Genomic DNA, 72089 nt, shown 5'->3' with positions numbered 1-72089 from the left:
CTTAATTTTTAGCACTAACAATTTGTTCACCCTTCAAGCATTCATATCCTTAAGCCTTCTTGCTTAATATGCCAATGCAGTCTCTTTTCTTAGGTCACTTAATGAAGAAAAACCCTTGACTCCCTCTCTTCCTTAGGTTATCACACATTACCCTCTTTGCTTCTAACTAGTCATTCCTATAAATAGATAATTAAGATCTTTTCTCACTCATTTTCTATCATCCAAATTAGGGTTAGGATGGATTAGGTAGGATACAATTAATCTATCACGCATTTCATATCTTTTCTAGAAACTTCTACTTGAATCCTCTTTGATTTTTCCTAAAAATGGTTTACCTTGAATTTTGTGCCACCAGGTCATCAATCTTATTTTCCACCTGGTTCACAAATTCCTAGAAAACAAACTTGGCTTAGATACATCTAATTCATGATCTTTTGAATAATGCACCCACTTGGCATTATCTAGCTTCTGATCCTTGGCAAATACTATGTTGCTCGACATCCTCTATGAAATCACTCTACATGAACCAAAGTTTACTAGTGCTTGGCATCAACTAAACTTTACTTGACATCCACTATTCTGCTCGGCATACACTAGAATAAACTTTTACTTAGCTCCAACTAATTTTCTACTCAACTTGCACTGACTTTGCTCAGCACCTACTCTCCACTTGGTCAAGCATGGCAGATAACATTTGTGTAACTTGTTCTTCTAAACTTTCTTAGTGTAACAAACCTTTGTAACCTTATCAATACATCATGTTATCACTGTCTTAACTAATTCTTGTACTTCATTATATAATCATAACTCAACATTTCCTCTAGGTGCTATTGTTACATCTTTTGATCAAATCCTCTTCATCAATCAAGTAAATGATAGAACTTAAATCACATAAGAAGTTTTCTTAGCAGCAAATAGAAAGTTTGATATTAGTGACAAAACAATGATTGAAACATGCAATTGCTTTCAAAAATCTCTTTCTTGTAATCTAATTTTTCAATCTGTTCTCAACAATCACCCTCTTTGGCATTGATGGCAAACCAAACTGATCAACCAAATGGAAAAAACTTTGTTCAACCAAACTGAGAAGGTTAAAATAGTAAGATAGTACCAAAAAGAAAAAAAATTCTTGTATCAAAATCTCTCCCTCTATCAGCAACTTCCATCTTCTAAATAAGTTACAAATTTTTTTCTTATAGCTCCCTCTGAATATTTCTTCTTATATCTCCATCTTACTAGGTAGATTAGGATTTCTCCCTCTTTGATAACTATTTTCCCTTTTGTATTGCTTCTGATCAACAATTTTCTTTCTTGATCAGTAATCTTTTCCTCACCCAATTCAGTAAATCTTTTTTGCTAGATATACTAGCTTGATCATCAATGGTTTTGATTAGCAATCTCTCCCTTAGAAATTATTTCCCTTGATCATTCTCTTGATCAATAAATCTCTCCATTTCCTTTCTTGATCAGTAATCTCTCCCTCTTTGACAATAAAGCCAAAGACTTGTCATCTTAACATGTTGATATAAGCTTTTCAGTTTCTTCAGTTTTAACCTCTGTCACCTTGCTTGTGAGTGATTTGAAGTTTTAGCTCTTTGATTACTTTAGGTAGCTCCTAAAGTAAGATCCTCTACATCAATTTTTTGTATTGAAAAACAACTTTGTTTGATGCAGGCCACTCCTTTTGTTACTGAGATAGCCTTTGATAGGGGTCTCACCCTTAGTTTACCTCTTAGATACTCATGAGAATCCCTAGGTAATGCTTTTGTGAAGATGCCAACAATTTGTTTCTTTGTGTTAACATATTCCATCTTCACTTCTTTGTCCTAAACTAATTCTCTTAATTAATGATACTTGATTGCAATGTGCTTAGTCTTTGTGTGCTTTATAGGATTCTTTGATATATTGATAGCACTTGTATTATCACAATAAAGTATCACTAGATCTGTAATCTCTTCCTTCATACCTTTGAGTAGCTATTTGATCCATACAATGTTTGTACAATTTACAATAGCAACAATGTATTCATCTTCAACAGTAGATTGTGAGGTGCAATTTTGTTTCTTGCTATTCCATGTAACCAATCTCTTGCCTAAGAAAAATGCTCCTCCATTGGTACTTTTTCTATCATCAATGTTTCTAGCCCAATCAACATCAGTGTAGCCTCTTAATTCAAATTTTTCATTTTTATTTTAGTATAAACCGTACTCCTTTGTTCCTTTCAGATGTCTCATTATTCTCTTCACAACCATCAAATGATTCTCCCTAGGGTTAGCAGTGAATCTTGCAACTGCCCTAACTAATAATGCAATGTTGGGTCTTCTATGTACCACATATTGTAATTTTCCAATAATAGACCTATACAGTGTTTGATTCACTTTAGTTGAATCATCATTCTTTGACAACTTGAGTCCTATCACCATGGGTGTACTTAGTTTTGAATCCTCAAATCCAAAAGTTTTTAGTATTTCTTTGACATATTTTAACGGTGTGATGTATATACCGTGTTTCACCTGATATACTTGTAAACCTATAAAGAATTTGATCTCTCCAAACATACACATTTCAAATTTTTTCTTCATTTCATTTGCAAAAGCTTTACATAAGGAATCTTGACCTCCAAATATGATATCATCAACACAAATTTCAAATAACAAATACCTGTCTTTCTCTATCTTTATGTGCAGATTGTTGTTATCATCAATTCTTTCAAATCCAATCTTCAGAAGATACTTATGAAGTCTCTCATACCATGCTCTTGGTGCTTGTTTAATACCATATAGAGCTTTGTGTAATTTGCATACCTTCCTCTCATTGTTAACATCAATAAAACCTTCTGGCTATTCTATGTAAACTTCTTCCTCTAATATGTCATTAAAAAATGTAGATTTAACATCCATTTGATAAAATTTGAAACCTTTCTATGACGAATAAGCAAGTAAAGTTATTACTCCTTCCAATCTAGCAATAGGGGCAAATGTCTCTCCATAATCAATTCCTTAATCTTGTGTATATCCTTTGCAAACTAATCTTGCCTTATTCCTAGTTAATTCACCATTTTCATCTAGCTTGTTTCTAAATACCCACTTGGTGCCAATTACATTCTTGTCTTTTGGTCTGGGAACTAGAGTCTATGTCTTGCATTTCTCAATCTGTTTGATCTCTTCTTTCATGGCCTTACTCTAATCTAAATTTTCTAATGCATGTCTAATTTAACTTGGGTTTTTTCATGCTTAGTAAACATGTATCATTTCTTAATCTATTTCTTGTCATTGGTCTAACATCTTTATCTCCAATAATTTGTGTGGTAGGATGATGTCTCTTGACATATTTGGATAATCTTGGTTCAGCTCTAGTTTCTTCAATTTTTGTCTTTTAGAATCACTATGTACATCTTTGTCAGGTAATTCAACATTTCCACTAATCTCAAAAACACAATGTACTTCAACTTCATTATGTAACTCAATATCTAAAAGTAACTCAGTTCCTGAATGCAGTTCAACATTCATAGTTTGTGACTTAGTAGTCACTAAAACTTGCTATTGGTTTGTAGCTTGATTTGTTGCATCTTCTTTAGCAAGCATTCCTTCATAAGAGTATACAAATGATTTGTATTATTTTGGTTCTTTCATAGTTTCAGCCTCATGTACTTCTATATATTTATCAAAGTTCACATTTGCACTTTCCACAACTTTGTTAGTCTTAGTATTCAAACACTTATAAGTTTTACTTCTTGTGGAATGGCCTAGGAATATACCTTCTTCACTTTTTGCATTAAGTTTACCATTCCTGAAATCTTTAAGAATGTAACATTTGCTTCCAAATACCCTAAAGTATTTCACATTGGGTGAGTATCCATACCATAATTTAAAAGGTGTTGAATGTGTACCTTTCTTGACTTGTATACAGTTCAAAGTATAGACATCTCTACTTACAGCTTCTCTCTAGTATTTCAAAGCAAGACTCTTCTCCATCATGGGTGTTCTAGCATAGTCCATTATAGATCTATTCCTTCTTTCAAAAATTCCATTTTGTGAAGGGGTTCTAGGGGCAGATGTTTATCTTTTGATTCCTTTGTCACTGCAGAACATTTCAAACTCATTTGATGTAAATTCTCCTCCTCTATTAGATCTTAAACATTCAGACTTTTACCTATTTCCTTCTTAACTCTTTCCAAGTACCACTTAAACATTTGGAAGGCATCAAATTTCTTTTTCATAAACATAGTTGTCATCATTCTAGAATAATCATCAACAAACAACATAATGTATTTATCTCCTTTATAGATTTTCACTTTAATTGGTCCACACAAGTCAATATGAACAATCTATAATATTTCTTTAGAGGTATGAGTTTTACTTTTAAAACTTGACTTTGTCATCTTGCCTTATTGACATTGTTTGCACATTATATTATCAGGCTTATTTAACTTATGCAAACCTCTAACTTTTCTCATGTTATTGATACTAACCAAGTTATCAAAATTGACACGAAATAACCTTTTGTGCTACAACCATACATCATCAAATTTTACAACTAGACAAGTAACATCATCTATATCAAGATAGAATAATTTACTTCTAGTCTAATCACCTTTTCCAATCAGTCTTCTATTTGTGTCATATATCTGAGTAACTTTGTTTTCAAATTCAACCTTACATCCCAAATTTTTTAATTGTGACACACTCAAGAGATTATAGTTAAGTCCTACAACATAGTAAGCATTATGACATAAAATCTTGTCTGTGAGTTTGATAGAACCTTTTCCTTTTATCAGACATGGTGCCTCATTACCAAATCTTACACTATTTCCATCATAACAATTCAAGGAAATGAGCTTACTTTTCTCTCTAGTCATGTAATGTGAGAACCCACTATCAATGATCCATCTATCATTCTTGTTTACACAGCTCACAAGTGAAATTGGCTCATTTTCATTAGATCTTTCCTTCATTGCAACATACACCACTTCATCATCATGTTCATTAGATTCATCTTTTGTTTCCTCTTCAATAATGTAGCATGACTTTTTGCCTTTGTCTTTGTAATCCTTGTTGTCTTCATCTCTTCTACTTTTGTACTTGTCACCACCTCTGTAATTTTTCTTCTCTAGACATCTAGCAACAATATGACCAACCTCATTGTAATTGAAACAAATAATAGGTAATTTACCTTTGAACTTACCTTTACCTTTGTGGAATCTTCTTGCTAGTAGTGCTTCAAGTTGTTCAACATCCTCCTCATATGTATTACTATCACTGGATACATATTTTATCTTTATCTTATTCTTCTTCTCATCAATTTCCTTCAATGACACTTTGGATTTGAAAGTAGATTCAATGTTTTCAAGTTTGTAATTATCAAAGTTAGATAGCTCAAAAGTAGTGAGTCTACCTACCAGACCCTCAAGTGATAGATCATTTGAAAGTATGCATCTTAGTTCTTGAATTGTATAAACTCTAATAGCATATACAAGTAGTAGTGTTCTCAAACCTTTTTTAAGTACAATGTCATCATCTAATTTCCCATTACCTCCTCTTATTGCATTAACAACTTCTTTTATCCTTGCTACATATTGAGCAATATTTTCACCTTCTTCCATTCTCATATCATCAAAATTTCCTCTAAGACTTTCGGTTTTAGCTCTAAGAACATTGGTGTCTCCTCCATGGATGGTAGCAAGGGCATCCCACATTTTCATTGCACTATCAAGACCTTTGATATCATCAAATTCAACATAACTTAGGACAAAGGAAATCTCCAACATTGCTCAGTTATGTTCTTTCTTCTTTCTCATATGCTCAACAGTTGGTGGCCCAATAGGGTCAACATGCTTAGTGGTTATGGTAGATTGTACATGATCTCCAAGTCCTCTAAAGTGTAGCTTCATCAAACTTTTCCATGTAGGAAAGTTATCTTTGTTGAGCTTTAGTACATCTCTTTTTGACATCTTGATCTTTGTACTTCTAGTGCCTTCAAACTAGTCCTCTTAAGTAGATGGCTTTGATACCAATTGTTGGAATACTTTAGAATAACTGAGAAGTTGGGGGGGGGAGGGGGGGGTGAATTGGTTATCCAAGGTCTAGATGTATAAATAAAACTTTTCACAACTCAGTAAACCCATAAAACATTCTTCATGGATGCATCCATAAGATTATGCAATTACTAAAACTTGTAGGTTACTGTCAAATCTACTTGTAGAAATGTAATCCTAAAACATAAAAAATTCATCAACACACTTGACACAATGATTTGTGTGGAAACCCAATTTGGGAAAAACCACTAGTAACATGCTACTCTTTTTCACTCTTCTAAAGTGATTCCCTGTGAAAGGCCAACCCCGTTAAAGGTTACAATACACACTATTAAATGTGACCATGTTTAGGAGTGAGCCCTATTAGAGGACTTTAGACCATTCACTTGGAATGTCATCCAGTTAAAGGATTTATAAATGACTATTTGGTCAACCTTAATCCAAAGGATTTGCCCTAGACTGGTACAATTGTTAGAGAGTAACAATAATGCTTGATCTGATAACAACTTACAACTTCATTTTCAGATTATAGATCATTATTTCAATCCTCCATTCTGCTTGGCCTTCTTACTTTTTAGCTTTGACAACTTGTTCATCCTTCAAGCATTCATATCCTTAAGCCTTCTTGCTTAACATGTCAATGCAATCTTTTTTCCTAAGTCACTTGATGAAGCAAAACCATTGACTCCATGTCTTCCTTATGTTCTCCATCATCCAAATTAGGGTAGGGATAGATTAGGTAGGATACAATGAATCTATCCCACATTTGATATCCCTTTTAGAAACTTCTACTTGAATCCTCTTTGATTTTGCCTAAAAATGGTTTACCTTGAATTTTTTGCCACCAACTCATCAATCTTATCTTCCACTTGGTTCACAAATTCCAAGAAAATAAATTTGTCAACTTAGATCCATCAAATTTGTAACCTTTTTAATAATGTAGCTACTCAACATTATCTAGCTTCTGATACTTGACACATACTGCATTGCTTGACATCCTTTGTGAAATCACTTGGCAGAAACTAAAGTTTATTGGTGCTTGGCATCAACTAAACTTTACTCGGCATCCATTGTTTCGCTCGACATACACTAGAATGAACTTTTACTTGGCTCTAACTAATTTTTTGCTTAGCTTGCACTAACTTTTCTTGACATCTACTCTACACTTGGTCAAGCTTGGTAGACAACCTTTTTGTAACTTGTTCTTCTAAACTTTCTTAGTTTAACCAACCTTTGTAACCTTATCAATACATCATGTTATCACTGTCTTAACTAATTCTTATACTTCATTACATAATCATAACTCAACCTTTCCTCTAGGTGCTATTGTTACATCTTTTGATCAAATCCTCTTCATCAATCAACTAAGTGATAGTACTTAAATCATATAAGCAGTTGTCTTACCAGCAAATAGCAGGTTTGACATCGGTGAAAAACAATGATTGAAACATGCAATCTCTTTCAATGATCTCCTTTTTGTAATCCAATTTTTCAATCTAATCTCAACATCATACAATAGTTTTACTTTCACTTGATATTGTTATACTAATTATTAAATGATTCCATCATTCATCTAGTTTGGTGGGCTCAATTTTGTTCTCTTTATAATGTAATTCTTCTATACCATGCATATCTTCACAACCTACAATGATTATTGGTATGGATGTTTCACATGGTTTTCTAAGACATGGTGATACACCTTCAAGTTCATCTATAAGTGTTTAGGAACATGCTACTAAGGATTCCAATTCAAATATGATGTATTTGGAAAGATTGAGTAATATGGATAATAAATTGCAGAAGTGTTAAGGGCTCCAATTAAAATTTAATTTATTTGCTAAAATTGAATGATATGGATGCTTAATTGAAGTGGATTTTTACATCTTGTTAAATTGTCAGTTCATGCTTTTGATTGTATTTTGGTTCAATCATAATGGATGTGTGTTCAGAAAGTATAATTTACACAAATGGTGAAGAAGGTCACATAAATATACATGATTCATATATTTTCTATATTTCTATCAGTGTTCAAATTAAAACATCCTAGGAGATTGAATACATGGAATATTACTCTAAATTTTGTAATATTATGTTTGTTGAAAGACATGCATAATCTTTGGGTTGTTGTCTATCTTTGCACATAGTTTTTTAATGCTTTAGGTGGTATGATCTTTTCACAATCAATTTTTTTGATAGGTTGTTTCTTCTAGAGAATGATCTCTAATTTTAAGATACAAAGTCTTAGTAAGGACCCAATCTCAAAATGTTGAGATGATTGAAGTTGTGTACAAACCAAAACCTTTAGAAAAGATCAAAAAATGATTGATATCACCATGATCAAGTACTACCTATGGGATATTAATCATTGTCACTATTTTATCCTCTTAGAAATTTGATTTTTTCTACTTTGACATTCATCTTTGCAATGTTATTCACTTTTTGATGTGATTGAAATATTACCGTTGATATCATTTATGTCATTAATTTTAATTTGCAATTGAGTTACTATTAGACTTGTGTGGAACATGCAAATCATCACCTCTTTGATAGAAGCTACTAAAAATGGTAGTTTTTAGGCACAGGTGCATTACAATATAATTTTTCTTTTTGTGTACTTGGGATGTTGAGGGGCCTTAAAAAGGATACATGTGTTATCTATATTTTCCATATAACTTTCTGATAAATAGCTTCTTTGAAACGAAATAAAATTTATCCTTGTAGGTTATCTTTTGAGTAATGTATCCACATAATTATGAATAATTATCCAAAGAAGATCTTGTTGATTTCAAGAGAACTAGATATGGTGAGAAGTTGAGAACGTTATCTATTGTTTAGTTTTCTGGTCTTTACTATTTCAACATTGTGACAATTTTATGGTTGAAATATATGTTGGTTGATAAAACATACAAGAAATGAGACTTTTAAATATCTACTAAGGTTTCATGTAGGAGTTTGAAATTTTTATTTTCCATTGGTGTGAATGGTATATGCATTATACAGTTCAAACTCTTGGTGGTGCTCATTAGACACACATGTTTCTACAATAAACAAATGACACACCATGCTAGTTGCTTAGCATGTCTCCACTGAGACACACTCTGACTCAAAAATTTTGTCAAGAGAACTTATTTTTTGAAGAAAACCAAACCTCCTCTTACACAATTTTGATTACAATGAATTGTTGGGTGATTGGAAGGAATCATGAAATGTGTCCTAACAAGTAACTCATCCAGAGGGATTTCTTAGGACTCTTTGAAGAGTATGTCTATGCCTAAATATTGTTAAGGGTTAGCTCTCACATGAAATATAGATTTTGCTAATTGATTAGATATTACAGATTACAATGTGTATTATATACTTATTATTTTTCTTTGTATTCTATGTTTGAACCTAGAACTCAATAACAAATTACAAAATGTGAACTTGAAAGTAGTAAAATGAACATTAGGGACCCATTTTTATATGGAATGGAGAGGATCCAATATGATGGACTTCTTAAACTCCATAAGGATTTTCTCATTAGTGATTGTGCAAGTACAAGAGTTTATGGAAAGAAGTGGAATAGAACACATCATTAACAAGATTTGTATCTTGCTTAGTTGGGTGTTATGCTATTCACCAAGTATTCAAGGGAAAAACTCTAGAACATATGAGCATCTTCTCTTCTGTAAGAACCATCTAGTATTGAACAAATCCCATTTTGGGAGTCCTTTTGGATACATTAGTTCCCCATGAATATGTGTGCATCACTCTAGATCCAAGCTTTTCAATTTTACAAGGCCCACAAGGGCAAGCAAGCCAGCTAGAGTTATTGCATTGCTTCTTTTAAACTAAGGGAGGATAAGTTTGTAAAATAGTATTATAAAACCTTCCACATATCCTAGACCAACATAAAAAATTTATTTATAGTAATTGAAATTGAGTGGCTACAAATTTTCTCACAATTTTTTTTTCCCCAAAGAGATCCATAAGGGTCCGTTTGGTTTGTGGAAGATGATAGGAATTGGCTTTTCCAAAGTCTAGATTTGAAAATTTTTGCATTTGTTTCAAAATTTGAAAAATGGAATTATAATACTAGACTTCTAATTTTGTCTCAAAACCAAGTTTTCCAACTTCTTACTAGCAAGTAGGAATTGAAAATCAAAACGGCTATGTAATATCTTTGAGCGAAGGTTGTGCAATGTTGGGATGTTTGACCAGTCTAATCTTAATGTATGATTTTTCACAATTGCCAACATCACCACCTTCAATGTAGTGGTTTTGTTTCTTATTTAATCCATCAGATGGAGTGTTGAGTTTAAATGGTCACAAAAAGTTTTTCACTTTCATGAATTTGGGGCCAATAGTAATAATCTTGTGGATAAGATCTTCAATACTGATTATGCCATTTTTACCTAAAAACTATTCATAAACAATGAGGTAGAAATAATAAGCACAAGGAAAGCATACTAATTAACACAAAAAGGCATCATGAACACAAGTACATTTTCAATGATAGAGTTGTTAGTCAAAGGAATCCGCTTCTTATCAACCTTTCCATAACCTCTGTTGTAAATCAGCTCTCATATACTTTTAAAATTTGGATATCTAGAAAGAATTAAGCAAGAGAATTAAATAACAATACACACAAGAATTTATGAAATAACAAAAAAATGGTCTAGATAATGCTTATAAATAACCAAGAACATACCCAAAGGTCACATATGGCTCAACCTGATGCAACATGTTCATCATTTCTTTGTTCACTTTTAGAAACATCCCATTGAAAATCTAAAATGAAGTTTCATAATACTCAAAAACCCAAAAAATTATTAAAGGATCCATGTCATACTCCTTGGTGACTCATAAAGTGATATAAAACTTGCAAAAATGAAATTAAGGTACACACTTAACACTAGAAGAAATGGTGACACATCACTGACAAATCAAGTATTTTATTACCTGGTCTATATACTCCTTTGAATATTCCTTAGCCTTCTTAAATATCAATTTGCAGTTTGTAGAATTTTTTACTTTTGTAACTTCCAATGGTCACATCTTGTTGTTCTCCCATTCTTCATTTATTTTCCTCTTCTTGAGAACTGACTTAAGCACAAGTTATGCCACCTCTAAACTCAAATTTGAAATGATGAAAAAAATTCAATTTTTTTAATAACTTAGCTAGTCATTGCAATTGTGATGGCATGTTCTAACAACTATTTTTCACTTGCACAACATAGCTATTGCAAAACTATCACAATTATGATGGATAATATTGATGAATCAATGTCACTTTGACAATGCAATTATCATATGGATGTCACAATTGTGACGATGTTAACATGAACTCTTGCCCCTTCTTCCAAGTTACGAAAGTTATATCCATCACAATTGGGATGGACACCCTTGTTTTCGTAATTTGTGACAATAAAATTTTGATGCCTTTCTAATGGGAGATAATTTAAGGTTTTGTCACTTGGGCGATGGGTGGCCATTGCAATTGAGATAGACTGCTGTCATAATTTGAGCCCAAATGTAGTAGTGATATATTCATATTGTATTGTACAATCATTAGGCTCACATAAACACTAATTATAGAAAGTGTACATTCAAATGTGATATCATTATAATACAATAGCACCTTATATAGATCATCTTCAAAATATATACCACCTTATATTCATACTATACTCCCTTCTTATTTATATTTTATTTTACTTATAACTCCTTATGATAAAGTATACGTCAATTTTCTCCCAACATTCTCTTTCTCCTTCTTTAACATCAATGAAAAGGGTGAGTCAAAATCTATATACATGTCAAAAGTTTGTTACCTTATTCTCATCATGTTTGTTTAGTATTCATAAGTGTCATGCACTCTCCAAAATTATACTTAAGATTGATAATCTCTTTTTCCCATATTTCTTTAACTACTTCAGACACATTGATCGATGCAAATAAGCCATAAGATGAAATTTCTACTTTATTAAGATCAGAATATACCAATTTACCAATTTGGCCTCTATGTATTCCTTCAGTTTCATGTGTACTTGATTAATCTTCAATGTCATGTGTTCCCTTAATAGTGAAAACTTCTTCAATTTTCTTTCATTCTATAATTTGAGTAGTCTTATCTCATCATGAGCAATGCTAATTCTTCTTTCCAAATCAATGATTTGTGCATTTGGATTGTTCAATTCATCCACAATGTCTTTTATTTATGCCTCTTTGACCTTGATCTCCTATTGAATGGCTTGAGTATATTCAAATAATAGGGCACATTTACCATATGGTTTCTTGCCTTCTTTCAAGCATCTAGTCAATTCCTTGATACAAGTATCTAGGATGATAAATCAATGGTAATGTTATTGCATACAATGTTGAATAATTGTGCATCATGTGTAGCTTGTGCCTTCAATGTTGCAACTTCCACTAATGTAGAAAACTTCTTGTCAAATTCCTCCATTCTTTTCTCATCTCTCTTCACTACATAAATCTCATTGATTTTCAATTGAATGGTGTTCTACATCTTCTTAGTCATCCTTTAAAGTGTTCCTAATGCACTCTTTCTCATCTTTTCATATTCCTTAGCAATCTTACCAATTGAAAATGTTATTAATTGGTAATATCCATGTTACCATCAAACATCTTGGTAACATCTTTCGCTAAACCTATAAAAAGTGCTTCAGGAGGTGACTTTGAAGTACTTGATGATGAATTATTTGTTGCCTTTATAAATATCTGAACAACTGATATATGTCTTTCCTTAGTACTAGGCATATGTTCCTCTAGTGGTTGTGATGGTTGGGCATCCATCCAATTTTTATTTTTTTGCTCTTCATATTTCTTTCTTCTTCATTCTTACCTTCTTCTGTCTATACCTTCTTTTCCTTAGTACTAGGCATATGTTCCTCTAGTGGTTGTGATGGTTGGCCATCCATCCAATTTTTATTTTTTTGCTCTTCATATTTCTTTCTTCTTCATTCTTACCTTCTTCTATCTATACCTTCTTTAATGAAACAATACTAGATTTGGCTTCATCCACTATGTTTGACCAATTTTGTAGTCAAAGTCTATGCTCACAATGTTGGGTACTAAGGGTAGTACTATAGGTGTTTCATGTCCGCACAAGATGTTAGAGTCATATTGACTCACTTTTTTGTCTTCTTCAATAGAGCTAGGGTAATCTAATATATAACTTGTGACAAAATTTCTAATGTCATAATCTTTTTGTCTTGCAAAGGGGTCTTCTTTAGTAGTACTAGCAAAGGGATCTTCACTAGTGCCAATTGTTATCCTTGCTCTCTCGATGACCATAGTATCATCTTGTGTATAACTGACTTAACCATCCAAATTATGTTATCTTGAAGCTCTTATTATTTTTTTATTGCTAATGTAGAAGGGGTCTCTATCATAGCTTTAACAACTACTAATTTAGTCTCCTTGTTGTGGTTGAGTCTATGGTGAGGTGATCTGACCTCTTATCTTCTTTGGTCTTTCCTTCCTTTCCTTGATCCTTGGTATTTTGTCCAACATATTTCATCAATACTTTGGGTTTCTTCTTAGGTCCTAGACCAATAGCCATCTCCTTGATTCTCTTAGATATTTTATGTGTCACTTCCTCCTTTTCTTTCTTAATAGTAGCTAAAGTCACTGATGGAGAGGGGAGTTCTCTTCTCACTAATTATTGTTACATATTCTTCCTCTATTGGTTGTTCTTTTTTTGTTTATGGTAGGGTACTAATATGACTTGGTTTTATATAGGTAGGTATTGCTTGTGGTGGAGAACTTGTATCAGATGCTATTGATAAGATTGCACTAACAAGATACTGTTTTGATCACTTTCTTTCATTTATGTCACTACTTAATTAGCTTCAACATACTCTTATTTTGTCATATGATTTTCCTTATGAATTTTATTTAAACCATATTTTACCATTTTCTTAGCTTCTTTAGAGATTTTTAGTTGTTGAGCTTCTATCAATCTTTCTTCTGCAGTCCCTCATCTTTAATTGTCATCATCCATATCTACCTCCAATATTTCCTTAACATATTCATCTATTTTTTCCTCTATAACCTCATATCCTAAAGTATCCACAAACATCACTCTTGGTTCTATTGCTTCCATACAAATCTTATATGTTTCCATCATGAAGTATAAATTCTCCTTTGACTTTTCCACAACTGTCTTAAGAATTCTTACAATTTTCCTCAACACAAACTGAAAGGTGTTGGAAGCTATGATTGGAAAATTTGTTATATTTTCATTGATGTCAAACCTTATCAGTGAGACAGTTTCTACCTAAATAGAGTGTCATATCATATGATTGATGAAGAGGATTTGAGAAGAGATAAAAAGAAGACCTAGTAGAAAGTTTGAATTATGTGGGACTACAATGGGAAATTGATTAGCTGGAACATTGGCAAGATAATGTGGTGTTTAATCATTATACTAAGTGGAGAAGATAGTTAACTTGAATCCTAGTTGAGATGATCAATGAAGGACCAAATGCATAGGCTAAACTAAGCAACATAGAAGAATATTAAGGAACTTATAGTTGAAGATGAGTTATGTTAGTGTCAACCAAGTGAATAGTAGAAGCCAAGAAAATATAGTGTCAACCAAGCATTAGTAAAGACTGAGTATCAAAAAATTCAAACTGGGTGAACACAGAGTATGTCAATCGGGACAGTTAGTATTCAATTGGGACAATTAGTATTAACCACTAAAGCTGAGGAATGCAATACTGACCAAGTGTCAACATTTGATAGTTTGTGAAGGAGTTCAAATTCCCATCTAACACGGTTGAATTTTTGGATTGGTCAAAATGTGTGAAGGATAAGATGAGTTGGAGCATTTAATTCATGATAAATCATGTTTGAGCATTCCTAGGCATGGATTCAAAAAGAATTTTTGAGAAGTATCTATAAGGAGAAGGAGGAAATGAAATGATGGAAAGATTTGATGAATCTGACCTAACCCTAAGACCAATGGTTATGTTTAAGTGAGAAAATATCAAAGCTACCTATTTAAGGAGGCATATTAGATAACTAGAGAGATTGGAGTAGTTGTTGATTCTGTTGATTGGAAAACTTGAGAAGAAGGTTGTACAGAGTTGAGCAAAGATGAAGTGTGATTTCTTGAAGGGTTTCCAAGTGAATTAGTAATGGAGATATGAATAAAGGCCAGTCGGTATATCAATATATGAGCTACATTGTAATCTTTATTTGCAATCAAGGTTGACCATTGTATCAGTTAAAATCCTTTAAATAGAGGTTGACCTAACAGTCATTTGTAAATAAATTTAATCAAGGTGACATTCTAATGGATTCTTTTTAAGCCCTCTAACAAGGCCATTCCTAACAAGGTGATTAAATCATTTAATAGGGTCACACCTAATAGTGTGTATTGTAACCTTTCATAAGGTTGGCTCTTAACCAAGCTCACTTTAGAAGAGTAAAAAATTGGTAGCATGTTACTAGTGGTTTTTCCTAAATCAGGTTTCTACATTAAATCCTAGTGTCATACTTGTGTGAATGATGTTTGAGATGTTTTACTATTTAATGTTTTACATTCTACAAGTTGGTCACTATTGGGATAGTGAACTGATGTTATTCAATGTTAAATTACTATAGAGACTAAGATATTTAAAGAATAGATATAAGTTTTTTGAAGTATTCAAAAGATTTTATTGGTACATCTAGACCTGAGGATAACTAATTCACCACCCCCCCCTATTATTCTAAATCATTTTAACAATCAATATCATAGAAATTTTTGAAAGGAATGAAGAGATCATTGAACTTATTATCATATATTGTGATAACACAAGTGCTATAAACATATCTAAAAATCATGTGAATCAAACCAAGACTAAGCATGTTGCTATCAAGTATCATTACTTGAGAGAGTTGGTACAAGACAAAGAAGTGAGATTGGAGTATGTGAATACAAAGAAACAAATAGGTGATATTTTCACTAAGGATTTACCTAAGGATGCTCATGAATATCAAAGAGGTAAATTAGGGGTGATTCCCCTAAGGTTACCTAAGCTAGAGATGGAGTATTGAATCAAATTTTTTGATTAGAATATCTTATAACTTGATGCAAGAGTTCACACTTTAGGAGCTTCCTAAAGCTATGAAGAGAGATTAAAAAGATGTGGAATTAATCATAAGAAAGATGATAGAGAGAGAATCTAGTTCAGAGAACTGACAAAGAGATATCTACATGTTAAATATGTATGAGATATATTAAGGTCTCTTTGGAATTATTTTTAAAGAGAGAGTTTATACAGTTACCATGAGAAGCATAAGTAAAAGGCAAAGTAATACATTGAAAGAATGAGAGTATGAGAAAGAGATATGATGTTTTGATATGATAGAGGGAGTTATTACAATTGTTTCTACAATTGGCATCTAGAGGTGTTGCATATAAGAGCTACAGAGATGAGAATCAAAATGAAATTAAAATATGAAATTAGAGAGATTTTTGGATCATGAGATGAGAATCAAAATGAAACTAAGAATATTAATGAAGATGTATTATAGAACATAGATGGAGTTAATTGAAGAAAGTCAAGAGTTTTGGATTGCATGCTAACTTGAGTTGTTGCCATCAATGCAAAAGAGGGAGATTATTGGAAGCCACAATTGGAACAATTGTTATGTTGTCATTGATGTCAAACCTTACTAGTGAGACAGTTGCTACCTACATACAGTGCCATATCATTTGGTTAATGAAGAGGGTTTGAGAAGAAGAGATAACAAGAATACCTAGCGGAAAGGTTGAGTTATGTGGAACTACAATGGGTACTTGATTAGTTGGCACATTGGCAAGATAATGTGTTTTTAATCATTGCACTAAGTGGAGAAGATAGTTGAATTCAAGCCTAGTTGAGATGATCAATGAAGGACCAAATGCATAGGCTAAATTGATCTATAGAGAAAAATATTAAGGAACTTATAGTTGAAGTTGAGTTGTGCTAGTGTCCATCAAGTGAATAGTAGAAGCTAAGAAAATATAGTGTCAACTGAGCATCAATAAAGACTAAGTATCAAAAAATTTAGACTGAGAAAAGATAGAGTATGTTGAGTGAGACACTTAGTATTGACCAAGTTATCTAGTGATGATTGAGGTTAAGGAATGTAGTATTGATTGAGTGTCAATATTTGATAGTTTGTGAAGGAATTCAAATTCCCAGCTGACATAGTTGAATTTTTAGACTGGTAAAAATGCATGAAGGATAAGTATTGATGAACTGGAGTCATGTTTGAGTGTTCCTAGGCATGGATTCAAATAGAAATCTTGACAAATATCTAGAAAGAGAAGGAAGAAATGAAATGATGGAAGGATTTGATGACTCTGACCTAATCCTAAGGTCAACGGTGATGTTTAAGTGGAAAAAGATCAAAGATACCTATTTAAGGAGGCATAAAGGATAACCTAGAGAGGTTGGAGTAGTTGTTGATTTCTTTGATTGGTGAACTTGAGAAGAAGGCTATAAAGAGTTGAGTTAAGGTGAAGTGTGATTTATTGAAGGGTTTCCAAGAAAATTAGTAATGGAGATATGAATGAAGTTTACTCATTAGATCAATAGATGAGTTACATTGCAATTTGTATTTACAAAGTGAGTTGTATTTATCAGATTAACCTGTTGTTACTTTCCACCCATTGTATCATTTAAAAATCCTTTAAATCAAGGTTGTGGAATACTCTTAATACCTCTAACAAGGCCACTCCTTAAAGGGTGATTAAATCCTTTAACAGGGTCCCACCTAACAGTGTGCATTGTAATCTTTGACATGTTGGCTCTTAATCAAGCTCACTTCAGAAGAGTGAAAAATTTGTAGCATGTTACTGGTGGTTTTCTCCAAATTGGGTTTCTAGATTAAATCCTAGTTTTATTCTTGTGTGAATGATGTTTGAGATGTTTCATAGTTTAATGTTTTACATTCTGCAAGTTGTTCACAATTGGGACAGTAAACTGCATGTTATTGAATGTTAAATTGCTATAGAGATCAAGTTAGTTAAAGAATAGCTCTAAGTTGTTCGAAGTATCCAAAATATTTTATTGGTACATCTAGACCTAAGGATAACTAATTCACCTCTCCCCCCTCTCAGTTATTCTAAATTATTCAAACAAAAGGTTCTTATCAAATTGTTTATGTTGCTAACCATGTAGTCCTCTAATATTTTCTTGTAGTAATGATTCGTCAATTCCATTGTGTATTTGTTTGATTTCCACTTTTATTGGGACATATTGGGGAATATTTTCATAAAATGAAATAATAGGTATTTTATCAAAGATCCAAATCTAAAACTTGCATATGTGTTCTTCTTTATCTTGTTTCAAAATCTCACAAAGACTGACTTCTATCCTATCAACACACATCTTATATGTTGCATTAATGAAGTTTTTTGTGACTTCATCTTCCATAGAAATGGAAATCATCTTATATGCTCAAATATTTCTATTTAATCTTATATCATATTGTTTAATCAAACTTAACATCATACCTCTACCATTCCACTTAGACTTTGTATTTTTTGGTATAGTTTTCTTTACATTTTTCTTATTAATAGGTATCTTGCCTTTGTTACTCAAGAATGTCACTTCATGGATTAGGTCACTATATATCTCAATAATTTGATTTCCAATCCAAAATTTTTTATCATGGATTCTACTCAAGATTATTCTTTCCCATTCTTCATTATCAAATTCATGGTGGAATATGAACTACACAATCTTTAATTTCCTTAGGTGCTCATATTCATCCTTATAACTCATGTATTTCTTATAAACCTTATCAAATTCACTTAAAATATTAGTATAACCTAAGGTTTCAAAATTGTGGTGTATGCAAGACCTTACATCCTCTACAACTAACACTCCATCTAGAATTTGTGAAAATGCCCCGGCAAGTTTGTCCTCAGAATTTGCTATAGATTTTTTCTTGAACTTACACCTTAGTTTTTTCATTATGTCATGCAAAAATTTAGGATCCATTTTTAATTTCAAATGACTTCACAAATTAACCTCAATGATGTGAATAAATACCTCAATATCACAAAATTAGGGCTTGGCATAAATTTTCTTGAATCTACTTCTCAATTGCTTCAAGTCACCTTCAATTAGCTCCCTAATATCCTCTAAGAGTTATTCTACACTCCAAATCCTTAAATGGTGTCTAATTAATTTGATTTCAATCCTTATATCTACCTCAAATATGTTCTACATTCATTTTTCATGTACCCACAATTCAAAAAGCTGATTCTATATGTAGTAAGCTGAATTTATATCACATGCTCACATATTATCTCAAATCCTTATGCATTTATAGCTATAGATTCTAGGCATTATTTCTATGCTTCTCCCAAGTGGGAAAATTTTTATGTCACCATTGCAAGGTCAGATAAATTTTCAAGTGTATTATCCCTTATTTTTATAGTGAATTAATAGTTTAAGTTGATAAGAGTTTCTTGACTACTATGGTTTATTTCAAGTTTTTCTCTCATGTGTAATTTATCTTCTCTACCCCTACTTGAGTGCTTATAGGTGATCTTTTTTTAACAACTATTTTGCCTAATCTTTCAATTTTCTTTCCTTTCATATTCTCATTCCTTCTAAAGTACATATTTTTTTATCTCATATTGTTCATTCTACAAAAAATTATTGTATATCCCATATTATTGCAAAGTTGACATGCTATAACATTGTTTCCATATTTAGGTCCAAATTGATTAGTCTGTAATCTATGATCCCTAGCAATATGTCCAAAATTATTACACTTATAACACATAACTCCATTTCTTATGAAATTTAGTGCTCCTAATGATCTACTAGATGTAGGGTTAGTACTTTCATAGCTTCCATTATTATATCTAAGTTTCCTAAATTTATTAGATTTATGTCCATAAGAAAAGAAATTATAACAATAATCAAAAAGGGTTTAGTATACTTACATGTACAACCCTTATTCATATGTCCAATATTATTACATGTAAAGCATCTTCCATTAAATTGTTTCCTTCTTCAAGTTGTTTAGGTTGATTAGGTACATATTTGTCAAAATCTTCTTGTTGATTAGGTTGTTGGTTTACTAGATCTTGTTCCTTAGTAACTTCATATCATTTAAATGGTTCTCCTTCAGCGTATCCAATTCATGTCTTGTCTTCAACCACTCTTTGTGCTATAATCTTCTCAAGAAGATTCTAAGTGATTGAATATAACTTCTCAAGATGTTTCTTTGTCTTAGTAAGTTCTCCTTTTACAATAGTGTTGTATTTCTCAAGTTTTATATACTATAGATTTGTAGTCTAAAGTTCAGATGTCACCTTGGTAAGTTTGGATTTCAGATCTAAATTCTCATATCTCAAATCTAATTCTTTTCTTTTCATTTTCTATCATGCTCATCTTCATCTTTGTAATCTCAAGCTCATTCTTAATAATTTCATTATCCTTCTTAAGCTTAGAAAGTACTTCAAAATCCTTGATCTGATCATGTGACTCTTTTGCCTTGGTTTTAGGTGATTCAACTTGCTCTTTCAATTTTTGAATGAAGTCGTGTGCATCTCTAAGGTTGATCTTCATTTTTTTTCTTTCCTTTGTAACTATATAAAGTTACTCAAGGGCTTACTCAATATTATTTATTAACTAATCCATATCCATAGAGATATTACTTAAGTTGTTAAGCCTCCTTTAATTAATTGAGCTCTAATACCAATTGTTAGAAATAGGGAATACTGAGAGGCATAGGGGGAAACAATGTTTCACAAAATTTTGTCCAAATATGGATATCATTAAGAAAATTTAAACTTGCATATATGATCAATCTAATATAAATATAAATATAACCATAATACAATGTAACTCATAACACCATTATTTTTCAATTATGGAAACCCTAGCCAAGGAAAAACTATTGAAAATGGATTGAAAAAAATAAAAGAGGGAGATTGTTGAGAATAGATTGAAGAAGACCATCAAAGAGGGAGATTGTTGGAACATACAAGTATGATCAATATGTTTCAATTATTGTTTTGTTACTGATGTCTAATGGAGACACAACCAAAGACTAGAATGAACACATAGGAAAAGGGAAATATTATTATCAACGAAAAAAATGCCCTATGGGCTTAAAATAGTATGATTCTAGAGAAAGAAATCCTCCACATAGTACGTTCTCTCTAACTCCACTAAGAACTACCTTTACAATGCTAGAAATATTCTTAAATAGACCCCAATTTTTTTAGGGTTAGGAATAAATTCTAGAATATGCTAGTTGGCATCCACTTCAAAAATAGAAGGTTCTAGAAATCACATTAGAAGTTAGTGTAAAATTAGAAGAATCCAAAAATGATAGCCCAACTTCCAAGAGGCATAACTTTTGAACGGGGACTCTGATTGATGAACTGTTTACATTTTTGGAAAGCTCTCAAAGTGCTTTACAACCCTTTATATGAGATTTTCTCATCCCCCATTTTTCAGCCCCATAAAAGGCCATTTAGTGCCCCATATCTGACTTTGAAGCATTCTCACGAGGTCTCCAAGAAACTTAAAACTGCAATAACTTTCTAACCGTAAAGTCTTTTGACCTAATTCTTTTTTTGGAGTGCTTAAAATTATAGTATAAACATCCCTCAAAATTGAATTCTCTAAGTCATCATAACTTTGGCTCAATTACAAAATAACTCATTTTCTACATTTACACATATTCTAAGGTGCTTACAAGCTCTAACCCAAAAAACTAATAGTAAATTGTGAGAGTTGAAACCTTTATTTGACCCAAATGGGTATCTAGAAATAAAAACACATTAAATAAAAACTACCTCTAAGAATATTTTTGGGTGAAACAAGATTGCCCTTACACCACTGGATGCTCCTATATCAATGTCAAACATGTTATTTACTAGTAAGACAACTACTTATATGATTTAAGTACTATCACTTAGTTGATTAATGAAGAGGATTTGATCAAAAGATGTAACAAAAGCACCTAGAGGAAAGGTTGAGTTATGATTATGTAATGAAGTACAAGATTCAGTTAAGACATTGATAACATGATGCATTGATAATCTACATAAGGTTACAAAGGCTAGTTACATTAAGAAAGTTTAGAAGAAGAAGTTACACAAAGGTTGTTTGCCAAGCTTGACCAAGTGGATAGTAGGTGCTAAGAAAAGTCGGTACAAGTCGAGAAGAAAATTAGTTGGAGCAAGTAAAATTTTATTTTAGTGTATGCCAAGAAAAATAGTAGATGCCAAGTAAAGTTTAATTGATGTCGAGCACCAGTAAACTTTAGTTTGTGCTGAGTGATTTCACAGAGGATGTCAAGAAATACATTATGTGTCAAGCATTAGAAGCTATATAATGTCGAGGATGCATTATTTAAAAGATTATGAATTTGATGGATCTAAGACAACAACTTTGTTTTCTTGGAATTTGTGAACTAGGTGAAAGATAGGATTCATGAGTTAGTGGAACATAATTGAAGGTAAACCATTTTTATGAAAATTCAAAGAGGATTCAAGTAGAAGTTTCTAGAAGAGATATGAAATGTGGGATAGATTCATTGTATTATACCTAATCCATCCTAACCCTAAATTGGACAATGGAGAATGAGCAGCAAAAGATCTTGATTTCCTATTTATCAGGATGGTTGGTCAAAAGAAAATATGATTAAGTGCAAGAAAGGGTTTTGCTTCATCAAGTGACCTAAAAGGAGAGATTGAATTGGCATATTAAGCAAGAAGGCTTAAGGATATGAATGCTTGAAGGGTGAACAAGATGTCAAAGCTAAAAAGTAAGAAGGCCAAGTAGAATGGATGACTAAAATAGTGATCTGTAATCTAAAAATGAAGTTATAAGTTGTTATCAGATCAAGCCTTGCTATTACTCTCTAACAATTGTATCAATCTAGGGTAAATCCTTTGGATTAAGGTTGACCTAACAATCATTTTTAAATCCTTTAACTAGGTGACATTCCAAGTGAATGGTCTAAAGTCGTCTATCAAGGCTCACACCAAATAGGGTGATTAAAATCCTTTAACAAGATCACATTAATAGTGTATATTGTAACCTTTAATAGGGTTGGCCTTTCATAGAGCATCACTTCAAAAGAGTGAAAAAGAGTAGCATGTTACTAGTTGTTTTTCTCAAATTGGGTTTCCGTGCAAATCATTGTGTCAAGTGGGTTGATGAATCTATTATGTTTCTTGTTTACATTTCTACAAATTGATTTGATAGTAACCTACAAGTTTTAAGTGATTGCATAATCTTATGGATGCATGCATGATGAAGAATGTTTATGGATTCACTAAGCTATGAAAATTTTTGTTTATACATCTAGACCTTGAATAACTGATTCACCCACCCCCCTCTCAGTTATTCTAAAAGTATTCCAACAATTGGTATCAGAGCCATGTGCTTAAGAGGACTAGTTTGAAGGTACTAGAAGCACAAAGATCAAGATGTCAAAAAGAGAAGTACCAAAGCTCAACAAAGATAACTTTCCTACATGGAAAAGTTTGATGAAGCTGCACCTTGGAGAACTTGGAGATCATGCATAAGCTACCAGTACCACTAAGCATGTTGACGCTATTGGAGCATCAACTACTAAGAATATGAGAAAGAAAAAAGAACATAACTAGGCAATGTTGGAGATTGCCTCTACCCTAAGTTATGTTGAATTTGATGATATCAAAGGCCTTGACAATGCAAGGAAAATGTGGGATGCCCTAGCCACCATCTATGGAGGAGACACCAAAGTTTTTAAAGCCAAAGCTAAAAGTCTTAGAGGTAAGTTTGATGATATGAGAATGGAAGAAGGCAAAAATATTGCTCAATATGTTGCAAGGATAAAAGAAGTAGTTAATGCAATAAGAGGAGCTAATGGAAAATTAGATGATGATATTGTGTTAAGAAAAAATTTAAGAACACTACTGCCTATATATGTTATTAGAGTCTTTGCAATTCAAGAACTAAGATGCATACTAGGGGATGGTCTTTCACTTGAAGGATTGGTAGGTAGACTTACTACTTTTGAGTTATCTAACTTTGATAATTACAAACCTGAGAGTATTGAATCCACTTTCAAAGCCAAAGTGTCATTGACAAAACCTGATGAGAAGAAGAAAAAGAAAAAGATAAAATACATATCCAGTGACAGTGATACAGATGAGGAGGATGTTGAACAACTTGAAGCATTACTAGAAAGAAGATTCCACAAAGGAAAAGGTAAGTTCAAAGGTAGAATTCCTATCATTTGTTTCAATTGCAATGAGGTTGGTCATATTGTTGCTAGATGTCCAAAAAGGAAAAATTACAAAGGTGGTGACAAGTACAAAATTAGAAGAGATGAAGATAGTATACAAAGACAAATGCAAAAAATTGATGCTACATTGCTGAAGAGGAAACATCTAATGAACATGATGATGAAGTAGTATATGTTGCAATGAAGGATGAATCTAATGAAGATGAGATGACTACACTTATGACCTGTGTAAACAAGAATGACAAGTGGATCATTGATAGTGGGTGTTCACACCACATAACTGGAGACAAAAGTAAGTTCATTTCCTTGAATTTTTATGATGGAAATAGTGTAAGATTTGGTAATGATGCACCATGTTTGATAACAGGAAAAGGTTCTATCAAGCTCATAGATAAGATTTTATGTGACAATGCTTACTATGTTAAAGGACCTAACTATAATATTTTGAGTGTATCATAATTGAATAATTTGGGATGTAAGGTTGAATTTGAAAACAAGGTTGCTAAGATATATGACACAAATGGGAGACTGATTGGAAAAGGTGATCAAACTAGAAGTAATCTATTATCTCTTGATATAAATGATGCTACTTGTCTAATTGTAAAATTTGATGATGTATGGTTGTGGCACAAAAGGTTATGTCATGTTAATTTTGATAACTTGGTTAGTATCAATAACATGAGAAAAGTTACAGGATTGCCTAAGTTAAAGAAGCCTGATAATGCAATGTGCAAACAATGTCAATTGGGTAAGATGAAAAAGTCAAGTTTTAAGAGTAAAACTTATACTTCTAAAGGAATACTAGAGATTTTTCATACTGACCTATGTGGACCAATTAAAGTACAAAGCTACAAAGGAGATAAGTATATTATGTTGTTTGTTGATGATTATTCTAGAATGATGATGGCTATGTTTTTGAAAAAGAAATCTAATGCCTTACAAATATTTAAGTGGTAGTTGGCAAGAGTTGAAAAGGAAATAGGTAAAACTTTGAAATGTTTGAGATCTAACAGAGGAGGAGAATTCACATCAAATGAATTTGAGATGTTCTATAATGAGAGAGGAATCAAAAAACAAATATTTGCCCCAAAACCCCTCCACAAAATGGAATTGGTGAAAGGAGGAAAAGATTTGTAATGGACTATGCTAGAATACTCATGATGGAGAAGAATATTGCTTTGAAATACTAGAGAGAAGTTGTAAGTACAGTTGTCTATAACTCAAACCTTGTACAAATCAAGAAAGGTACTCATTCAACAACTTTTAAACTGTAATATGGATACTCACCCAATGCAAAATACTTTAAGGTATTTGGAAGAAAATGTTACATTCTTAAAGATTGCATAAATGGTAAACTTGATGCAAAAAGTGAAGAAGGTATATTCCTAGGATATTCCACATGAAGTAAAGCTTACAAGTATTTAAATAGTAACTCTAACAAAGTTGTGGAAAATGCAAATGTGAACTTTGATGAATATACAGAACTATATGAGGCTAAACCTATGAAAGAATTAGAAGAATACAAATCATTTGTATACTCTTATGAAGGTATACATGCTAAAGAAGATGCTACAAATCAAGCTACAAACCAATAGCAAGTTTTAGTGACTGTCAAGTCACATACTATGAAATCCAAGTTACATTTAGGAACTTACCTACATTCAAAAGCTGAGTTATAGAATGATGTTGAAGCACATTCAGATTTTAAGATTAGTAGAGATGTTGAGTTACCTAACAAAGATGTACAAAATGATTCTGAAACTAAAAGATCAAATCGAGACACAAGAGCTCAACCAAGATTGTCTAAATATGTCAAAAGGCATCATCCTACTGCACAAATTATTGGAGATAAAGATGCTAGACCAATGACAAGAAATGAATTGAAAAATAATATATGTTTGCTAAGTATGAAGGAACATAAAAAAGTAAAAGATGCATTAGAAGATGAAGACTAGAGTAAGGCCATGGAAGAAGAAATAGAACAAATTGAGAAACATAAGAAATGGACTCTAGTTCCTAGACTAGAAGACAAGAATGTGATTGGCACCAAGTGGGTATTGAGAAACAAACTAGATGAAAATGGTGAAGTAACAAGGAACAAGACAAGATTAGTCTATAAAGGATATGCACGAGAAGAAGTAATTGACTATGGAGAGACATTTTCTCATATTGCTAGATTGGAAGGAGTAAGCACTTACTTGCTTATTCTACATACAAAAGTTTCAAAGTTTATCAAATAAATGTTGAATCTACATTTCTAAATGGCATATTAGAGGAAGAAGTTTACATAGAATAGCCAGAAGGTTTTGTTGATGTTGACAATAAGAACATGGTATGCAAATTACACAAAGCTCTATATCATTTAAAACAAGCACCAAGAGCATGGTATGAGAGACTTCATAAGTATCTTGTGAAGATTGGATTTGAAAGAATTGATGATAACAACAATTTGTACATAAAGATAGAGAAAGGAAAAGGTATTTTGTTATCTAAAATTTTTGTTGATGATATCATATTTGGAGGTTAAGATGCCTTATGTAAAGCTTTTGCAAATGAAATGAAGCAAGAATTTGAAATGTCTATGTTCAGAGAGATCAAATTCTTTGTTGGTTTCCAAGTATATCTGATGAAATATGGTATATACATCACTTAGTCAAAATATGTCAAAGAAATACTTTTTTTTTTTGGATTGGAGGATTCAAAACCTATAAGTACACCAATGGTAATATGACTCAAATTTTCAAAGAATGATGATTCAACTAAAGTGAATCACATGTATAGATCTATGATTAGAAAATTACAATATGTGGTACATAGTAGACCTGACATTGCATTACTTGTAGGGATAGTTGAAAGATTCTTTGCTAACCCCAGGGAGAATCATTTGATGGCTATAAAGAGAATAATAAGATATCTAAAAGGAACAAAGGAATTTGGTCTATACTATAAGAAAAATGAAAATTTTGAATTAAGAGCCTACACTAATACTAATTGGGTTGGAAACATTAATGACAGAAAAAGCATCAATGGAGGAGCATTCTTCTTAGATAAGAGACTAGTTACATGGACTAGCAAGAAACAAAATTACACCTCACAATTTAGTGCTAAAGTTGAATATGTTGTTGTTGCTGTAAATTGTACAAACATTGTATGGATCATATAGCTAATCAAAGGTATGAAGGAAGAAATCACAAAACCAGTGATACTTTATTGTGATAATACAAGTGCTATCAATATATCAAAAAATCTTGTGATACACACAAAGACTAAGCACATTGCAATCAAGTATCATTACTTAAGAGAATTAGTCCAAGATAAAGAAGTGACGATGGAATATGTTAACACAAAAGAGAAAATTGCTAACTTCTTCACAAAATAATTACCAAAGGATGCTCATGATTATCTAAGAGGTAAACTAGGGGTGATACCCCTATTGAAGGCAATCTAAGTAACAAAGAGGAGTGCCTTGCATCAAATAGGCTTATTATCATATGTTACAAATTGATCTAGAGGATATTACTTTAGGAACTTCCTAAAGTAATCAAAGATATGAAAAGTAAAATTAGTCACAAGAAAGGTGACAAAGGGAGAAAATAAAGAAACTAAAAGGCTTATATTTGCATGTTAAGATGACAAGTCTTTGGCATTATTGTCAAAGAGGGAGAAACTACTAACCAAGAGAGATAATTGTCAAGGGAGATGAAGAAATTTAGTGATCAAGAGAATGATCAAGGGAAATAATTGTTGATCAAAAGAATTAATGATCAAGCTAGTATATTTAGCAAGCAAGATTTATTGATCAGAGTAAGGGAGACATTATTGTTCAAGAGAAATTTTTTTTGATCAAGAGCTATACAAAAGGGAGAAGAGTTATCAAAGAGGGAGAAATCCTAATCTACCTAGTAAGAGGGAGACAGAAGAAGAATTATTCAAAGGGAGCTATAAGAAAGAGTTTTGTAACCTATTCAAAAGATGGAAATTGTTGATAGAGGGAGAGATTTCAATACAAGGAATTATTTTTCTTTTTGGTAATGTCTCACTATTTTAACCTAGTTAGTTTGGTTAAACAAAGTGTTTTCAATTTGTTTGATTAGTTCAATTTTCCATCAATGCCAAAGAGGGAGATTGTTGAAAATAGATTGAAAACAATAAAAGAGGAAGATTGTTGAGAATAGATTAAAGTAGACCATTAAAGAGGGAGATTTTTAAAAGATCATACAAGTATGATCAATATGTTTCAATCATTATTTTGTCACTAATGTCAAACCTACTATTTGCTGGTAAGATAATTGCTTATATGATTTAAGTACTATCAGTTAGTTGATTGATGAAGAGGATTTGATCAAAAGAAGTAACAAAAGCACCTAGAGGAAAGGTTGAGTTATAATTATGTAATGAAGTACAAGAATCAGTTAAGACATTGATAACATGATGCATTGATAATTTTCTTAAGGTTACAAAGGCTGGTTACACTAAGAAAGTTTAGAACAAGTTACACAAAGGTTGTCTGCAAAGCTTGACCAAGTGAATAGTAGGTGCCAAGCAAAGTCAGTACAAGCTGAGTAGAAAATCAGTTGGAGCCAAGTAAAAGTTCATTCTAGTGTATGCTAAGTAGAATAGTGGATGCCAAGTAAAGTTTATTTGATGCTGAACACTAGTAACCTTTAGTTCGTGCTGAGTGATTTCATAAAGGATGTTGAGCAACATAGCATGTGCCAAGCATCAAAAGCTAGATAATGTCGAGCTGATGCATTATTTAAAAGATCATGAATTCAATGGATCTAAGCTGATAAGTTTGTTTTCTTGGAATTTGTGAACTAGGTGGAAGATAAGATTGATGAGCTGGTGGCACAAAGTTCAAGGTAAACCATTTTTAGGTGAATTCAAAGAGGATTCAAGTAGAAGTTTCTAGAAGAGATATGGAATGTGGAATAGATTCATTGTATCCTACCTAATCCATCCTAACCTTAAATTGGATGATGGAGAAAAAGAAACAAAAGATCTTGATTTCCTATTTATAGGGATGGTTGGTTAGTAGCAAAGGTGGTTAAGTATGAGAAAGGGTTTTTCTTCATCAAGTGACTTAAGAGGAGGGACTGCATTGGAATATTAAGCAAGAAGGCTTAAGGATATGAATGCTCAAAGGGTGAAAAAGTTGTCAAAGCTAAAAAGTAAGAAGGCCAAGAAGAATGGAGGATTGAAATGGTGATCTATAATATGCAATGAAATTGTAAGTTGTTATCAGATCAAGCCTTACTGTTACTCTCTAACAATTGTATTTAATCGAGGGTAAATCCTTTGGATTAAGGTTGACCTAATAGTTATTTATAAATCCTTTAACTAGGTGAAATTCCAAGTGAATGGTCTAAAGTCCTCTAATAAGGCTCACTACTAATAGGGTGATTGAAATCCTTTAATAGGGTTACATTTAACAGTGTGTATTGTAACCTTTAACAGGGTTGGCCTTTCATAGGGCATCACTTCAGAAGAGTGAAAAAGAGTAGCATGTTACTAGCGGTTTTTTCCAAATTGGGTTTCCACATAAATAATTGTGTCAAGTGTGTTGATGAGTCTATTATGTTTCATGTTTACATTTTTGCAAGTTGATTTGATAGTAACCTACAAGTTTTAAGTGATTGCATAATCTTATGGATGCATGCATGATGAAGAATGTTTTATGGGTTCACTAAGCTGTGAAATTTTTTTTTTATACAGCTGGACCTTGAATAATTGATTCACCTCCCCCCCCCCCCAACTCTCACTTATTCCAAAAATATTTCAACGAAAACCATGGTGGGGATGGCACCCACAAAATGATCCACTAATCAAAAGTATAGTGTAAAAGATATTGACCTTGCTAGGAGTCTATTACATTTGTATATTGTCTCTTCTCTTATTAGAGGAGTAGGCCTTGTTATAACCCTCAATATTATTAGGGGTACAAATAGAAAGCTAAGTCCACTACCCAAATATGTATATACAATAGTGCAATCTTTATACAAAAGATATAGATACAAAAAGATTTCTAACAAAGTTGATATCTTCAATATCTAATTTTTCCTTTGGGTGCCTCCAAAATAGATCATCCATTCATATTGTATTGTACTATCATTAGGCTTACATCAATACTAATTATAGAAAGTATCTATTCAAACATTATATCATTACAATACAATGTCACACTTATTACAAACAAACTTTCTTCCTTTATACCAAATTCTTTCATCCTATTAGCTTTGATGCTTGATACCTTGCTAAATATTTTGAATTAAATTTAACCATGTATGTATTAACATTTAGGATTTTGTGCCAACATTTTTTAGTCATTATTTTGGTAAACCAAAATAATCCCATAGCCAAAATGCTTGTACTCTATCATCTAGTCTTTGATGCTTATTATAACATGTAACTAGAAAAATGTCCATAACTTGACCTATACAATGATTCTTCTTGTGAAATTTTAACCACATTCTCTATACATCTTGTACTACCTTCCCTTAATAGTGCATAGCCTCATGTGCTTATAGTAAATCATGTTAAACAAATACTTTGTTTGTTTAATGTTTTTTTGAATAATGCTTAGATAACTTTCTAAATCCAAGCATCCAAAACTCCATAATATGTTTTCCCTGTTCATAGTAGGTGTATATTTCCATAAATGACAACCTTGTATCATCCTCATACATCTTCTTATCCAAATTTTCAACAATATCCAATCCCCTTGAGATATCTAAAGATTTTCTTTGGAGTGACCAAATGAGATTCATTGGGATTAGAGGAGAATCTAGCCACTAACCTAACTACCTATGTTATATCTGGTCTATTGTGTACCACATAATTTATCTTACCAATAATTTATATATATATTATCTCGTTCATGTCTTTATAATCATCTTCCTTGGATAGTTTTCAACTGGTTGAGATAGGAGTACCAACTAGTTTTGAGTCTTCTAAGATAAAAGTCTTTAAGATCTCTCTCACATTCTTGGTATGGCTTTTGTAGATACCATATTTAAGTTGGGATACCTACAATCCTATAAATGAATCTATCTCTCTAATAATAGACATCTTAAACTCATTTTTCATCTTATCTACAAATGCAATGCTCAACTTATATTTCACCAAAAAAGATATCATCTACAAATGTTTCTACAATCAATAGCCTATCATCATTCTCAGCTTTTAGATACATATTGGTGTTGAAGCTAATGAAAGATCAACCCCACAACTCCCAAGAATCACCTGTATACAAACACCTATCACAAAAGAGAGAAGCAAAAGGCTATGGAGGTTGAAATTACTAGATCCATAGATGAGACATTCTTGATGAGCAAAAAGAAAGATTGCTATTATCAAAAGTGAATGAATAAATTACAAAGAGATCAATCCATATAAAATGATATCAAACCCCTAACTGGGTAAAACCTAGGTTGCATGATAATAATTAATAAACAAATTAATTATTATATGCCTAAAGTTTATCTTAAGTAAAATAGAGACAATAAGTTAATAATTAAATCAAAATGATTTAATTAATAAGGAAATATCTTATTACTTCAACACCCCCCCTCCCCCAAGATAAACTTAAGGAGTAGCTAAAAACCTATAAAGTACAATTGAAAGAAAATTGGGTCTTAGCAACAAGGCCTGATGAGGTACCCAAGGAAAACAAAATCTTTGTAAAGAGGAGAAAGAAAACCACATGGGAAAAACCATACTCCAAAAAGAGATAGAAAGAATGTTCCAAAAGATAGGAACAAAAGAATGACCATGAAGAACACCACTAAAACATGAAGTTACAAATGTTGCTGATCTGAAGAACCTCCACTATATAGAACATGACTATGTAGAGAAGACTAAGTCTGAAGAGCTGATCAATCGAAGATGGAAGGTATCTTCATGACCTCCAAAAAGAGGCAATGAAATAATATATATATGGAAAATGATCCATCTCACTAAAATGCATAGGTATCCAACCACTACAATCACCTAGTACATAGGATCAAATATTGAATACATAGCTCACTTCATCAAACAAAGAAAGCTATAGAACCCAAAAGAAAAACCCTATAATCCTGAGAGGTAAGACATGAACATTGAAGTTGAATGTAATATCTCCTACAGAAAGAAGAACCAAAAATATTGAGAGTGCAAAAGAAGTACAAACACTTATAATGGCATGTGTCATCGACACATCATGATGTTAATGTCATGGAAGAAACACTCACTTGACAAAGGAAGATAGTGAATATGGGCAGCATGAAACCCTCCAAGGCACTTTATAATGTAGTGTGAGTTCAAAGAAACACAAAGATGTGCAAGATCCTAAAATACAATAGAGTGGCACTTTATCTTAGTGCATTTTGCAAAAATACTACAAAAGGATGTCAACAAAGATCAAAAGAGACATAAGGTTGATATAATATATAGTATAACCCATGAAAAATCATTTGAAATAACAAAATCAATCCCTAAACCTGAGAAAACCAAGATATCCATTAGAATGCACAAAATAAAAAAATAAACAAGATGTGGAGTAGAATTTGGAAAATAGAATGTTTCAAAATATGTCTCCTAGAGTGAAAAATAGAACTTATAACTTTGATAGCCAAAATAAGCCATCAAATGGCATAAAAAATCTAAATAAACTTCACCATCACAATGGTCTCAAAATCAGCTTTTTGGAAATATCTTTTTTGCAAAGAACAGAGTCTGGATGAGCAAGTTATGGCCAAAAAACCACATGTATTTCCAAAAAAAGTGTTGGAAAGCAAATAAAATTGCTGCCTCAAGATCCATGCCAAAATATCTTGAAACTAGTACACATCAACACCAAAAATTGCCTCAGGAAGCATGTTAATTTTGTACCAAAATTGTCTCGATTTCTATACAAAAAATCTTGACTTTTGTGCCAAAAATAAAAAAATCATCACATCGATAAATGTGCCAATAATCTTGATTTTCATACTAAAATTCAAAAAATTGCTGCCTCAGGAGACATGACATAAATCTTAATTTCTAAAACAAAAAAAATCATGATTTGCATAACAAAAATATGAAAATCACTGGCTCGGGAAATGTACAAAAAAAATTAGAAAATCATCACCTCAAGAAACATGCCCAATTTGGGAGCAAAATATTTTTTTGCCTCATTCCAACTATGTCCAAATTCAACAAATTTTATATGAAAATAGGGGTTTTTGGGTGCTCTGAGCTCAACAGTGATGTCCATTTAAGCTTAAAGTGCACCAAAAATTAGAGACCCTCTAGATTCAATACAAATAACTCTAAAAAATAAAACCCTCTAAAAGAAAAAGCACATATCTAAAATCCAAGCCAAACTTCTCATAAACAAAATAGGGGCATGTAGATCTAGAGCTCTGATACCATGTTGAATTTGATGAAAGATCAGCCCCACAACTCCCAAGAATCACCTACATGCAAACACCTATCACAAAAGAGAGAAGAAAAAGCCTATGGAGGCTAAAATTGTTAGATCCATAGATGAGACATTCCTGATGAGTAAAAAGAAAGATTTCTATTATCAAAAGTGAATGAATAAATTACAAAGAGATCAATCCTTATAAGAGGAGATCAAAATCCTAACATGGTAAAACCTAGGTTTCATGATAATAATTAATAAAAGAATTAATTATTATATGCCTAAGGTTTAGCTTAAGTAAACTAGAGATGATAAGTGACTTAATAATTAAATCAAAATTATTTAATTAATAAGGCAATATCTTATTACTCTAACAATTGGTCTTATCAATTATTTTAATAAAGACAATCTTAATTGAGTATGAATACATTATTTAATATCATTCCCTTGGTGCCTAATTCAATCCATACAAATATTTCTATAGTTTATAGATCATGTTCTTGGCTCCTGAATTGGCAAGTTGTTCAATGTATACCTCTTCTTCTAAGACATCATTAAGAAAAGATGACTTAACATCCATTTTATATACCTTGAATCCTTTATAAGAAGTGTGTGAAAGAAATATCCTTTCTCCTTCAAATTTGACTATAGTTGCAAACATTTCTCCATTGTTCAAGACTTCCTCTTGTGCATAATCTTTGCACACCAATCATTCCTTGTTCTTTACTAATATGCCTATCACAATGATCTTGTTTCTAAAACCCCACTTGGTACCAATCATATTATAACCAATCATTTTGGGTACTAATTTCCAAGTCTTGGTCTTCTTAATCTATTCCTACTTTTCTTTCATAGCTTTCACATATTCTTCATCTTTCAATGTATCTCTCACTACTTTTGGTTTAAATTTAGATAGAAAATAAGTACCTTCTATTTCCTTCCATAGCTTTCACCCAATCTTCATATTTCAATGTATCTTTCACTATTTTTGGTTTAAATTTAGATATAAAATAGGTACCTTCTATTTCCTTCATTCTTGTTAACACACCATTAGTTTTTCCACCAATAATTTGATTTGGGGAATGATTCAAATTCACATACTTGGTAATATCAATTCAGTTCTAGGAGTTTCCTTAACTACTTTAATTAGTTCATTTTCATTGATTTGTTCTTCTATTGGTTTTTTTGCAATATTCTATTCCACCAAACACACACACACACACACATGACCATTTCAATTTTTGATGAATTTTGGGAGCTAAGAGATAGAGAGGGGAGGAGTACAAAGGGGAGGAAATTACTGTAATGATAGGTGATTTCCAAACTAGAGGCATGGTTTTTAGAGATGGGACAAAGGAGAATTAAACACATAGTGTTTTAAGAAGGATTTAAAAACAAATGTTAAGAGTTTAGACATTGATCTCTTAGAAGAAATTGAAGATGATATTGCATTGTGGGTAAAAATGGTTGTTATTGGAAGATTTTTTGGAGGTTGTTTGAAGAGAAAACAAATCAAAGAATGGATTCTAGAACATTGAAGCAAGGAAGTTGTTATTAAATTCATTCTGAAAGGATTGTTCATTGTAATCTTTAAAGAAGTCAAGGATCATGAGACGATTCTCAATAAACAAAACTAGTCACTTCCTCTGTATTTGCAACCATGGAAACAAAATTTTGATCCTACACCATTAGAAATTTATCAGTCTCCCATTTGGATTTGGTTATACAATTTACCATTAGAATACTAGGGTGATTCTAGTTTGGAATGTATAGATAGATCGATGGGCACATTGTTAGAAGTGGACAAATCAATTATTGGTAATGATTCATACCTTTATGCCATAATGAATATTGTGGTGGTCCAAAATATTCCATCTTTTATTTATTTGAAAGGAGGTAATTTCTCTTGGAAGTAACAGGTTGAAGTTGAAACATCCACTCTTGAGTGCACTAGATGTGGTCTCAAATCTCACACAATGACAAATTAAAGAGTCTATGTTCAACTTGACAAAGTTTGGATTCCAAAGGCAAAATCTCAAAAAATGGTTATGAAAACTTTTCCACAGGAACAAAACGCTCCATTAACATTTTCTCTGATTGCCACCCCTATGGAGGAAGGGAAATGCTCTGGCTCTACATAGGTAAAGATGCACAAAGAAAATAAACTTGTGGTGACCAATCTGCAATGCATCGAGGCTTGCTTGAATACCAAGATTGAATATGCTAGGGAATCAATGGAAAATTTCCTTTTAGGTGATTCTTTGGATAGTATATAATTGAGATTCATTAGTCAATCTACTAATGTTAGTTTAAGCAAGGTTAAAGGAGGGAGGGGGCAATGATCTAATAGGAAATTGAGAGAAGAGAGGGCTAAGGAGAAAGGTAATATCAGTGTGGTAGATTTTATGAAGAAGACCAAGGGAATAGGGATCTCCCTTGGAGAGAAATCAAGATCATCACTTGGAATGTCATGGGCCTATCTACTCCTAACAGAATATGCTTGATAAAATGAGTGTTATTAAAGTTTGAAAGTGACATTGTTTTGTTGCAAGAGACTAAATTATGCTTGGATAAAGCTCTCATCTTTCTCTATTTGTGTAGTAGTTATTAAAGCTGCATTCAAGTTGCATGTGGTTTGGTAGGCGAGTTGGGCTTTTTGTGGAAACCTTGTTCTATGAAGATGCAAGAGTTGGAAAAACACGAAAATTGGTTGTACTGTTAGGTAGTCAGCATCAAAGATGATCTATTTTTTCATCTATTCAATATTTATGGTCTGATTAAAACTAAGGCAAAATCATAGTTATGGACAACATTATCTTCTAAGATTGTTTCTCTCAAGGATGACGAGATTATTCTAGCAGGATATTTCAATGCTCTATTGCACTTGGATTAGAAATTAGGTGGCTTGAGGATCTCTAATCAATTCATGGAAGATTTTAAAGATTTTGTGTTTCAAAATCAATTATTTGATGTGATCCCCATGAATGGAAGATTTACATGGACTAATAGATGGGATAATTTTTCCAAGATTTCTAAAAGATTGGATAGATTTTTGGTTGGTCCCTTTTGGCTCAACTCTTCTTTTAGCCTATATACAAGCATTCTTCCTATTTCCTTGTCAAATAATTTTCCAATTCAATTAAGTTTTCTGGTAGATAACCATTGTTATAAAGGTTTTTTCTAATTTTAGAATATGTAGTGGAGGGACAAGGATTTTCTTCCTAAGGTGGAAAGCTAGTGGAAAAAGAGTAACATTTACAAGGGTACCCCAAGTTTAACTTTTGTTCAAAGACTCAAACTAGTTAAAGATAAGATTAAAAGTTGGAATAAGTATACCTTTGAAAACATATTTCAAGAAAATTTTAGGTTGGAGGCTAAATTGGAGGATCTTAATCAAATTATCATAAATGCAGGCATGTCTAATGTGGAATTTGGAAAAGAGAAATTACTTAAAAGTGAACTGGTGGAGCTTTTGCACAAAGAAGAAATTTATTAGAGAGATAAGTCTAAGGAATTATGGGTTTGGGATGGGGACTTAAACAAAAAAAATTTCCATGCTTCTATTAAATCCAAAAGAGTCTCCAATAGAATTAACCACATACAAGATGAGTAGGGGAGGTATTTTGACAACTTGACAAAAATTGAACAAATTATGGTTAGTCATTTTCAAACTATTTTAGGAGCTTCTCTTGACACTATAGCTTAGATTCCCTTGGTTACATTGGATGCTATAGATTGAATCATATCGACTAAAGATAATATATAGCTCATGAGAACATTCACTCTCCAAGAGATTAAAAAGCCACTTTTGACAATCCTCCTTACAAAGTGATGGGGCCAGATGTGTTTCCTTCATAATTCTTTCAAAAATGTTGGGATTTCATGGGCTCTAACATTTTCAATGTGGTAGAATCTTTTAGGAGAAAGGGGCAATTCATGAAGGAATTGAATAATATAGTTATCACTTTGATTCCAAAGAAACATAATTGTTCATCAATGGATGATTTTTTCCCAACCTCTTTATGTAATACTCTATATAAAATTTTGTCTAAAGCCATGGCTAATGGACTAAAATACATTCTCAACAAGATAGTCTCTATAGAACAGCATGGTCTCATGTCGAGTCATGAAATTATGGATAGCATTCTATTGGTAGGTGAGTTAATTCATAGCTTACAATCCACAAAGAAATCAGGTATGAATATTAAGATGTCAACAAAGCTTATGATAGATTTTAACGGCCCTTATTATAGAAATTTCTTTCTAGATTTAGTTTTATTCAAGATTGAATAAAATATATTTCTTTTTGCATGTCATCTATTCATTTCTCCATATTCGTAATTGCAACAGTATGTGGTTTTTTCCAAGCAACTAATGGGTTGAGACAAGGTGATCCCATGTCTTCTTTTCTATTTGTATTGATGGTAGAATTTCTAGGTAGATTCATTGGGAAATAGACCTCACTTGGTAGATGGAGAGGGATCTCTATCCACAACAAGTTGGACTCTTTTTCTCACTTCCAATTTGTTGTTGATGTAATTCTATTTGGGGAGGCTACCATTAAGGAGGCTAAGATATCAAGGAGGTATTGGACATATATGAAAGAGAATTGGTCCAAAGTATGAATATTCACAAATCAAAGATGTACTTTCTCAACACCAACTGTAGATGGAGGGTAAACATATTAGCCACTCTAGGTTTCAAGCAAGACACATTCTTGATCATTTATTTAGGTGTACATATTTTTCTGAGTTAGGTGGATAAAATATTTTGTGAGGAAATCATTAACAAATGTTGGGGGGAAACTGCATCATGGAAGAACAAGTGGCTTTCTTAGGCTGGGAGGATCCTTTTGATTAAATTTGTTTTATCAGCCATTCCAATTTATTATTTGTCAGTTTATAAACTCTTGAATGGAGTATCTAGCAGTTTGGAAAGTATCTTCAAGAAGTTTCTTTGGGAGGGTTCAAAAGATGAGCAGAAGATTCCCCTTATTAGTTGGGATATAACCTGTTTGGAAAAAGAAGATGGAGGGCTAGGTCTCCGTAAAATGTCTTTACAAAATTAGGCATTAGATGCCAAGTTGTCTTGGAAATTTTATAAGACTCCAAAGAAACTGTGGCATCAGATCATGGTGGTAAAGTATCTTGACACGTGGGAACTAGAAATTTTTTTGACTATAGCAAATGCACCCAATGAATCTCATTTTTGGAGACACATTTGGGAGAGTTGTGAGTTAATAATAAGGCATCTATCATGGAAGATTGGCAATGGGTGAAGAGTGAGATTTTGGATGGATTCATGGAATGGGGATCTTCCTTATATTGACTCCTTCTTAGATTAAGACTGGGTTAATCTTATGAAAGCCTCAGAGGGCCAATGGGTTGCGGATTACATGGTGTTTGATTCTCTATCCTATTTGAGGGAAAGTTGGAGGTTCATAAGACATGCCTCTTCACCTCATTTTAATACTTTACATAATATACTCTTTAACAAAATTGTGCTTTTCTCATCTTCCAAAGACTCTTTAATTTTGTTTACTTCCAAATTAGGAGTATATAAGTTCAATCTAGGCTATGAACTACTTAAGCAAAGGAAAATCAATCCATTATGGCCATCAAAGCTTTGTTGGGGTAAAGGGCCTTTACCAAAGGTAGTGACTTTTCTTTGGGTAGCATTGCATGGAAGGATCCTAATTGGTAGCAGATTGAAATTGATAGGTGTTGTAGGTCCCAATTGGTGCATTTTATGTAAGAAAGTAGAGGAAATGATAGATCATTTTCTATTTTGGTTCCCTTTTGCATGTGAATGCTAGGATAAGTTGTTAGATAGGATGCGGTGGTTTGTTGTCAGAAATTACTCCTTATTTGAGTTTCTATCTTCGTGGCCCATGGATAGAGTAAAGTGTAAATAAAGATTTCTTTGGTTAGTGAGTCTATCAATGCTGGTGTGGCATAAATGGAAGGAGTGGAATTGAGGGATTTTTAAGGAGGCATGTTTGATAGTAAGTGAGTTGAAACGTAGGATTCACAAATCCATTGAGGAAGTTTTCATTTCTAGAACTCATGGTCTGCACTATCACTATCAGTCGAGATGGGACTTTGATATGGAAAGGTCATGGCAATTCAAACTACATGGGGATCACATGATCATAAAAAAGAAGGGTCAAAGGATTATCATAGTTTGGCAGGCTCTTTCGTCAAGCTGGAAGAAATTGAACATTGATGGTGCCAACAAAAGCAAATGTGGTTTAGGAGCAATCATCAAGGATGATCAAGGAAAATTTTTGCAAGGCATTTCTCATAGTGCTTGGATAACTACCAACAATCTAACCAAGATATCAACTTTAGAGGTAGGGTTACATTGGTTCTCTAAGAATGGTATAGATAATTTAGTAATAGAGGGAGATTCTAAAATCATAATAAATAGTGTGGCTAGAGAAAAAAATTGTAGCTAGAGATTAGCTAATTGGTTGTCGAGGATAGATGAAGCATTCAAATCATTGCGAGATTACCACATTCAACATGTATTTCATGAAGGGAACAAATTTGTGGACTATCTGGAAAATCTAGGGATAAATTCTATTTAGAGAAGGTGTTTGGATAGGATGATCTTATCCCAATGAGTCTACACAAAGTCATTATGATAAACATTGCAACACTCCCCAGATTTTGGATTACGTAGTTCAGTCAGGCTTAGCTGGCATGACAAGAGGGAGGTGGTAGCTATTGTACAATTTTTTGGTCCCTAATATCTTTGCTACTATCCTTCAAATCCACGATGAGGATTCTAGCAGATCCAAAGTAGGTTTCGAGCTTGATATAAGGAGTAGAGCCTTCATACTTTGGACACAATTTTGTAGTAGCATTATGAAAACTTTCTTGGGCATAAATTGCATATGTACTCAAGTGAAGTTGCTAGAGGAGACACTAGAGGAGCTAATAAATAGGATTTTCAAACTCACCAATAATCAAGAGAAGGAGACTATGATCACTTTACTGGGGGTAAAATATTGGGTAGGAGGACATGTTCATGATGGAAAGCTTGTATTTGATATTTTTCAGCCCATCATCCAAGTTTCAGGACACCCAATGCCAACTTTTGGTATGATTCGTAGAATGATTTTTGAGGAGTTATACTTCAAGGTGCTCAATGCTATGGATATGATAGACACTAATATCTCTGATGGTGATTTGCTAGGATATTTTTGTTTGGAGGCTAAAGGGAAGAAGAAGATTATGAAGAAGGCATGGGCATTGTTTAAGTCATGCATAATAAAGGAGAATGATATGAGTAAATTTGAGGCCTTCAATTAGGCTAATGTTAATCTCTTCCCAGAAGAAGCTACTGCTAGGCTGATATCTATTGGTAAAGGAATTGACTACTTGTATCATTAAAGTTGGGTAGCCTAGCTTGTTTTGGATCAATTTTTTGTATCTGGAGAGATATCTCCAATATCATTTGTAAGTTCTATTTTTTTTATATAAAGGGTATTGACCTCTAGGCAGAGCTTGCTTATATATATATATATATATATATATATATATGAAACCATCAATAGTCTTCAGGTTCTCTTTTGTTGGATTCATCATTTTATTTTGATTATTCATCAATTCTCACATTTTCAATTTCTAATATCTTGTTGGTTCTCTTTTTCAAACATTTTTATGTCTTTTTTTTTGTAGAATACACTAGTAATATCCAATTGTCACCTAAATTTTTATATATCTCTTTATGTATCATGTTTTCCAAAAAACTTTGGCATAACTCAAACAAGGTGAACAACTATGCCACAATTCATAAGGAGTTTTATTTTTACCTTTCTTCAGTTGGACTCTATTCAATTTTAAAACTACAGTACTCATCACTTCTCTCTAAAATTCCTGAGCAACATCCTTATGAATCATTATTGTCCTAGCAAAAACAATTATAGATCTATTTCTTCTTTCAAAAATTTCATTCTATTGAGGTGTTATAGGAGCTAACATATGCCTTTTAATTCCATTTTCTTCAAAGTATGTATTAAATTCAGGTGATGTGAACTCACCACCTTTATCTGATCTAATACTTTAGAATCTTATGGACATCCTTCTCTACTCTAGCTTTGAAGTTCTTAAACATGTAAAAATCTTTAGACTTTTTGTGTTTCCAAAATAAAATAATAATGAGTATTTTAATGACAAGAATAAGAATAGACTAGATAAAATCTAGAAAAAGGAGCAAGAGATAAAGGAGACTTCTACAATCATAAAAGTTTATTTGTATTCTTTAGATGAGAGATTTAAATCATACATTTGTAATGCCCCGCCAAGGGATCCAAAAGAATTAACCTAGAGTTTCACTAAGTTTGCTAAACATTTTTTTTTTTTTTTAAAAGTAAGAATGTATATCATACACATCAAACACATAGTAGCGGAAGCAATAACATGAAATCATCAACAAACATACATCACAAGTTACATTCCTTAAGGATCCCAAGACGTTGAGTCACATTTAAATTTAATTAATTCTAAGTCTAACAACTACCACATCCACATGAAAGAATAATAAGAAAATCCAATGTCCATAATATACATTTTTTTCGAATGCCTCTTGGCAATTTAATTCGGAATGCTCAATCATCCACTGTACATGTCACAGGGTATGAAAGGCTTAAAAGAATATACATATGTAAAGATAAAGATACATCATCCTCAAATCCATGATACAAAGTACAGTAAAATAAATGAAACTAATAACATACCTGATACATCCATACATCCATAATGATAAAACATCTATCATAAAATCTAACCATCCATCATAGTAATCCAAGAACATAGTGAAGGTAAATGCCAACCAAGAAAGCTCCAGCCACGGTGACCACGGACGGATCTCAATGGTAAGAGTAAAAAGCACTACCACTCGACCGCGTGGAACCTAAATGGTCCACTCCCACCGCACTAAGGAGATAGTCTCAAGTCCCAAACAAGGTATCAAAACACAAAACACAAGTACTCTCTAAGTCTGGGAAATCCTAAAAGTACACTAACGCAAAGGTTCCAACATAGATAGACATCTAGACCCAAAGGCACCACAAAGACACGTAGGAAACCTGCTATGCAAGCAGGAAAGTGTCATCACAAAAGTCACGTAGAAGTTACCCGAGCAATCCCTTAGGAATCTCGGGTCCCTAGTGATCCCTGCGGCCACTAGTATCCTCTCGTACTGACGAGGCATACTGCGAAATGGAAGGTCGTAACCAAGTTTTCTCTCTACCCCATCCTAGCCTGTACTAGCACTCAAGGCATGGGAGAGAACATACAATTATCTTATTAGGTTCATTTAAGTCAGTATTTAGGTGAGATGTTTTCACTTGTTAAAACAACTTACAATGGGTTACTCCAGGTAGCCTCTTAGGGCCCCGATCCCCATTGCAAGCCACTTCACGACACTACACATAGATAACCTACCCTAGGCTCATGAAATCACAAATCAAAGAATCATAATAAAATCACCTCAGTCCTATACAAGCAACTGAAAAACATCATAAAAGATAAGCCACAAAAATTACATCAGTTCTTCATGAGCAACAGGTAAGCATCAAATAATAATCATATGATCACAAAAGTTCTCTATCAGCAACTGAAGGCATCAATGATAAATCACAATACTGATCAAAGACTCCAAAATGGTCAAGTCAACACATGACATCATCAAGAACATAACAAACACTTCAGTCCTCTCAAGCGACCGAAAGCAATCCAAGTATAACTGATTGAGACTCAAAAATGGTTATCAAATATAACTGATCAAGACTCAAAAATGGTTATCCAATATAACTAATTGATGACTCAAAAATGGTTAAGTCAGGTATCTTATATACATACACTTCAGCTTCATACCAGGAAACTAGAAAGCAATAACAAACAGTAAATACAATCATGTCATAGAGCACTCCTTCACATTACCAGGTCAGATTAAGAAAGATCGAGACCAAATCATCATAACATCACATTCACAACCCCAAGCCTCTGGTAACAACCTAAACTAGTCAACACTAGAACAATCCCCAAAACTCCAAAAGCACAGACAGAACAATAAAACAGTACAGTTCATATCTTGGAATTGATTTCAAATACACAGTAGGGTTAAAAGTAAAGTTTCAGTCTGCATTTCAAAGTATGTTTTAAGTAAGAAGATTCTCTTATTACCCTATAGTTAACCCATATATTTGTTGAATGAAAATAAGGATTTATTCCCATAATTCTTGAAATCGATTTTCTAAAAGATAAATATACTTAACATTATTAAATTTTATTTATCAATTATTAATTAATTAATCAACAATCATTAACAATTTTCTTTAAAACAATATATATATATATATATTTATATATTTATATTGTTAATTAACTTAATTAATTAACAACTAAAATTTATAGTTTAATTTTATTAATAATTTTTATTATAATAACCTTATTATTATTATTTTAATAATAAGTTTTATAATAAATTTTAAGTGGACCATTTAGGTTCCACGCGGTCGAGTGGTAGTGCTTTTTACTCTTACCATTGAGATCCGTCCATGGTCACCGTGGCTGGAGCTTTCTTGGTTGGCATTTACCTTCACTATGTTCTTGGATTATTATGATGGATGGTTAGATTTTATGATAGATGTTTTATCATTATGGATGTATGGATGTATCAGGTATGTTATTAGTTTCATTTATTTTACTGTACTTTGTATCATGGATTTGAGGATGATGTATCTTTACCTTTACATATGTATATTCTTTTAAGCCTTTCATACCCTGTGACATGTACAGTGGATGATTGAGCATTCCGAATTAAATTGCCAAGAGGCATTCGGAACAAATGTATATTATGGACATTGGACTTTCTTATTATTCTTTCATGTGGATGTGGTAGTTGTTAGACTTAGAATTAATTAAATTTAAATGTGACTCAACGTCTTGGGATCCTTAAGGAATGTAACTTGTAATGTATGTTTGTTGATGATTACATGTTATTGCTTCCGCTACTATGTGTTTGATGTGTATGATATACATTCTTACTTCTTTTTTTTTTTTTTTTTTTTTAATGTTTAGCAAACTTAGTGAAACTCTAGGTTAATTCTTTTGGATCCCTTGGCGGGGCGTTACAACATTAACATAATATACTCAATTTATATGACTAATGATAAGAGAAAAAATTGGATGTGGTTAAAGGAAACCTGGGAGTGGCTGAATGCGGAGGGGTGATTAGAAATAGTCATGGGTATGGTATTGCGGTGGATACTTTCCCCCTAGGATACCAAACAAATCATTATGTAGAGACTTGTGCTTCCCTTTAAACTACTAAATTGGATAAAGAGGTGGGGATCAAATGCCTTTGGTTAGAGGGGGACTCAAATAACATAATTAAATGCCTAATGGGAGAACACCCTCCATCATGGAGTATTAAGAATATGATGGAGGAAATGAAAAGTATTTTCCTCTCCTTTGAAAGGTCTATGTGTCACATGTTTACTGTGAGGGAAATGTGGCTACTGATTGGATGGCTAATGAGGCAGTAAGGAGGGAAACATCACATAGATTGTCTAGTGGAGAGGGATTCTCAGTAAATGCAAAATGTATAATTGAGTTGGAGAGAATCCAGGGGAGAACAAGCAACATAAAGTGTAATAATTGCAAGTAATTTTGTCAATCAAATTTATAAATTAATGAGAGCTTGGCACGGGCTGATTTAGAGGCATCATAATTATGGGGCTTTTTGGCACATTTTATGGGAAATCTTATAGGCAAATAGTAATCACTACTTTTATTTCTTGAACAAGATAGGAGGCATGTACAAGTTTTGTGAGATAAACTAGGGTTTGGCTCATGATGCCTAGAGAACATAGAGTCATTTTTTCTTTTTTCTACAACATAATGGTTGGGGAGAGGCATCGAAGGGAGCCAAAGGGAGAAGTTGAGAAGTGGAAGAGGCATTTGAAGGTGTGGGAGAAGTTTAGGGAAGGCAGTATCTCATCCTTCATTAAAAAGCTTCATTGCTACAATCCAAAGATTACTAGCCTTATGGTGAAGATAAGAGAGAGGGGAAGGTGAAGATTGATGGGATCAACTTTCAATTCAATGAAGAGGTTATTGTCAAGGTCATTAACTCTCCCAATTAGGGAAAAATTTTATAGGAATAAGAAAATATCCATGAATGCAGTGAAATATTTTGCAAAGGATGCGAAGGAGGTAAAGGATCTTGTGAAGACTAGTGCCTACTATGAGCCTACATCTATTAAGAAATTGTGGAGGTTTGTCCTAAGGGAAATTATTTCCTACATTATGCTTGACACAAGGTTTGACAAGATTTGAACCTACCATTTCATTATCCTAAACCATTTCAGGTATGGAACCAAAATTTCCATTCCCTTATATGACGGTTTTTTATTACTTATATATGAGCATTTTAAAGCTCAAACTCATGGAAGGGTTGTTGCCTAGAAGGTAGTTTCTTCAAAGGAGATAGAGAGCTCCTACCTTCCATTGGATATGGAGGATAGTGTAGGTCTACACTCGGAAGATGAAGAGGAGATGGCTAAAATCATGAAGGATATGGGTAGTAAGAAGAAAAAGAAGCTAGGGAAAGCTTCAGAGAGAAGGATAAAGTAGAAGGAGAAATTAGAGGAGGATTATAATTATGAGGAAGAGGGGATGGACACAAATAAGGAGGGAAATGTGAGAGAGGAGGGAACTAGTATGGCATAGGTTAGCAGGAAGGTGGACAACTCCGTCAAGAGGAAAAGAGGAGGGGAGTAGGATGTTGAGAAGGCTCATGGTAAGGGTAAGGAAAGCACTACCAAAGCTATGGAAGAAAGGAAAGAGGAAGAGGGTTTGGCTTATACTACTGTTTCTCTAGATGCAAAGGGAAGGAAAACTTCATGGAGGAACTTTCATGCTAGTACAGCAAAAATGGGTCCAGTTAGAGAACATATCAACTTAGAGGTTCTAGAGGGAAGGGATGGCAGAATTCAGACGGAAGAGCTAATTGACCCAAATTTGGTGATCCTTAGGGCCAGTTTGGTTGCTGGAAAATAATCAGAATAGGAATAGAAAATTAGAATTCATTTTTAATTCTTTGTTTGGTGCACCAAATCAGAATTGGGAATAGGAATACGTATTCCCATTTTGCCCCAAAATGAGCATTTATCCATTCTCCAAAATACTTGTAATTGGAATTGCTATTCCCATTCCCATTTTGAATTTTTCTTATTTGAAAATGTTTTTAGATCCACTTCATTATAACTTCCTGTTGGAGCTCCCCAAAATGAAAAATCATGGCCATTTTCAAACTGTTGATACTAAATATATATATATATATATTCCTCGAATTCTACTCATGGTAGACCAATGCACAGTAGCCAACAAATCACTTAGCAGCATGATTCGATGTGGGATTTGGATTCACCTACTTTACTATTTTTTGCTTTAGATTCTTTTTTCAAATGCCATGAATTTGTTAAAAATAAGCATGTGAGAAGATGAAACCCTCTATAAATTATGATTTTTCTTTTTCATTCATAAAATTTGATGGGGTTCAAACCTTCAATATTTAATTCAAGTTTGTGCAACCAAACAAGAGATAAATGGGATTGGATCATAATTTCCTATTCTCATTCCCCATTTCCATTCCCATTCAAATTTTCTCTTCTAATTCCCAATTCCTATGCCTACAACCAAATGGGCCCTTAGTGATAATGCTCAAGAAATGGGAATGGATCCCTTAAACAATGTCTACAATAGTTTTGTGGACAATTTCTAGTCTATTAAATAGATCTTCCATGAAATTAAAGAGATTAAGTTCATGATGTAGGGGTAGGAAAGGCTAGAAGGGGGCGACAAGAATGTTAGAATTGGCAAGCTAGATGCAAGGGTTCCTAAGATTGAAAAAAGGGTGGAAAGGATGGAGAGCTCTCTCCATAGCTCGGCTAACTAGAGCCTTAACATAATTAAAGGCCTTAACAATAACATCATTTAGCTACACATGATGATAGAGGAAAGAAAAAAAAGTGGAAACTAGGGTGTCTGATGAGGATGCTTCTTTGGAGGGTGAGAGCCCGAGCAAGAGAAGGAGAGTGGAAAAGAGGAAGAGGAAAGAGGTGTTTTTCGCATAAGATAGCGAATTGAAGATTAACAAGGCTAAGGCCAAGGAAGAGCTAGAACTCAATAAAGTGAAGCTAGCTAAAGATTTTGTGTCCCAATCATTTCTCCTAGTTTATGTTTGTTCCCTAGCTTTTGGCCCTTTATTTTTTATTTTCATCTATTGACTGGGTTAGGCCTATTATTTTTTATGTTTCTTGGTTGCTAGACCTAAAATTTTAGTAGTTATTATGTTGTTAACTAGTGCGTTTCAGGAACCCATATAAAAAACCTATTTTACTTAATTAAAAACAACAAGAGAAGAATCATCTCTTTTAAGAAGGTGGATGAAGGAAGGGTAAAATTTAGAGACAATGCAACTAAAACATAAGAGGCAAGAGTACGCTTAGTTTGGACAAGATATTACACAAAATTGATGATAATTAAAATGTGAGAGTTGATGAAGAAATTCATAAAAAGGAGATAGCACAAGAGATATATTATCATAAGGTAAAAAAAAAGTAAGAAGAAGTTCAAGAGGAAGGGAAAAAAAACTAAAGAAGTAGAGTAAGGAATCCAAAAACACTATCAATGGCACCACCCAAGACATCATCTAGATTTTTTCAAAAGAACAATCTTAAAGATTTTCTTATCAAAGGAAAAGACACATATTTTAAACAAGAAGATTTGTGAAAAAATAATAAATATTTTTTTTGTGATATGAGAAAAATTATCACCAAACACATTAACCCATAATTGAAAATAACAATTTGAAACTGACTTTACTTCCTTTTCCCCCTCTATCAAGCACTTATAAGAAAATTTCTCATAGAAACCCATTTGCATATTATAAGTTCTCTCGTCAAGAAAATTAAACTAAGTCATGAACATTATTATGCTCTAGCACTATCAATCCCACATCCATATTTTTCTTATAATAAAAAAGTATTTAATTTTCATTTTCCCTTCATTGTTGTAGTTTCATCATCATTATTAGCTAAAGTAAATATAGTACAAAAAATAGGTTAATACCTTTGCTAATTTCTCCTTGTTAAAAGTTGTGTAGGTGGGGGTTGAAATTATTCTTCTTCTAAATACTTGAAGAAATCTAAATCCTTCTCCTTGTCAAGTAGAATTTGAACATCTAATTCAACCTCAACTCCAAAATCATTTTTCCTTGTCTATACCTACACCACTTTCTTAACATTTTCATTAGTTTCTAAACTAGTAAAATATGATATCTCCATGACTATTACAAGTCCATGAATTGGCTAAATATGTGTATTTTCATTGCAAGATCATGCAGGGATTTGAAAATACTAAATTTTACAGTCAATGTGAAGGCCTTAGAGACATTATTTGGGTCCTAAATTAGTGATAACTAACATAGTGGGTTATTTCTTGTAGGGAACTTCATGAGCTTCCTAATTATTCAAATGGCTTCTCAATCAAGTTCCCATATAGTAAATTATGGCCTTAAAATTTTGATTCTTCTAAACTTAAAAATTATTAAAACATGGAGACATAAACAAGTTATATAGAGGAGTTACACATGTTGATATTGTTAGAGTAAAGAATTAGTTTAATTTTATAGATTAAATTAACTATATTTTCTTATTAAGATTTCCCTTCCATACATTTATGATGTTTAATAATTATGTTAATTATTAAATGTTTACCCCTTAGGGTTTCCCTTTTAGATTTTGATATCCTTTTATAAGGATTGATCCATTGTATATTTTCTCATTATTTTTGTCAAATAATATAATATTTCATATTTTCAAAGCCAAGCCCTTGTCCTTGTCTTCTTTCTACTTCTGTATGATAGGTTATTTCATGATAGTGTTCTTCAGGTTCCATGAATTTGTATTACTCAAATTATACATGGTATCAGAGTTGGACCTATTGCAAATTATTTAGTTTTGAAGGAATCAAAGAAATGAGGGTTTGTATGCATCACACTACAATTTTTTTAGGTTTTTTTGTTGGAATAGGTGGGTCACTATTTTTTGGTGCACTTTGATCTCAAGCGAACCTCACCATTGAGCTTGTAGCACCCAAAAATCCTTATTTTGATATAAAATGTATCTTGTTTCAACATTGTTAACCCAGGTCAAAAATATTTTTTCCCAAAAGGTTGTACAATTTGGCACATTTCTCAAGAAGAAGATTTTTGTAAAGATAAATATATAAAAAATATTTTTTTAAATGCACACAACACATTTAACAAAGGGTTGTAGGTCTTTAAAAAAGGTGTTGCCCAAGCAATCGCTTGTCAATTGCTCACCAAGCACTGATAGTCATCGCATGACCCTTTTACTACCTAACCACCACTCTATGGCCCAATATACCACCTATTTTTCCTACCACCATCAGCCCCTTTTTACAACCCTTGCAATCACATCAATTCCTAGGGGCCAAATTGTTTAATCCCTTGAAGGTTAAAAACATTTTAAAACCCTTCTAGAGCTAGTTCAAAAAAAACATTTTTAAATTGTTCTTCTCTATAACTCCTTGCCCTACATAACTTTCATACATGGAAAGCCAACATAATACAACTTCTCCATTTAAAATTTTTTTGATCTTGTTTAGATGTAGTACAACTAGTTTTACAGATACCATTTGATGTTATGCAGTAGATGAAAAAGATGGATGAGGCCATGATTTTGATTTCCATGCATGTTTTAGAAAACCTATTATTACATCTTGATGAGTGTAACACTCCTTGAGAAATGTGGGCCAAGTTTCAAGATTTTTTTGGTAGCATAAATTAATTCAAATCACTTCAAATTGAGGTTGATCTTACTTCACTAGTACCTAATTATTTTCCCTCTATTTAGGACTTCCTAATGAAGTTCAAACAAAAGAGATATTTTATATAGGGTTGTGGGAAGAACAAGACTAACACAAAGTGCAATCACCTAATTCTTTCTAAGTTTTAAGGGAATCTTGAGATTTTTTCATCTACATTTCATTCCATGATGGATTCTTTGGGTTCTTAATTTACCATGCCATCCTTTGAATTTCTTTTTGATCATTTGACTCGAGAGATAACTAATCTCTCTCAATTGTATTCTCACACAGGGTCAAAGAAACAAGCATTGGTAGCTCACACATCTTTAGAAGAAGGAGAAGAAACAAAAGTCAGGGCCTACAGAGCCTTTGAATGATTATAGTAGTTATCTCTCCTCAAGCCTACCTCCTCTTAAGGGAAAAAAATGAAAGATAGAAAGACCAAAATGTGCTTATTGTCAAATTCCCAATCATGATGAGTCATGTTTTTATGAGAAGAAGATAGATGGATATGAAAAACAACATTTAGACTTGACCGCTCTTCTTTATTAGAGAAACATTGATATTCTTTCTTCTACTCTGCACAAGTCTTCTTCATCATCATTTGAGACAGATGCAAAATCCACCAAAATGGATAATTCAGTATGTGCTACTACTAATCCACATTCTTCTAGATGGCTAGTGGATGCAAGTGCTTCATACCATATGGAATCTTCTCAAGGTTTGTTATCTTCTCTTTAGGCTTATCCTACTCCACATATTTTGATGGGGAACAAAATTGTTATGACTATATGTGGGAAAGGTTTTATTGACATTGATGGTGCATTCCATGATGTACTATATGTTCCATCTTTGTCTGAACCTTTTCTCCATTTATCATATTACTCGGTGGGACAAGGAAGATAGTTGAGTTTATATGAGATTCAACTCATGTCAATCATATTGAGATAAGAAATATTCTTGCTACATGGACTTTTGACCATTCTTCCTACTTGTACTCTTTCTCTCATTTTGGTCCACCATCTCCACTATTGGAGAATCACTCTCTTTATTCATGAGATCCTGTTGAGGTGAATTTGGGTAACTTGAACATATGTATTGTTCCTAAGACTGGTGTTGTGACTTCAATGCCTCTACTTCATTTTTATATTATATATGTTGCATAGTATTACTCTTCAATATTTCCTAACATTACAACTCCAATTATTGACATACCTATTATAGTTGTTGAGGATATATCAAAAAATATTCATCTCCACTCAGATGAAAGATTCAGCACACCTGTTATTCCACCTCAACTGGAGATTCCATTATAGGATTCTCATGTGTTCTCTTTTGATCATCAACCATGACTTCCAACTTCACCTCACATTTAGGGTTCCCTCTTCTTTTTCCACTATCTTTTTTTCCTCTAGATTTGAAATGCATTTATTTGTTCATCAACATAGGATTTCTACCATTCTAGGGGGCTATGGAGTCTTCTTCCCCTACCATGGGGTATTTTATTGTACTTATGGTGTTTGGAAAGTCCCTTGAGACATATCATTTGAATTTTCTTTTCATATCTTTTTGGAGTGGATTTTTTCCCATGTGGTTCTCTATTTCTCCATTTTATAGAGATTTGGTTGTGATTGGGTAACTCATCAGACCATGCTATTGGGACCCAAGTTTTCTTTTAATGTTGTACATTCTTTCGTTCTTTCTTGCATTTTTTGTAACTATAATATTGCTCATCTTAATGGGGATTTTTAGAATAAAGTATTAATTTAATTATATTGGTTAAAATAAATTTACTTCATTCCTAAGATATTCCATCAAGCATTAGTGATATTTAATGATTATATTAATTATTAAATGTTTACCTCTTAGGGTTTCTCTTTTGGGTTTTGATCACATTTTATAGCGATTGATCCATTGTATGTTTTCTTAAATTCTTTTTGTCTGATAATATAATCTTTCATATTTTCAAAGCCAAACCCTTCTCCTTTTCTTTTCTCCGCTTCTTTGTGACAGGTTCTTGCATGCAAGTGTTCTTCAAGTTTTGTGAATTTGTATTTCTCAAATTCTACAGATATATATTTTGACACATCATAATACATTATTAGGTTGGAGATAAATTGGGTATCACTTTTAGGGTGGTTTTACCTCATGAATTTGTAGCATTAATTTTTGAATAATAATATTGGTCGACTTTCAAAGTGTGGGTCTTTTTATTACAAAATCAAGAAAGTGAGGTTGTAAACCTTATATAAACATAGGTGAAGAAATCTTCTTACAAATAGGCAAGAGTACACCAATGACATCAAATTTCCTTTCATGCCACTTACATCACACTAGTAAAACAACCCACATAAAGGATAGGTACAAATTTCACCCATAACTAGGGTAATAATTTGGGAAGAGGAGGAAGAATATAAAATTTCTTCTATAAATGAATAATAATCTATAAAATAGTATGATTAGGAACGCCATCACTTGGAGAAATAGAGGGGGAATCCCCTTAGTGAGATTGTCAATTAAAGGAGATAAATGTTGATGAGGTGATGTGTCATCCCCCAAAGGTTAAAGAAGAACAAGACTAATAGGTGAAGAAGAGCCCACAAAATAGAGGAGGCCAAACAAGAAATGGGAGGAAAAACATCATCTTAGGAGGAATCACCATTAGTTTGTGAAGATGTACCATATAAAGGATCAAAAGCTAGGATAGTCAAGTGATTAATATTTATGTCCTTCCACAAAGTTGCAGCACCTTTATGACACGTGTTGTGTAATTAAATATTACTAATTACACTTTACTTAAGGCTTCTTATAATAATTCTTTTTCATATTAGTTTTCATGTCAATGCATAGAATTTTCCCTTCATTTGAGTACGTGTTTCCTCACACCTTTCTCTATGAGCTTGACATCAATACCCAACAATGATTTGGCATTTAATCTTCCACCAAAGCAGCATGGAAAACATCAACAAAGAGCAATTTGATTAGTAAATTATTTCATTTTACTTCCATTCTAGAGATTTCTCCTCACATTCTCATCAACATAGTCCTTCTAACCTTGACAATCCACATTTCCTAAATCTGCCAGATATGTCACTTTGGTATTTTACATTAATATTTTTTAGCATTTTCATAACTTTTTATGATTTTGAATTTTATGTCCATCTAGGTGTCATTGGGAGTCTTTTACTTTTTCCTTGACATGACCCAAATTATCAAATTTAAATCATCACCTATATAATCAATTTATTATGTTAAATTTTTTCAATTGTATAACTATCAAATTTGGGCATTTCATTTTTGTTGTAATGCCCATTTGACTATCTAATTTAGGATGCAGATTTTGATGATTATCATAGTTTAAAAATTTTGACCCCTCACCATATTCATTTTTATATGGAAGTCCAACTTTGAGAGGTTATAATTTGGTCATTTTAGCTCTTAATTCAGTGCAATGTTTTTATTGTTTGGATAGAATCTCCTAAAATTTTCATTGGTACAACTATTTTTTGGTTTTAGTGGACATATTTTATAGAATTGATAGAATTTGGTGATTGTTCTTGTCCAATCCTATTTTTCACAACTTCAGAGGCTTTGTTCGGCCTCATATAGACACATTTTCAAGTACAAATTTTTTGAGAGTGCATGATTCTTCATCTACTTTCTATATCTAGTATCAGTTTTGGGAAATTTTAAGTGGACATAGAACTTTCAACATTTGGTTTTTTTTGGTTTAGATCCTTAAGTGATATAGCATATTATATTGTTGAGTCTTCTATATGTTCATATTTACTATTAAATCATCAAAATTATAAGTCCACTTTTGTTCATTTGACAAGTGGCAATTGTACAACACTAAGTATAAAGTGTCAAAATCATCTCTTTTGAGAGGGTTCTTTGATTGAGTGAATTTGGGGAGGTGTCTTGTATGATTTTTCTTCTCACTTTTTTTTTCTTTCTTTTAGTTTTTTATCATGGGTTATTCACTTCCAAACTTTAACTCCACATATTTATGTCACATGGAAAGAAAATGTATGGACTAGATTAATGAAGAAATGCTTGATTCTGTTTATGAATGGAACAATTCTAATTCTCTCTAGTCTTGGTGTAGATACTAAGGACATAAATAAATTGATAATTACAAACTCTATGGCTTTAGGAATCATTAGAGAAGTGGGTATTGAGGATTTGTTTTTTGCATTACACCCTTGAACACTACCAAAGAAGCTTGGGAAAAACTTGAAATTTTGTATGGTAAAGTGGATGAAGATAAGGGATTCATAGCTCAAGAACAACTTCTCAAATTGGATCCTAATAATTTTGACATGATCCAAGATTTCATCAACAAAACTAATTAGTTGAGGGTGCAACATAGGGATTTTGGTATTACCATCAAGGATTCTCAATTGATTTATCATATGATGGAGAATCATCTTTAAGAATAGGTAGCCTTTATTTCAAGCTACAACACTCACACAAGTTAATCATGAGAAGGGCATTCACTACACCTTCATTTGAGTCATTTGGAGGAATTTTGATGTTGGAATAATAAAAATTGATGAATATGGGAATTCTCAAGGCTTCAAATTCTAAGGCATCGGTGCTTAATTAGGGGAATCAAGGTAAAAATAAGCAAAACAAGTGGAAACACAAGATACAACATGAGAAAGATAAATCCACCTCCTTACCCCAAGGAAACAATAAGGGAAAATCATCCAAGAGGGAGTTTCTCACTTGTGCATATTACAAGAAGAATGGACATGAAGAACTTTATTTCTATAAGAAGGAAACCATTAAATTCAAGAATATTATTAAGAAGAATCAAATAATTCTACCTTCAAGAATGACTAATTCATCATCTTTTTCATAGGGAAAAGAGTCAATCATTAATTTCTACTTCAACTCATGATTCAGGGAGATGGTTTCTAGATTCATCTACTTCTTATCATATGGCATCTTCATAATCTATGTTTTCATCATTTGATCATTGTTATACTCCACCTATTTTGATGGGCAATTATACTTACATGAATGAGATTGGGAAAGGAACTATTGATAAAGGAAGGAAATCTTAAAAGATGTGTTGTGTGTACCTCGCCCAACTCGTAATATTCTTTTCATCTATTAAATTACTAATGTGGAAACAAGGAGGACTAAGGAATCCACACCTAATTCAGTTCTTATCAAATACTTGGTGACTAGAGAAACTCTTGCCACATTGGTTGTTGATCATGCATCTCAATTATACTAGTTTGTAGAATTTTTTTCGTATGATGAAAGTGAACCATTGACAATTTCTTCAAATGATTTTTATCACACTTCTTATTTCCTTGCTACTTGAATTGTGGTATTATTGCATTTGAACAAGTTTTTTGGCCACCCATTCATTCTCCTCATACTGAGATTGTATCTAATATTGTTCCTAGTGATGCTTTCATTTACACAACCATGGATTCATGTTATTAAATAGATTAAGATGTTCATTTTCTTCCAAAATCAATTCCTTCGGATGACTACTTGACATACAGTATGGGTTTGTTTGTGGAGTTCTAGACTATAGATTTGGGAGACATTATTGATGGTATTTTTTCTCTTTGGTGAAGATGATCATTTTTCAGTTGTTGTGAGGTAACATGATGACCCTCATCTTCATTCTCTACTTGATCATTCTTTTGAGGTTGACATGATGGTGGATACTTTGATGCAATAGTTGGAGGATGTCACTTTATCTTTAGATGAGGCACTTGAGTCTTTGAAACATATTCTCCATTCATCCTCATTTTATCCTAACTCCAAGTACACATGATTTGGAGGAGGCACCTTTTAGCATTGACATGGGAACACTTGAGAAGGTTTCATAAATTCCATACATTTTGAGGTTTCTTCCTATAGATGGGACATGATACATTGATGCACCTTTGGTTTTTTTTTTGCTTAAGGGAATGAATGTTGTTCTATACTCATGAAGTAGTTTCTACATTGATCTTGGATAATCTACCATAGGTGTACATTCTATATTGAGGGGGGGCTACTTGGTATCTCTTTCACTTCTTCTCTCTTATATCGGGATTCTATATTGTATATGCATGATGTATGTCAAAGTATGAGGGTATTAGTTACCACATCCATGCATGCATTTGGCTTCTTTTTCATATCCTTTTTGGGGGATGGTTTTTCCATGATTTCCTCTTTCTCCACTTTATGAGATATTTCATTTCACACCTTTTGCACTCACATTTTTTACATGGGTACCTAACATGGCCTAGTAGTCGCGACTCATCCTACATTAGCATCAAGATTTTGTAAGCTTAAGTGCATTTCCCTAAGTTTCACTTAAAGGAGAGGGATTTATGTGTAGTTAAATATTACTAATTATACATTACTTAAGTTTGCTTAGGATAATGCATTTTCATATTAGTTTTCATGTAGATACATAAGAGTTTGTACTTTATTTAAGCACATTTTGTCTCATGCCTCTCTTGTTGAACTCCACCTTAGTGTTCTTATCACATTATCATCATCTCATTATTTTGACATACTACACATACATTGTTACATAATGGAGCATGATCCACCTTTAATGGAAATGTTATTACACCATGCCTAGTTGATAGGTTATCACTTACATCACTCCTAGTTATCATGTCTTGCCTATATGTTTAGGCATGTGTACATTGTACATATCTAAATATTGGACATTCCCATTATCCAATTATTATTTTAATTATTGATCCTCATTGAAATAAGTCGATTGAGGACTATAGAATTTTTTCTTGTGTTGTTCATTTGAGCTTCTAGATCTTGCCATTTTCATTATTTGCCTTAGGTAAATTCTTACAATATGAAACTGAACAATTTGTAATGAAGTGACTAGTAGAGAAATGTTGATGATATTGAAAGATGAGATCCTCATTATTCAATGACAAAGTCTATGGCATATTTCCAACTATAAGAACCACACCCCCAAAGGAGGTATGGATATACCAATATCAATCAAAATATGTACAAATGTAGAATGTAAGAGGGGGGTTGAATCAATTATTCAAGGTCTAGATGTACCAATTGAATAAAAAAACACTTAATCAACTTTAGATCTTTCCATTCTATTGCTTGGTTTGTATTGTATACTATTAGAAACATTATCTAGTTATCAACTATTCTAAAATAATAGAATGGTAGTGTTGCAAATATTAATCAGTAAAACATCATAATAACATCCATACAAGTTTGACACTAGGATTTAATGTGGAAACACAATTTTGGAAAAATCACTAGTAATATGTCACCAATTTTCACTCTTTTGAAGATAGATCTATTAGGAGTTGACCATGTTAAAGGTTACAATACACACTATTAAATGTGACCTTGTTAAAGGATTTAATCACCATGTTAGGAGTGGCCTTGTTAGACAAATTTATAATATTCCATTAGAATGCCACCCTATTAAAGGATTTACATATAATGTTAAGTCACTATGACTATTAGGTCAACCTTGATTAAAGGATTTCAAATATTGTTCACAATGGTTAGAAAGTAATAGCATGTTTGATCTGTTAAGTACAACTCAATTTATATGTACAGATCTTTGTTTAGCTTTCATGTACTAATTCACTTTCTGGGTTGTCATCTCAATTTTGATTTTCTTGGAAACCCTTCAAGCAATCACCCTTCACTTCTTCTCAACCCAATTAAACATTATGCTTAGATTCATCGATCAATAACATAAACAATAGCTCCAACTCTCTAGAACTTCTTCACACATACATAACCTCTTTGCACTCTACAGAAAGTTTTCCTCGTGCCTCTTTGAATACATAATTTTGATCTTTTTCCACTTAAACACCACCATTGATCTTAGGGTTTATGATTTGATCCATCAAATTCAATGCATCTAATAGTCATTATATTTAACTCTTATTTTCTAGAAACTTCTCTTGGAATCCATCTCTTAGGTTGTTTACCTACTCCTCTGCTAGAATTAAATGATCTAACTCATCAATCCTTATCTTAAAAATTCTTTCCATATCCCAAGAAATTAACTTAGTCAACTACAAATTATGATTTCCCACAAACAGTTAAAATGTTGTTCCTCAACCAACACTGTGTTCTGTCACTTAGTCAATATTGAGGCTTGATCAACACTAACTTTTCTTGGCACTTAATATGGCTTGGTTAACACTAGCATCACTTGGCATGTTCACCAAAATTCTTTACTCTTCTACTCTATTTCTCAGTCAAGCCCACCCATTTGATCTGACTTTGGTCACACTTTCAAGACTTGAACATTATTATCTTCTCTATTTGTAACATGATTTAAACAATCACTTTATCTTGTCAAGGTCCAACTAATCAAATGTCTATTTTTAGTTTCCTCTTCATAAATCAACCTATCCTCTATATGTTTTTTTAATGAACAACTTCTTAATCCTCTTTGTCAATCAAATAGATATGACATTTAGATCAAATAGAAAATTATCTTATCAGTAGATTTGACATCAATGACAACATAAAAATTGTTCCAATTGTAGTTTCGAACAATCTCCCTCTTTGGCATTGATGGCGACACCTCCAAAAAAAACTATTTTAGAAATACTTCAAGTTACCATGCAATCCAAAATTTGTATAGTATTGAGAAACACTCTCAATATATCAGATCTTGATTAATATCCTTAGTTTCATTCTTTTTCATATCCCTAATCTAGAAACATCTCACACAAATCTTATGAACTCCCTCTACGTAATCACTCCCTCTTACTTAGCATGTCTTTGCCAGCTTTTACTTTCTCCATCTTTCATATTGATCTTTATATGTAACTCTTTGATAATCTATCTCTCATGATTTCTCCTTCTCCATGGTAACTTAGATAATTTCCTCCCTCATGGATATTCTCTTCCTTTGGATATTCTCTCCCTCTTGACTTCTTAGATATTCTCTCGCTCTTTAATAACAATGTCAAAGACACTTTCTCTATCTTATGCATCTTTATCATGTAGATACCTTTAGGTAAATTTTGAATTCTTCATTTGTCATCTTTATATGACTATTGCATCATTCTATCCTTCTTCCTCATTACTACTACCTTAGGCAACTCCTAAAGTAGAACTATTTGCATCAATGTGTAAGATAGTTTGATGAGTAAATTTGATGCATAGCACCATCTTTTCTTAAGTAGCTTTGTCTAAGGAAATCACCCCAAATTTACCTCTAAGATATTCATGAGCATCCTTAACAGTTATTTGTTCTTTAGTATTTACATATTGTAATTTCACTTCTTTTTCTTGAAGTAGCTCTCTCAAGTAATGATACTTTGTAGCAATGTGCTTTGTCTTTGTGTGCATAACAAGATTCTTTGATATATTAATATAATTTGTGTTATCACAATAGATAACCATTGGATCAGTCACTTCCTTCATACCTTTCAACAATTGCTTGATCCATATAATATTTAAAAATTTTATTATTATTGTTAGATGCTCAGCTTCAGCTGTTGATTGGGAAATGCACTTATGCTTCTTGCTTGTCCATGAAATTAGTCTCTTTCCTAAAAAGAATGCACCACCACTTGTGTTTTTCTGTCATGAACATTTCCTACCCAGTTAGAGTCAGTGAATACCTTCAATTCAAATCTATCATTTTTCTTGTAATACAATTCACAGTCTTGTGTTCCTTTCAGATATCTTAGTATTCTTTTCACTACCATCATATGATTGTCCTTAGGTCTTGTTGAAAATCTAGCAAATATACCAAAAGCTATTGCAATATCTAGTCTTCTATGAATAACATATTGCAGTTTACCAATCATTGATATATACTATATCTAGTTCACATCAATAGAATCATCATTCTTAGATAGATTGTGTCTAGTAACCATAGGAGTACTCACTCGTTTTGTATCTTCCATCCCAAAAAAAATTAGTATCTCCTTGATATATTTAGACTAAGTAATGAAGATACCATGCTTCATTCGATATACTTGTAAACTAACAAAGAATTTGTTCTCACCAAACATTGACATTTCAAATTCCTTCTTCATTTTATCGGTAAATTATTTGTATAATGCTTCCTTACCTCCAAATATGATATCATCAACAAAAATTTTACATTAAAAAACCTCATTGTTCTTGTGAGTCTTCAAATACAAATTGATATTATCATTTGTTCTTTCAAAACTAATCTTCACCAAATAATTATGAAGTCTTTCATACCATTCTCTAGGGGCTTGTTTCAAACCATCACTACTACATTTAACATCATTTTTCTACCAAAATTTTTGACCATCGACTAAATAAATCTAGGATGGTCAAAATGTAGAGGCAAAAATTTCTTTTTTTTACATATAAGACCCGTATTGGTCAAAATTTTGACTTACATAGGGCTTATACATGTGCAAAGGAAAAAAACATTTGTCCTTTTACGTCTTTCCCACACCAAGTTTCATTTCAGGTTTTTGGAGCATTTTTGCATGATTTTTGGAGCATTTTTGCGTGGTTTTTGGAGCATTTTTGCATGGTTTTTGGAGAGCCCAGTTTCATTTCAGGTTTTCTCTACATTTTCACATGGTTTTTGAAGAGCCTGATTTCATTTAGGGCTGGTCTTCAAAGTGAATCAAACTAGACTTTAAGGGTTGCTAGAGAGAATCTGGTAAGTTGTTTTGTGATATATTATTTGTTTTTTTTTAGTGACTAGAAGTGAACATGGAAAATAACTTCCACTCCATTCAATAGAGTTTTGGCACGTGGCTATATTCCGCTATAGTTAATAGAGTTTTTGGAATAGAACCTAGTATTGATCTTTTGGGATTTGGGAGTCAATATTGTATATTTTTGTTGCACATTGTAGACACCTAAAGTACTTCTATAGTGCACCCAGTCCCTTTTACCAATTCAAATCCATAACCTAGTCCTAATCAACCAAGCTCATCTAGCACAAATCCATTTCACCTAAGTTATTTTACACTCTATTCAGAAATCATTGAAACATCATGCATGTTGTCAAAATCATATTGGTAGTGTTGTGAAGAAATAAGCATTTATATTTTGAGCATATAAAATGGAGATAGAATTGATTATGTTCCAATTAATATGAGTTTATTGAAAATCTTGCTGAAAAGATATTAGCTGTAAAAATATGGACACTACAGTATATTTGGTCACTTACCTACAGAATAGCAAAGAAAATGATTATGCTATTATAACTATATGAAATGTATTTAACAAATCCAAGAGGACTAAAACATTGTTCTATGGAGTCACATTAGTCTCCGGCTTTTGTGCATAGTGTAATAATTCATTTGTGTCAGAATCTACAACTAATTCACCAAATTGGCTAGTTGTTTTTGTAGAAACCTATGGAGAAAGTAGTGATCAGCTATTAAGATAATATTGGTAATATAAATTAAAGAATATAATCAAATTATTTAAGTAATCCCTCTTTCCACTCTATCACAATAAATAAATAAAAATTTCTTTTTTCATCTCACACATGGCTAAAATAGTTAATAATATTAGTATTTAAATATGCCTAAAGCCCCTTAAAATGTTCCAAGAATCAAAATATCTAAAGGCACTTGTTATTATAGTTCCATTATTCTCTCCACCAAGCCCAAGAATATAGGCAATCTAGATGCACACATCCCTTATTTCCCTCATGGTTTCAACCACTTACTATGATTACTAAGCTAATCTGAGCTATTCACAATTTAAAACCTTCAATCTCCACCTTTCATCATCTTGTTCATCCTGTGGGAATCCTTCAGCTATTGCCATAATACTAGTAATATAAATTAAAGTATATAATCCTATTATTTAATTAATCCCTCTTTCCACTGTATCACAATAAATAAATAAAAATTTCTTTTTTCATCTCACACATGGCTAAAATAGTTAATAATATTAGAATTTAAATATGCCTAAAGCCCCTTAAAATGTTCCAAGAATCAAAATATTTAAAGGCACTTGTTATTATAGTTCCATTATTCTCTTCACCAAACCCAAGAATATAGGCAATCTAGTGTTGGAATATTCAAATAGGAATAATGCTTCTAAGAGGGGGGGTGAATTAGAAGTACTATACTTTTAGCATTAAAATCTTTTAACTAAAAGTAGATTGCATGCATATAAACATATCAAACAATTATGAAAAATACATAATCATCACCACATAACACTTGAGATTTTGGTAACCCAGAAACCCTCCAGAAATAAGAAGGTAAAACTAGGGTGGGAATGATACCCACAAAATCATTGCAGTAATAAAGTTTAACCACTTCTGATGGTCTGCCTTGTTAAAGGCTTTACACTGTATCAATAGTGACCTGGTTAAAGGATTTCAAACACTTTACATGAAGTGTTACCCTGTTAAAGGATTTAATCACCTATTTAAAGGATTCTACAAAATAGTTATTAAGCTAACCTATCACCATAGGGTTTTCTTCCTAATATAATTGCTAGAGAATATTAGGTATAATAAACCTGATAGATTATAATCCTTCGATTGCTGAATATAGGCACTTGATCTGCTTTCCCTAGTCTTGATCCTTTGTGATCTAATACTCTTCACTCTGAGAATAGTTTTCCCTTTGAACACCCTCGTCCATCCATTATTAGGTTCAATGTAAATTCATCTTCCTTATAAAGACATTCAAAGACTTAGGGTTAGGTATGGATCTATGATCCATATTGAATCTCTATTTCCCACTCATTCCTTGCACTTCTCTTATTGGTTACATGCCTTCTCCATTTTTCTTATTGGCTACATGTTGATTACATCGAAAAAAAAAAGATTCAATCTTACCTTTTAATCCTTCGAGATTCATCATATGTTGGCCATAAAAATGTTTTACATCTGAATTTGTAATGTTACAAACTCATATCTACATTCTATGTTGCTTGGCACTTACTGATCTCTCATGCTCAACACTTATATTAAACTAGCTTACTTGGCACTTATTGCATTTCTATATTTCTTGGCATCATCTATGACTCGGCACTCAAATATCACTCTGCACTTGTATCATGCTCGACACCTAAAGTCATTTGGAACTTAATCTTCACTTGGCACCTGATCTTCACTCGGCACCTGAAGGCTTCTCGGCACCTGAAGATCACTTGGCACTTGTTGGATTTCCTAACTTGGCTCATGTTGTGGTTCGACATATGTAGTGTACTTGGCTCCAATGTAGAAATTGATTAAGTGTGTTGGCACTCAAGTGTCAAAAACCATTCTAAGACTAACAATCTCCCCCTTTGACATGAGTGACAAAAACACTTAACTACCCTTATGAGTACATGCACTAATCTGCTTGGTATATATAGGAAAAATTTGTAATGTATAATATATATACCTCAAAAGTATTGTAACTCCCCCTGATTTGATTGTACCATCATCAGTGTTGTCGTGGTAACCTAAATTTGATGATGTATATCATGCTTCACCTTTGTTGTCTTATTTCTCCCATTATCTTGTCTCCCCCTATTTTTATTATCTCCCCCTTTTTGACACTTATTTCAAAGGGTTTTAAGGGTTGAGACCATATTTTGCCAAAAATGTGTTGTTTACCTCCATCATCATCCTAAGAGCTAAATTCTAATTATGCAAAGCAATTTCCAATGATTTATGCTAGAGGGTAGTCTTTGTAGCAAGATGAATAAGTCCTTCTAAAGTAGAAATATTAGGATATTTCTTGAGAATAGTTTCAGCATAGACTTGTTCTTTATGGAAGATTTCCAAATGTGGGGTTATAGAAGATTGGAGCTATAATAGTTTGGCCTTGATGGTGACCTCTTCTGTTGTTAATACAACTATTTCTTTCTGAGTGTGAACCATTTGAGGAAAATGCTTCTCACTTTGAGTTGGATCTCTAGGTAGCTGTATGCTAGAAATATTCAAATTTTTTTCCAGGCTCTCTATCTTTTGGCTGGTCTCTTGTGTGAAATATAAAAAGTCACACAACTTTTTGTATAATGAGAATATATTCTCAAGTACCTTTTTGACTTTTTCTATGACCTTTGCTAATTCTATCTAAGAAAGTGTTATTTCACTAGATATTTTCTCATTAACTTTTCCTTGAAATTTTCTTTCAGACCATTCCATGATTTTTGCATTTGTTTCTAGGTCTGCATTTGTCACCTGCTCAACAATATTTGATAATTGCTCCATAATATGCTTTGACTCATCTGGTGACTAAATATTGAAGTCATCCATAAAGATGTCTTTAATCTCATGCATTGTTTGCTTTTGTTTATACTCCTTCCTAAGTATTTATTGCATCTTCCTTCTATGTAATGCTTCCTATAGCTCATTGATTTGATCAATGTTTATTGTTTTTGAGTCATAGCTTGGTATGACTATCTCCTCATCTAGTTCAGGGTCTCCATAGTGAAGTACCCTTGCAAATTTGGTAGAACTTGATCCTGGTGCTAATATTTGCAATGGCTGTTGTGAAGGAGTTCTCGAGGTAGGCAAATTTATCGAAGTCCACCTTGTGTTTGAGCTATAGGATCAGATGTAATAGTCTGTCCTATTTGTTCTTTTGTTTTTTCTCCTGTTGCACTTGGCTTCTATACTGTGGTGTCAATTATGCATGTTGAAATGATTGTTGGCATTTGAAGTTGACCACTAGTACCTATAGAGATGTTGGAAGGTGGTTCTTGTGGATTCACCTTATCTCTAACAGTATTTTCTACTAGTTTTTGCAATTCATCCACACTAACCAATACTGGATCTATAAATAATCTTGCTTGTTGTGTGGATTGGTCAAGGATTATTTTGAGATCCTCTACAGTTAATGGATTGATGTTCTGAGTAGAAGTGTCAAGAACATCCTGTACAGTTATTGTTTCTACAGGTGTGATGGGTACATGAGGAGGGCTAGAAGGTGGCATTTTTCTTTCTTGCACATTCTGATCTTGTTGCTGCTCTTGCTTAGTTGTTGCTATTATATATTGCTTTTGTGTCTCCTTCTTTGTTTCTCTCTATTCTTCTTCCTTCTTCTCTTCTTCTTGTTTCTTTTCTTCTTCCTTCTTCTCTTATTCTTGTTTCTTCTCTTCTTCCTTCTTCTCTTCTTCTTGTTTCTTCTCTTCTTCCTTCTTCTCTTCTCTACCTTGCTCTACTTCTATCTTCTCTTTTTTCCTTTTTCTTCTTTCTTCTAGTGGAGCAAAAGCTTCTTCCTTGTATTCTTCTTCAAGAAAATCTTCAATCTTTTTGTACAAGTTCTTCCATGATTTGGTTGTTCTTTGTACAATATCTTCCATTTTTTTTTGGAGAATGAAGAATGCCCTGTATTTAGGTGTAAACCTAGCATTGTGCCTTTTGACTACTTTTTCCACTTGCTCCTTAGTCAAATCAGGCAGTATGCTTGCTAGGGTTGATTCTCTCATCTCCTTTTCCATTCTTAAACAGAAATGCCATCTATCTTCTACAATTTTGGACAGTTCATCTAGCAATTGTCCATCTAGTTCAAGAGGGGTGTACTTGAACTGTGCCATCATTTCATAAATTGATTTCTCTGTTCTATTCTATTCTTCTTTAGTGAACTTATTTTCAACTTTATTTATATTGCTTAAATCTCCATTTCCAATCTTTTTACATATTATATCAACTAAAGAATGACTTACCTTTTCAGATTGATCTTCTTCATCAGTATTAGGTTGAGCTACGTATCTTCTTCTTTTCCTAGGTTCATCCTATGTCTTCTTGATTGGTTTCTTCTTTGTTGCTTTCTCTTTGGCTTTTTGAGTTGAGGCCCTCGTTGCAGCTCCAGTTGTTGGCTTTTGGGGTGATGGCATAGTAGCTTTCTTTGGTTTGGGCTGAGCTGGAAGCTGATCTTTTGTCTTTCTTTTCTTTTGCTTAGCTTGGGTTGGTGCTTCCTTGGTTTCTTCTTCCTCAGCACCTTCCTCCTTGTCTTCACCTAGGCCTTGAGTTAATTCCATTGGGCCTTGCTCTTGTTCATCCTCTTCATCATCATTCTCATCATCATCGTCTTCAACTTCAGCCTCTACCCCTTCACCAAATTGCTTCTTAATTTTCTTCATCAATTTATCTTTCTTTTTCAATGTGGAGGCAGTTTTTAATTCCATATTTTTTTTTGATCTTACCACATCATAAGTGCCAAAATGTGGGACACTCTTATCTATTTCTTCTGCCAACAATGTAGTTATTGCTGTAGATGCTTCATCAACATTGATTTCATGACCAAATGGCCTTAGCCATCTCACCCTTGGAATTGTAGCTTGAATGTAGGTGAATTCAGTATCAACTAAGAAACATATATCATTAATATGTTTTTCTACTAAAGAAACTGGTATTCTCACCCTTTGCTTCATGGATTTCTTGAAATCCTCAAAATAGCTTGTCATTAGAGTATCAAAATTTTCTCCCATTTGTTCTATATACTCATTTATTTGGGATATGATAGTCTTATCACTCCTCCTTGTCACTTTTCCAAAAGAAGGAAATTCATTTTGAACATAAAAGAATATACAAACCAAAATTGCTCCAAATTTACATTAAGCACCCTTTGTCCTTCTTATTGAAGTTAGGTTTTCATTTATCTGTTGTAGTTGTAGTTCAGCAAGATCATAAGTATGATACTTTTTAACCATTTTATAACCTACATCTACTGCTATGCATGGAACACTGTTGAGTCTACTGGATTGGTGGAATTTGTGGGAAATAACTCTAACAACAAACTCAACTAGAGGATCCTGAATGGTATGAATAGTCATTCCTCTCTTGTTCCACTGAGTACCTGTATTCTTTTCAATGACCTCCTTAGATTCACTTCTCAAGGTCTTGTGCCGATCTAGGGTAGGATATCCAGTTACCCTATGAATTATTATTTTTGTTAGTTTGACAGGGACATCTTCTAACCACAGACTACCATCATGAATTCTGCTCAATAAAAGTCTGATCCACTCTATCTTGAATATGGTGGGAAAACTCAAAACTTGTGTCAAACCCTTCCTTTCAAAAATTTTGTATTCATCTTTTAATACTCCATTGACACACAGCTTTGCAAAGGCTTCTCTAATTTCCATGTCTCCTAGGGCTCCTATCTTGCAATTGTAACATCTTCTTACATCCTAAACGATGACAATGTTTTGGGGTATGCAAGAAAGGGCTCTGGCTGGGTCATTTTTGTATGTCACTTCAGGAATAGGGCAAAAATTAGGCTGCCTAACTTCATTAGACACTAGTTGTACTTCAAATGACTCTTTTTCTAGGGATTTCTTGGAACTCAAAGGCATTTATGTAAACTAGGGTTTCTTTTACAGAAATAAAAAACTACATAGCTCAGCACAAATAAAAATACTTTCAGATCAATGAAAACTCATTGTAGGAGGTTGCAATTTGCTTGGAATACTGGATTCTCTGTTGTGAAGTCACCCTGTGCTCTTTATCTCCTGTGCTTCTTGATTGCGATGAGGAAAAATGATTGAAATCACAATAATATACCCTATTTCTGTCACATTAAATGCTCAACTGTAAACTTGGCTTATGAAGGATTTTTATCACTACTTGGCTTGCACTACATTCTTATTTTACTCAGCTTCCATAGGTGTTTCTTAACTCGGCATCAGTCATCAACTCGGTTGCTGTTAGGAACTTAGCTTCCACTAGGATTTTACTCCGCATCCAAAGACTGTCTTGGCATCTTGTTTCATGCAAATTTATACTTTGCATTACTTCTTCATGATTTAGGGCTGATGTATGATACTTCTTTGTATGTATCAACCCCATAGACTCATCTTTGAGATTAATTGGATGAGAAATGATCACTTGACCTTGTGGGTGAAGTGACCCTTTCATTGGATGTACTTGATTCATTCTTTTTTTGCCATGTCTTCTTCATGTTTTTTCTAATGTATTCCTCATCAATCTTTTCTTTGCCCTTGTTTGATTCAATTTTTGGTGCTTTTGACCTTGTAGGAAAGTTTCTACTGATGTGACCAGTTTTCAGGCAACTAAAACATGTGGTTTGGCTTAGCCACTTGCTATAATTCCCTCTAAAATGTGTTCTTATGCAATTTTGGGGTATATGTCCATATTCTTGACAATAATGATAGCTATTCCTGGTGTTGTAATCCCAATGGTACTGACTTCCATTTCCTTTTTTTTTAGTTTTATTATTTGATGTCCACGTAGGCTTTGATCTGCATTCAAATGCTTTGTGTCCATACTTCTTACAATTATAACAATGCCATCAAATATTTGTGTCCTTGTAACTCTAGATCTACAATCTTGTGTCCTTGTAAGTATGCCCCCTTTTATTATAGTAATGATAAGTAGGTTTTGAATCCTTACTTTTGTCACTTCTTTGTTCAATGCTCTTTGATGATTCTCCAATTTCAATGTTGTTGTATCCAAGTCCTGATGTATCATGGGCTGATCTTGGAAATTTCATCAATTGTTCAAAGTACTTGATGGCTTCACTTGATTTTTTGAGATTCTCTGCTACCTCTTTTTCTCTATTCAATTCATTTTGCAGTTGTTCATTCTGCATCTTCAAAGTGGAGATCTCAGTATCTTTTATGTTGAGTTCATGATAAGATTCATTATTTGGGCAAGTGTATCCATCTATATGTTTGAGATCCTTGATAATTCAGTACATTTTTCTTCAAGTCTGTTTGCAAGATTTCTTTTGTCATTTTCCATCATGAATTTTTCCTCAATTGCTCTTTTCTTTTGTTCAGTGATTTCACATAACATTATTGCCTGAGATTCATGTTCCATCTTGAGAGATCTTATTTCGTCTACTTGAACTTTGTTTTTCTCCATTAGTTTTGCTATTGCTGCATCAAACTCTTTAGTGTCTCTATTAGTGCATAGTTTTGTGGTATCAATCTCCTTGTAGTTTATATCATTTTAGCTATGGCTATATCCTTCCTTCTCTTTAAGGATTTTCTCAATTCCTCCCTTGCTTCCTCTACTTTGTGTAGAGCCAGTTGCACATCAATCACTTGATTGTCAATAATCTTCCCAAGTTTGAAGACTTCCATCTTTAGATCTTTTTCTCCAAGTTGTTAGACTTCTTCTTGTGAGAACCTTGTCACTCTAATACCAATTGTTGGAATATTCAAATAGGAATAATGCTTCTAAGAGGGGGGTGGTGAATCAGAAGTATTGTACTTTTAAAATTAAAACCTTTTAACTAAAAGTAGATTGCATGCATATAAACATATCAAACAATTATGAAAAACACATAATCATCACCACATAACACTTGAGATTTTGGTAACCCATAAACCCTCTAGAAATAAGAAGGTAAAACTAGGGTGGGGATGATACCCACAAAATCATTGCAGTAATAAAGTTTAACCACTTCTAATGGTCTGCCCTATTAAAGGCTTTACACTGTATCAATAGTGACTTGTTTAAAGGATTTCAAACACTTTACATGAAGTGTTACCCTATTAAAGGATTTAATCACCTATTTAAAGGATTCTACAAAATAGTTGTTAAGCTAACCTATCACCATGGGGTTTTCTTCCTAATACAATTGCTAGAGAATATTAGGTATAATAAACCTGATAGATTACAATCCTTCAATTTTTGAATACAAGCACTTGATCTGCTTTCCCTAGTCTTGATCCTTTGTGATCTGATACTCTTCACTCTAAGAATAGTTTTCCCTTTGAACACCCTCATCCATCCATTATTAGGTTCAATGTAATTTCATCTTCCTTATAAAGATATTCGAAGACTTAGGGTTAGGTATGGATCTATGATCCATATTGAATCTCTATTTCCCACTCATTCCTTGCACTTCTCTTATTGGTTACATGCCTTCTCCATTTTTCTTATTGGCTGCATGTTGATTGCATGGGAAAAACAAAAGATTTGATCTTATCTTTTAATCCTTCAAGATTCATCATATGTCAGCCATAAAAATGTTTTACATCTGAATTTGTAATGTTACAAACTCATATGTGCATTCTGTGTTGCTTGGCACTTACTGATCTCTGATTCTCAACACTTATATTAAACTAGCTTACTCGGCACTTGTTGCATTTCTGTATTGCTCGGCATCATCTATGACTTGGCACTCAAATATCACTCGGCACTTTTATCATGCTCGGCACCTAAATTCATTCGGCACTTAATCTTCACTGGGCACCTGATCTTCACTCGACACCTAAAGATCACTCAGCACCTGTTGGATTTCTTGACTCAGCTCATGTTGTGGTTTGGCATATGTAGTGTACTCGGCTCCAATGTAGAAATTGATTAAGTGTGTTGGCACTCAAGTGTCAAAAACCATTCTTAGACTAACATCTAGATGCACACATCCCTTATTTCCCTCATGGTTTCAACCACTTACTATGATTAGTAAGCTCGTCCGAGCTATTCACAATTTAAAACCTTCAATCTCCACCTTTCATCTTCTCCTTCATCCTATGGGGATCCTGTCAACCATCCTTCACAATGATCTCATCATTAGATCTTTACTATCCATTCTCCATTCCAAAATTCTATAAATTGAGCCACTCCATCATCCATTCCAAGAATCCATCAAGTTTGAGCAAAGTATATGCTATCAAATCAAGTCATCCTTAAGAAAATGAGCATCTACATATCAATTAGTCAAGGAGAATATCATTAAACAATGGAGGCTTTGGTAACATTTGAGTCAAGTTTTTATGGTAATGTTGTTTTCACACTCTTTTGTTGAGCTCTATTTGGAGGTTTTGTTTTAGCTTACACAAGAACTTGTTTTTTTTAAGTTTGATTCTATTGTATTTAAATCTTTTGACATTACACAAGTAATTGATAGATGGATCACACAAGGTTTCAAACCCAAGTGAGTTCCACATGAAACATAATCATAGGTCTTCTTCATTAGGCCAATGGGTAATGGAATAGTCTACCTTGAATCTAAGCTTTGATTCACAATTGATGTTCAAGCAACTTTTGAATCAATCATCTTTATGTAACCAGATTGTAATGCATTACTCTATATATATGATATTTCTAAATAACAAACTAAACACACTTTGTGTTCTTGACTCTTCCACCAATTTTGCAATGAGCACAAATCTGACAGCTTTAAGTGACGGCATTAGGAACCAAGCCTCTATCTAACATCTTATTCATGAGTGAATCTGCTCCAAAAAGGTCCCCCATCTTTCACAGACCATTGTGTGTGTGTGTGTGTGTGTGTGTGTGTGTGTGTGTGTGTGTGTGTGTGTGTGTGTGTGTGTGTGTGTGTGTGTGTGTGTGTGTGTGTGTGTGTGTGTGTGTAAACATGTTTTGTGTCCTTTACTATTCCATCAATTTCAAAATGAGCATCAGTCACACAACTTTAAGTGACAGCAAAAGACCAAACTTATCATTTTTACAAGCAAGTTGTAGGGTTTTTTTTCTTTTCCAAAGTTGCAAAAGTCATCTATTATGCCAGTGATGTGTAGATTTCAAGAAAATGGCCATCTTCTAGCATTTTACCTACTAATACTTTAGCTTCATCTATCATTTCTACCTCACAAAAATTATCAGTATAGGTGTTTCTCATTGCCT

Source organism: Cupressus sempervirens, chromosome 7 (assembly GCF_028749045.1).
Source record: "Cupressus sempervirens isolate cs-2001-9-10 chromosome 7, ASM2874904v1, whole genome shotgun sequence".
Classification (NCBI taxonomy): Eukaryota; Viridiplantae; Streptophyta; class Pinopsida; order Cupressales; family Cupressaceae; genus Cupressus; species Cupressus sempervirens.
The sequence above is the reverse complement of the archived record's forward strand: the minus strand, read 5'-3'. Positions refer to the sequence as shown.